Raw genomic sequence first — 65,848 nt, forward strand, 5'->3', positions numbered from 1 at the left:
GTCGGGCCGTGGGCGGGGCCTCCAGGGGGCGGGGACCTCTGGCCGTGGGCGGGGCCTCCCGGAGAGGGGCGGGGCCTCCCGGAGGGCGGGGCCTCGGGCCGTGGGCGGGGGCTCCGGGCCGCCAGGGCCCCCCATCGCTAACCTGTCCGGGCGGCGCTCCGAGAGCGGGCAGCGCTCCGCGAGGGGCACGGGGGGCCCAGCCGACGCTGCGTTCCCCAGGAAATCCGGGCCAAGGAGCGGGGCCTCCTCCCAAGGGGTGGCCCCACAGCACCGGGCGAGGGGCCCTGGGCAGGCAGGGCCTGGGGGGCCTGGGGCGGGTCTCCAGGACGCGCAGGCAGGAGCCGCCGCCCACTGTCCAGTGCACCAGGTGGGGCCGAGGGTGCCCTACCAGCTGTGCCAGCAGGGCCTGGGTGGGGCGGGGTGCATGCTCACAGGCCGGGCATCTGCAGTCAGGCCGCCCAGGCAGCCACTGGCCACATGCCCACGGGGGATGACAGGCCACCAAGCCCGCGCCGGGGCGGGGCCCATGTCCGCACCTGCTCTCCGTCCAGGTTAGAGGGTGTGCCTCCTCTGCCTCCGTGCGCCCCACTCTGTGGACTGCTTAGGGCGAGAGCTGGCCCTGCCCAGCACCCAGACCCCGAGGCGCGGGCAGCAGAGAGTGTGAGGCTCCTGTCAGGGACACAAGCGCGAGTCGCCACCGCCCCCCACCCCTGCCGCGCTGCCCGCACCCCCGCCACGGCGACCCCGTCTGCCTCTGGAAAGGGAAGTGAAAAGCGCGAATATCTGGAACACAAAGACGGACGTCGTGGCGCGCTGCAGGCTGCCTCCGAGCCAGACCGCAGCCGGGACCCATCGCGCAGCCGGGCCTCCGGGGCGGGCAGCCGCCGGGGCGTGCGTGAGGGCAGATGTCCGAGGGAGAGGCCTGGGTGGCGGGCCACAGGGTGGCACCGGACGGCAGCTCAAAACTGGGTAAAGAGAGAAACTTGAACTCGACGCAGTTCCCAATTTGGAGGAAAAAATTGGTTCTCCCAAATGTCATTCGTGTGCTGCGGGCAGATGGCGCTCTCCCGGGGTGTGACGGGCTGAACCCAAAGTTCTTGGGGAGGGGGACATCGGCAAAGAACAGCCAAGGCTTTTGGGAACTAAGCAACACTCAGGGAGCCCCGGGGCCAGGGGCTGGGACTGGGCTGGGCTGGGCTGGGCCGGGGCTGGGCTGGGCCTGGGCTGGGCCGGGCTGGGGCTGGGCTGGGCTGGGCTGGGCTGGGCTGGGCTGGGCTGGGGCTGGGCTGGGGCCGGCCTGGGGTTGGCCTGGCCTGGGGCCGGGGCCAGGGCCGGGCAGCCCGAGGCTTGGCAGGTCGGGGGAGACTGAGCTCAAACCGTAAGATTCGCCTCAAAATTCAGCGCAAAAGCAGCCGGCGTGGCAGCCAGCCCCGAGGGGCACCTGGGCAGCCAAGGACCAGGTGCCCTGGCCACGGCCAGGTCAGGGGGCAGAGGGGGCATCGCCCGCCGGTCCTCACCCCACTAGCAAATCACAGGCGTGCCCCGACCCTGCCCTCCTGCAGGACAGCTGGCCCAGCGTGCGCCCGTGCTCCCAGCCGTGCTCCCAGCCGTGCTCCCAGCCGTGCTCCCAGCCGTGCTCCCGGCCGTCGGCCCACAGCCTGCGGGCACCCTGGGAGGCTCTGCTGGAAGGGACGGCACCTGTGCGGGGAGGGGTGGACAGAGGGGCTGGGGGTCCGGGGGGGGCAGAGGGGCTGGGGTGCAGGGTGATGGAGGGCATGGGGGGATGGATGGATTGGGGTGCAGGGGGTGCCTGCAGGGGGACATGGGGGTGGAGCTGTTTCTGGAACAGCAGCAGCCAAAGAGCAGAGGGAGCGGGCAGGGGCCAGCTGGCCAGCGGGACCCCGGGTCAGGGCAGACGGCTCGCAACGGTGCGCCTGACGGCCTGGGCCCAGCGGGCGCGGAAGGGCCAGCCCGCGTCCCTCGGGGCCGAGCGTGTGGGCTGGGGTGCCCACGGGGCTGCTTGGCTTCCGTGGACTTCTGCCTTTGGGGTTTAACAGCCCTTTACACGCACGTCGCCGGGGTGTTTCTGGGCTCTGGGGAGCTGGAGGCCGGCGGCTGGTCACCCCCGTCCCGCCTGGGAGCCGCGCCGTCCTCCGCCCGCTCAGCCTCCTTCCTCCGGCCCCCGGGCAGGGCTCACAGACGCCCCTTCCCCAAACCCCGGCTGCCCCCGGAGGGAGGCTGCGGGCGTCCCGTCTGAGCCGCCCAGGCCTGTGCGGGTCCGGCCCTGCGGCGAGAGGAGGGGGCCGTGCTGGGGTCCCCGGGCAGAGCGCGGGCAGGCGGTGACCGGGTCTGTGCGAAGGGGGCCGCCTCGTTCCCCGGCCGTGCCGTCCTCCTGCTCCCGGGCCACGTCCATCTCTGCGGACAGCGTGCTGGGGCGGGGGGACGCTGGGCGCTCTGTGGCTCCTCGCTGGCCGGCTGGGCACAGGGCGGAGGGCTCACGGGGTCGGCTCCCCAAAGGGCACCCGCTTGGCCTGTGGTCCGGCTGTCTGTGCAGGAGGCCTGGGCCCCGAGCCCACTGCAGGGCCGGGGAGCTGGACAGAAGGACCCTGGAGCGAGCGGCGGGTGGGGGGGCTGGGTGCAGGGTTGAGGGCGCTGCACCCCGCAGGCTTCTGACGGGGAGCCCTGAGCTGGGACCCCTAGCCAGGCGCCCCACTGCACAGGGAAGGGTGAGAAACCAGCGGGGGCCGGCAGCGCCTGGGAGAGTTGCCGCCCTGCCGACTGGGTGGGCGCCGGGGCTGCAACCCCTTGAGGCCGGCAGAGCGGGGAGGGAGCCGCCGGGAGCCGGGCCCAGCAGGGCTGAGAGGGCCACCCCTGAGAATCACGGGCCACCGGACCTCTGGCCCCCAAACACTGCCCAGCAGGGCCCGGCCCCCACCCAGCTCCTGCAGGTGCCCGCTTGGGGGGCGAGGACACCCTGCCTGCCGTGCAGAGCAGCTTCTTGGGGGGCCGGTGGGGGAGACAGGGCGCCAGGCCCGGGGCCTTCGCAGGCCGGGTCCCGAGGGACCCAGGGAGGCCCTGAGGCGTCACTGCCCCTCCCGGAGGCAGGGAGCTGAGCTGCCTGGCGCCCTCCCGGCCGCGTTGGTCCCCTCGGCAGCACCCCGGGGCCACGCTCCCCCAGTGACCGCAGTGGGCACCGCGGCCACCTCCTGGGACCCCGCCCGCAGGTCAGGATCCTCTCGCCAAGGGGATGGCCGGGGCGGCACCGTCAGCGGCGCCGTGTCCAGAAGCTTCGGGGCCGCCAGAGGACACTGGACAGAAAACCAGCAGCTCTGCCCCCGCCGCTGGCCAGACCCCTGCGTCCCAGCCCTGGCCGGGGGGCCTCCGGGCAGTTGGGGGCCAGGAACGACCTGGGCGGGGCAGGGGGCAGCAGGGCTGGGGTCATGTCCCACGAGGACGGAAGCGTGGTGGGCCCGGCCCCTCGGGGTGACGGGGCGCTCAATGGCCTCTTTCTTCTCAGGCCTCGCGGGGGTCAGCAAGGGCAGCCCGGCCCCGCCCCGCCCCCACACGTGGGCGCAGACGCGCTGCCCCCCGAGGGGCGCCCCCTCGCCCTCCTCCCCCCTGCGTGCTCTCGGCGCAGCCACCCGGCCGCGCTGGGGTGCACGTGGGGGGTCAGGCGCCGGGCCAGGCTGGCACTGGACGGCCACGGGCCCGGGGTCAGGACGGCTGGCAGGGCGGGCAGCTCGCGGGGGCTCCTCCGGGGCCCCGGGGCGGATGGAGCCTCCCCCTGGCCGGGGACCCGGTCTCCCCCCCACCCCCCCAGAAAGAAGGGGGGAGCCGGCCCCCAGGTACCCGGCCGGGCCGCTCGGGGGTCGCCTGTCCCGGCCCCGCCGCCCGGCCAGCACCAGGGGCCGCCGCCGCGCCCAGGCGGTCTCTGCCCCGGCGGCCCGGCGCGCGGGGGGCGGGGGGCGGGGGCGCCCCCGGGGGTCTCCCGCGCCCGCCGCCCTCCGCGCCCACAAGGGCGGCCTCCGGGGCCCGCGGCGCCGCGGAGGGGACGGCGCGCGAGGGGGCGCCGGGCGGGCGCGGGGCGCGGGGCGCGGGCGGGGGGCGCCGGGGCGGGGGGCGGGGCCGCCCCTGATAGGCCGCGGGCCGGCGTCACGTCCGGGGGCGCCCCGGCCTCGGCATCCCCCGCGCGCAGGTGGGGCCCCGCCCGGGGCTGGAGGGGCGCCCTGGGGACCCGCCGCGGCGCGCGCTCCGGGCACCCCGGCCCGGCCCCACTCGCGCCCGCGACGCGCCGGGCGGGCGGGCCCCGGGCCCCGGGGAGAGGGGGGCGCCCCGCCCCGCCGCGCCCCGCCCCGCCCCGCCCCGGCGCCCCCGCCCCGCCGCGCCCCGCCCGCCCCGCGCCCCGCCCGCGCCGCGGCCCCGAGGGGAGGGGAGGGGAGGGGAGGGGCCGGGCCGGCGGCGGGGGAGGGCCGAGCCGACCGCCTCGCCCGCCGCGCTGGGCGGCCCCTCGCCCGGACCCCGCGCCGCGCCCGCGCTTTGTTGCCGCCGCCCGGGTCCTCGCGGCGGGCGGCGGGGGGCGGCGGGGGGCGGCGGGGCGGGGAGGGGCCGCCATGGGGCCGCGCGCGCGGGGCTGGGGGCTGCTGCTCGCCGCCGCCGCGCTGGCCGCCTGCGCCCGCGGGGACGCGCCCGCCCGGGGCCGCAGCTGCGCCGAGGTCCGCCGGGCCTACGGGGCGCGCGGCTTCAGCCTGAGCGACGCGCCGCAGGCCGAGATCTCGGGTGAGTGCGCGGCGGGGGGCGCGGGGGGCGCGGCGGGGGGCGCGGGGCCCGGGGCGGGGGGCGCGGGGCCCGGGGCGGGGGGCGCGGGGCCCGGGGCGCGGGGCGGGGGGCGCTAGGCGGGCGGGGGGCGCGGGGCCCGGGGCGCGGGGCGGGGGGCGCTAGGCGGGCGGGGGGCGCGGGGCCCGGGGCGGGGGGCGCGGGGCGCGGGGCGGGGGGCGCGGGGCGCTAGGCGGGCGGGGGGCGGCAGTGGCCGGGGTCCCCGCGGGCCGCGCCCGAGTGGGGGGCGACTCCGCCGCCGCGCGGGGCGCCCAGCCCGGGACGCGCTGGCGGGGGGGGGGGGGGGGGCGCCGCAGGTGGGGCCCCGACCCTGCCGGCCCCTCAGTGCTCCAAGCGCGCGGGGCCTCCGAGGACGAGCCGCGGCCCCGCACCCGGCCTCGGGGGACTTTGGGACGGCGGGAGGGGACAGGGGCCCTGAGGGCCCCGACCCGGGCTGCGCCCTCAAGCTGCACCGTGGGGGGCCGCGGAGAGCGGGCGCGGGGAGTCTGCAGAGCGGGCTGAGCAGAGAAGGGGGTCCTGTCCCCCAAGGTGGGGGTGCCGGCCACGATGGGGGTGGCCCAGGGCCGGGGTGACCAGCCGTCCTCCCCAGGAGGGGAGCGTGTTTACCGCGAGGGCAGCACCGCGGCCCGGCCCGCTGGGGTGCCGGGCTCCGCACCCCTGGCCAGGGGGGGCCTCAGAAGTTACCCTGAGAGATCCCTGGACACCCCTCAGCCCCCAGCCCGGGCAGGTCCTCCGTCCTGTGGCGCCGTGGGGCCCCTACCAGGTGGGGCAGGTCTGGTGGGCGCGCTGGGCCTTCGGTGGCCTTCGTCCACGGGGACCTTGTCCAGGGCCTCCAGGCCTCTCTGGCCAGTCCTTCCCCAGACACTGGCCTCGGGGTGACGGAGCAGGGTCCTCAGTGGCCCCCGGAAGCCTTCCCGCCACCCTTGGTCCCTTCGCGTGTGCCCTTCCGCCCACCTCTTGCGTCCTGGTCCCCACTTTAAACTTGCTGGCACCGCAGGCCTCCCCGGGGGGAGCAGGCGGAGCGGAGGGCTGGGGCCGCTGTTGGGGTGCGGCTCTGGAACTGGGCTGAGCCCCGCGCTGGAGCTGCAGTGGGTGCGGGCCCAGGACGGACGGATGCCAGGCCAGCTGAGTGCCGGCGGGGCCGGCGGGGAGACTGGCGGCCCAGCAGCCGCCCAAGTGTCGGGCAGGGTCTCCCCCCGCCACCGTCCTCGTCACCCCTGTGGGTCTGGGAGTCTGGGGCGGCGCTCTGGGCAGGGTCCTCCCCTCCCTGGCAGTGCCCCCCCCCCGACCCACCGCTGTCCCAAGAACTCTCTCCCAGCCCCATGGCCGTGTCCACCCCATCCACATCAAGCTCCAGAGTCCACTGGGATGCCCGGGTGCCCAGAGCGGTGCCAGCAGCGCGTGGGCGAAGGGGGCAGGGTGACCTCCCAGGGCAGTGCCCGCAGGGCCCCTCCTGCCTGGGGCCCCTGGGCCTGGCCGCCGGGCGGGTGCCCCCTGGTGGCCTGCGGCAGCATCTCCGGGGAGCGTGTCCCCTCTGCGGGGCGGGCACTCGGCCAGCGCGGGCACTCACTGAGGGGTGGCTGAGGCTGAGGTTCCACCCTGGCCGAGCTGGTCTTGCGTGGGAGGCAGGGGCCCCTCTTTCCTGGCAGCTGGAATGGGGAGGGGTGTCCCCGGCCCGGGGGGCCCTGTCGGCTGTCTGAGGGGGCAGAATGCAGGGGCGCCCTTCGTGGCTGTAGACGTCTGGACGGTGGCCAGGAGGCATCGAGCACACTTGCCAGCTCACTTTGTAGGGACGGGCGGGGTGCACAGTCCCAGTGGCCCCCTCGGGACAGATCCCCCTGTGGCCGGCGTGCATGGACGGGGGTGGGCAGGGGTGGGCAGGCCTCTGGGCGTCACCGTGCAGCCGGGACATGCGAGGCTCCTGTGAGCTCGCTTCAGGCCCGGGTGGGCCCTGCCTGGCCTCCGACGTGCAGCGTGATTTGGGGGTGGCTGTGTCTTTGAGGCCCTCGTGGGCCCTGGGCGGGGAGACGCTGTTCTCTGTTGGGGGCGAGCGTGGGACGGTCGGTGCCACAGACGTGGCCCTCTGCCCCGGGTCAGGCCTGCCAGCCAGTGAGGGGGGCCCACAGCGGGGCCCACGCCGACTGCGTAGGTGGCCGGCGCTGAGTGCGCAGGGAGGGTCCTCAGGCGCCCAGGCCCCGCCGTGTGCCAGGGCAGTCCTCTTGCCCGGGAGAGCTCCCTGGCGTCCGTCCACTAGCTGTGGTCAGCGGGCTTCGCCAGGTCGCCCGGCAGGCAGCCTTCCTCAGGCCAGAAGGTTCTGTGCCGGCCCCGTTCGAAGGAGAAGCCCCGCGCCCGGTCCCCGAGCAGGCGTGGCCTGGCTGTGCCGGGTCCCTCGGTCACCAGAAGCTGAGCTTCATCACTCCGGCGCCAGGACAGGCTGCGGGCGGGTGTGCCCTGGGCAGCCCCTGCTGGGCACGTGCGCTACATCTCCCGGACACCCCCCCCGCCTCTCTGCCTCCTCATGGTGACCCCGAAGGCCCTCGCGACCACCTGTGCGTTGCCAGGGAGACACTGCAGGAGCGCGGCCGGGACGCAGGCCACCTGCCCCCTTGGCCCCTTGCCTTGGGCCCCAGAGACCCGGGGCCGCTCGGACCCCACGGGTAACAGCCTCTGGCACTCGGGAGCCTTCGTTCTGCGTCAGACGCGGGGCGGCCGCTGCCCACGCTGTCCAGTCAGTGCGCGTGTGACGGGCCTGTAGGGGAGCAGGTGCCCAAGAAGCCACGGCCTGGGTGGGGTTGGTCTTTGACCCCAAAGCCTGTGGCGTTAACGGCTGCCCCAAGCCCAGAGCCGCCAGCTGAAGGCCCGGGCTCCTCCAGCCGCAGCCCAGCCGTCCTGACAGCTGCGGTGGAGGCGCGGGGCGGAGCCGGCCTGACCAGAACGTGCCGGCCAAGCAGGACGCCCGCAGCGGGGCTGGGCCGAGGCCCGCAGGGTCTGTGGGCGTGTGCCGGCCAGGAGAGCCTGCCAGGCCCGGGGCTTCAGGGCGACTCAGACAGGAGTTGGGGGGCTGCCTGTCACCTTGCCCGGTGCCCCCAGCACCCCCCAGCGGGGTGCAGGCCGGCGGCCCCTTTCCAGAGAGGAAGCAGGCTCAGGGGGGACGGTCTGGCCTGACCCTGACGTGGCGGCTCCTGCCGGCGTTTCTCCGATTTCACCTCACGGAAACCAGGCCTCGGCCGTGGCACGGGGTCCTGCTTGGCCTCACCCCGCTTCCTCCCTCAAGGCCCGCCTCACACCAGGGCCCTGCACGGCCCTGCCCACCTGGCCGCTCACCTTGGCCATCCCGGCAGCTCCCGACCCCACAGGAACTGCAGACCCGTGGGGTGCCGGCCCCACGCCTGCCTCAGAACTGGGGGGTCCTTCAGACCGTCGTGGGGACCCGCGGCTGAAAGTCCCGGGACCCGAGGGCCGGACGCCGCGAGCCGGGCGGTTGCCGCACCCCAGGCGGATGTGGGAGCAGGTGGAGGGCGGGGGCGGGCGGGTCCCCGGGGCGCAGCCGAGGCCGCTGCTCACTCTGTGCCGAGAGCCCCCTGGGTCGGAGGCTTGGCCAGGTGACAGGGCAGCCCCAGGGGCCCCTTGCCGTCGCCCCGACCTGGCCCCAGGGGCCCTGCGTCCCGCGCCGGCCCTGCTGTGCGCTGCGGGGTGGGGGGGGCGGTGGGAGGCCCAGGTGGGCGAGCCAGTGGCCTGCAGCTGCCCAGGGAGGCCGCCCGCCACTCCTACCGGGGCCCAGGTCTGGCTAGGCCCTGCCCCTTCAGCCCCTCCTGGCCTCTCCTGTCGCCGGGCTTCCGGGTCCCGGAGGAGTCCCTGCGGCCCTGAGGCCCATTCTCGGTGGCCTCTCTCCTTCCCCCAGCCCGAGCCCGGGCAGGCCCAGGCGACGGCCCCCAGCACGAGGGGTGCTATGGGGTGAGGCCAGGCCACGAGTGCCTGCGCTGCTGGGGTGTGTGGTCCGGGGTGAGGCTTGAGGCCCCTGGGGGGTGCAGAGCTGGGCTCGAGGCCCCAGACCACCACAGATGTCAGGGGACGGCCTGCAGACCCGGGGACCAGCCGGGGGGAGAACCTGGGGGCGCTGGGGCCTTGCAAAGCCCGCGGCTGGGGTGAGGTGCTGCTCTGGGCATTTTGGACTGATTTTGGGGTGGGGTCGGGAGGGCCATGGCCTCAGAGAAGTGCAGGACACCCGAACCGCCTCTCAGGAGAACAATCAGTTCAGGCCGGGCCAGCCTGGCTCTGCCAGCCCACCTCCGGGAGCCTCCTGGGTGCAGCTGGTTCTGCTCATCGGCACCTAATGCCCAGTCCCACTGCCCCCTCTCCCTGTAAGGGGCAAGGGAGGACTGGCCAGAGGGACGACAGGACCTTCACCCGCCTGCCACCCATCCACCCACCCGCCGTCCACCCGCCCATCATGCACCCGCTCCGTGCTCGCCCTGATGGTGTCTGGGGCACAGATGAAAACTGAAGTCCGGTGAGACGCTCAGTGGCCAGACCCCAGCGGTCCAGGACCGGCACTGCCTGTGTCCTCCGACCCGGTTGGTCGCCCAGGGCGGCCACTTTGGCCCAGTGCTGCAGCGCCCTGAAGAGCAGGTGACTGGTCTTCGTCCCTGTGGGTGGCCAGCCCTGGGCAGGTGCACCTGGCGTGTGGGTCCCCGGGCCCGTGGTCAGTGCCAGGCCCTGGGGTCTGTGGCCTGGGCACCAAGTGGGACTCCGTCCTGACCCTGGGACCACGGTCTGAAGCTTGCACGTGACGGTCCACGGCCCCGCGGGCGGCACCTGGGCCACTGGAGGCCGCCCTGGCCGCTGCGGTGAGCCGTGTGTGACGTCTCGGTGCGTCCCCAGGCGTCTGGTCTCCCGACCGCATCCTGCCCACCTGCGGCCACCTGGAGGGCCCTGGGGAGAAAGACGACGCCATCCGCTGCCTGGGCTGGCTCTGGCGCCCGTGTCCCCGTCCTCACGCAGCCGGGATGCGCCGGCCTCGGGGGCACCAGGCCCCGAGTAATCCAGCCGCCGCCCGGCTCCCGGTCCCGCTGCGGGGCGCTCCGAGGCCTCCGGGCACCCCCCCCCCCCGGGGCCCAGGCCCAGGACTGGACGTGCTCTGCCAGCCTGCCCACGTCGGGCTGGGGGGCGCGCGGGCTGCGGCCGGACACACAGCGGCCCCCCCGGAGGCAGCTGCGCTGGAGGCATTCTGGGGTGACCTCGGTGGGCTCGGGACCCAGGGACATGCAGGACCGGCCCAGGCCGCTGGGGTGTCCCGTCCGGAAGTGCTGTGGCCGAGAGGTGCCGGAGGCGGTGACTGTGGGGCGGGTGTGCCGCGGTGTCCCCTGGGCACCTGTTTGTTGGCAGCACAGCCCCGGCCCTCACCCCCAGGCCATCTCCCAGCCTGTCTCCCAGGGGGCTGGGGCCTCGGCCGACCTGCCCAGAGCAGGGGGAAGGCGCGGGCACCTGGCCTGCTGTCCAGGCGGAACAGCAGGCTCAGGGCGCCTCTTGGCCTGGACACCCACAGAGACCCTGCAAGGCAGATCTCCGTAGCTCCCCAGGGCCAGCGGGGTGGCCAGGGAGGACCCACAGGGCCACGAGTTTCCAGGCCACGTCTCCGTCTGGGCTGCTCGTGGCCCCGCGCTCCAACTCTCGCTTCCCGCGTCCGTGGACCCGGGAGCACCCGGGCCGGGGGTGGGGGGGCACCGGTGCCCGGCCTGAGAGGGCAGGGTGCAGCCCCCACCCCCGGGTCCCCGTGTTCCTGAGTCTGCCCGATTGAGTGTGAGTGCACCCCAAGTTCTGGGGGAGGTGCGCCCTTTCTGGTGGCAAGTCGCTGTCTCCCGATTGCCGTCCCGACCGTTCTGTGTCCCGTCCGGCGGCCTCGCGCCCCTCCCCACACCGCAGCCCCCAGCACCAGGGCTCCTTGGAAGCCGCCCCCCAGCCCCCCGCCCCACCCCCACCCTGTCTAGGGGACGCGCCTGGGGCCTCCCGGGGTCCCTCTGCGTTGCGGCTTGGCTTGGTCCCCGTTGGGCACAGGCTGAGCTCGGGCAGGTGCGGCCGCGTGGTGCCCGGTGCCGGGCCCGCCTCCAGCCTGTGTCCACTCCGGGCGGGGCCGCCTGCCTGGAGCCCCCTGCGAGCTGCCGTGAGCCTGGGGTCCCCGCCCAGGCCTAAACGCTCACGCAACTCCCTGTGGGCCCCGTTGGGCCGCACCCCCCATCCTGCCCGCGGGACAGGGCGCTCGGGCTCGGGGCCCACACACCTGGGCTTGCTGGGCGGGGGTGGGGTGCGCAGGGTGCTGGCTGAGTCAGCGCCCCAGGCCGCCCTGGGGAGGGAGCCTGTCTGCGCCTGCCCCGCCCCCGCCCCGGCCCGCAGGAATCCCCTGGCCTGGCCGGGGAGAGGGTGTGCAGGCCTTGCGGGGGGAGGAGGTGCTGGCGGCTGTCCCCGGGCAGGTCCCGCTGTCGGGACCTGGGGCACCGCTACAGCCGGGTCAGCTCTGTGGTGGGAGCGGGCAGGGGAGCCCCGAAGATGAAGCAAGGAGCCTCTGTGGGGCCCGCCCTGGGCCCTGCCCACCCCCAAGTGGCTTCTGGGAGGGAAGCCTGGGCTGTGGCTCTGGCCCCCCTGGGCACTGGCCTGGGCACTGGCCGGCCTCAAGGTCCTCGCTCCATATCTGTTTATTTGGCGCTGGGTCAGCCATGGAGTGGACCCGGCAGGAGGAGGCAGAGGGACGGTGAGGGCTCCCGAAGCCCTAGGGACCCCCACCCTGTGGCAGCTGCGGTGCCTGGGGAGTGGCCGGGGTGGGGGCTGCCGCTCAGCTGTGCTCCCCAGCAGGCCCAGCGGGCAGAGACGGTGCAGACCCCCAGTGCCCCTGGGGGACTGCCAGGGCAGGGTGCCCACCACGTGTGTGGGTGCCATGGACGCTGGGACCCACAGAAGTGCAGGAGGGGGGCCTCCCCGGGGGCGCAGCGGTTGAGCGCTGGGAGGCGAAGCTGCCCGCGGCCTCTGCAGCGCCGGTTCGATCCCCGGCTGCTCCCCGGCCACCGGAGGAGGGTCCCACATGGCGCGCAGACCTCTCCTGCCGCCCGCTGCTCCCCTCAGCAGTGTCCTTCGGTCCTTCTGCCTGCTCTGCTCCCCGCTCTGGCTCTGGTGAATCCTCTCACCCTCCCGCGCTTCTGACTGTGCCCGGTGCTTGTGTAAATAAATACATAAATCTTTTTAAAAAATGAAAGAAGGGCAGGAGGAGCGGGGGCTGGGCTGCCCTGGACCCAGCTGCGTGCCGGGGCCTGAGGGCATCTACAGGCCAGGCCTGCCCGGCCTGGTGCCAGCCGCCCGCCACTTCCCGGCACCCCGGCTGCCAGAGGGGGCTGGACAGGAGCGCGCCCCTTCCCGGCCTTCTGCGCAGGCCGCTGGGGTGAGAGGACAAACAGGCTGGACCCCGAGGGGAGGCTTCTGGGGAGCACTGCACCCCCGGGCCCCAAGGGAGCTGCCGCGGACCAGGCCGGGCAGCGCAGACACGCGGCCCGGGCCCTGCGGACTCTGTGGCCCTCGCGGCCGGACCGCGGGGCGCCCGGCGCTGGGGCTCGCGGCGGGTAGGGTGGCGCCCCCGGCGGGCAGGGCAGCCCCGCGGAGGCCGCTGCGCCCCAGGCCGGGCCGTGCCGAGCCGCGGGGTGCGGGGCCGAGGCGTCCGCGCGGGGAGGGCCTGGGCTTTGCGCGGGGGGCGCGGGGGGCGCCCGCGTTTCCCGGCAGACGGGGCGGCGCGGGGCGGGCAGTGGGCGGCGGCGGCCGCGGGGTCCTCGCGCGCCCGCCCCGCGCCCCCACCCCGGGCCGCGCCCCGCCCCTCCCCCGCGCCCCCCCTCCCCCGCGCCCCCCGCCCCTCCCCCGCGGCCGGCCCGCGAACCCCGCCCTCCCCGGGCTCGCGCGCCCCCGGCCGCGCCCACTGCGGCGGCCCCTTCCCCGCCAATCGCGCCGCCCCCCGCCCGCCGCAGCCCCCCGCGGCGCGGCCCCTCCCCGCGCGCCCCGCCCGCCTGCCGCAGCCCCGCGCCCCGACTCCTGCGCCGGCGCCGCGCCAGCCCCGCGCCCCGCGCCCCGCGGCAGCGCCCGGCCGGCCGGCCCCGCACCGGCGAGGGGCCCGCGCTCGCGGACACGGCGGTGGGGCGCGGGGGCCGCGGGGCCGGGGGGGTCCCGGGCGGGCGCGGCCGGGGGTGCCGGGGAAGCGCGGGAAGGGGGTGCCCTGGAGGCCGCCTGCCGCGCCCCCCGACCCGAATCCCGCGGCGGGGGGGGGAGGGCGGGGCGGGGCCCCCCGCTCTCGGGGTCTGACCTCCCGGGTCTCCGAGGCCGCCGCGCCCGCCCGGCTGCCCGCGCGCGGGTCCAGGGCGGGCTGGGGGCGCGGGGGGCGCGGGTCCAGGGCGGGCGGGGGGCGGGCGGGGGGCGCGGGCCCAGAGCGGGCGGGGGGCGCGGGCCCAGGGCGGGCGGGGGGCGGGCGGGGGCGCGGGGGGCCGAGGCTGCCCCCGCCGGCCGCGGAAGCTTCCAGAGACGCGGCGCCATGTTCCCCGCGGGCGCCGGGGCGGGGGCGATGCCGGGGCCGCGTTGGGAGCTCCTGGCGCCTTAAAGCAGGGACGGGCCCCCCTTCGCTGGGCTGGGGGGCCGGGGGGGCCCCGGAGCTCCGAATGTGGCGGGGACGACGCGGACGTGCCGTTTCCCTCCCCGGAGAAGCAGCAGCTGCAGGCGGGGTGCGGGGGGCGGAGGTTTCACCCCGAGGGGCACGATGGGGCGGGGCCCACCTGGGGTCTGGGGCCGGAGGCAGCGAGGCGGGGGGCGCAGAGGCCGGGCGGGGGGCGCAGAGCCCGGGCGGGGGGCGCAGAGGCCGGGCGGGGGGGCGCAGAGGCCGGGCGGGGGGGCGCAGAGGCCGGGCGGGGGGGCGCAGAGCCCGGGCTGGGGCGCAGAGCCCGGGCGGGGGGCGCAGAGGCCGGGCGGGGGGCGCAGAGCCCGGGCTGGGGCGCAGAGGCCGGGCGGGGGGCGCAGAGCCCGGGCGGGGGGCGCAGAGGCCGGGCGGGGGGCGCAGAGCCCGGGCGGGGGGGCGCAGAGGCCGGGCGGGGGGCGCAGAGCCCGGGCGGGGGGGCGCAGAGGCCGGGCGGGGGGCGCAGAGCCCGGGCTGGGGCGCAGAGGCCGGGCGGGGGGCGCAGAGCCCCCGGGCTGGGAACACCCCTCTCGCTCGCGCCCCTCCCCCAACGGAACCCCGGCGTCTCGGGAGCACCCGGGCCTCAGGGAAGGAACCTTCTGGAAGGGAGCGCCCGGGACTAGGGGTGCACTGGGGGAGCAGCCTCGGCGCGGGCCCGGCAGGGCGGGACAGGTGGGGGCCCAGGGGCCCGGGACCGGCCCTGTCCCCGCAGCCCCCCGCCCCCCCGCAGACGGGCGGCACCGGCACCGGCACCGGCCTGCCTGGAAGTCGGGGCGCCCGCCGGGTCCCCCGCAGCGGCCGAGCTCGTCCGGGGCGCGTCTGGGGGCGCAGGCGCCCGCACCTCGGCCCGGTCCGCCCGGCCCGCCGGGGCCCCGGCTCTGGCTCCGTGTCTTCACTCCCGTGGCTGTCAGGAGGGAGGAGGGCCGGGGGCCGCGCTGGGGCACCGGAGAAGCGCGGCTGCCGGGCTGGACGAGGCTGCGGGGCGGCCCGGGCGCGTCTGCCTGGGCAGTGGGGGGCGGGGGAGCTGCCCCCCTTCTTGGGGCCTGCAGCTTGGGGCCTCCCCAGCGCGGGGTGGGGGGCGGGGTCCCCCTGGGCCCGCAGCGACCCCGCCCCCTGGCGGCCCTGCTCTCCCGGGCCTGCCGCTGCCCCTGCTGGCCAGAGACCTTGGCCACCCGCGGGGGGCAGGGCCTGGAGCTCCGTGGGGCCCCCTCGCCCGGCGCTCCCCGCCCACCCTGCGCCCCGGAGGCGGCGGGGCCTGACCCAGCGGCGCCTGGACCTGCCACCTGGTCTGCGGCCGGCTGGGCCTCCAGCCCCGGCCATGCAGCCCGCGGGAGGCCGGAGTCGGCGCCTGGCTGGGCAGCAGGCAGACTTTTGTGGGGGGCTGGGGGGTAGACGTCTTTTGTCGCCCCCACCCCCTCCTGGCCCCGGTGGCCTCCCAGCCATGCCCCCTCCCCAACCCCTACCGGGCTGCGGGGCGAAGCGGGGGCCGCGGCAGAGCCACGGCCTTGAGGGCCACGCGGCCCCGGTCCCCTGGCTCACAAAGGGCGTCGCGCACCCCACGAGGCTGGGGCCCCGCGTCGCTCCAGGTTAGGCGCTGCTGTGGCTGCGGAGCGGGCCCCACCCCAAGGGACCTGGTGTCTGGCCGGGCAGGGACGCCACCGCCCCCCAGAGGCGCCCGCAGGCGGGGAGGGAGCTCGGGGTGGGCCCGGAGCCGTGGGGTGCGAGGACTGCTCCTGGGTCGCGCCGCCCCTCACAGCACCTCTCCCCACAGGTGAGCACCTGCGGGTCTGCCCCCAGGGCTACACCTGCTGCACCAGCGAGATGGAGGAGAACCTGGCCAACCGCAGCCGGGCGGAGCTGGAGGCCGCGCTCCTGGACAGCAGCCGCGCCCTGCAGGCCATGCTGGCCACCCAGCTGCGGGCCTTCGACGGTGGGTGGGGCCCCGGGGGCGGGAGCTGGCCCTGGGTGGGGCCTCGCTGGGGAGGCCGGTGGGGTCAATGCGCAGGAGGGAGGGCCGGCCCTCTGCTGTCCCGGGACGCTTGCCTCGAGGTGCCCCCCTGTGGCTGGGGGGCTCCTGCCGGGGACCCACCTGCTTCCCGAGGCGCCCAGGAACGTGGGTCCCCAAGGCTGCTGCCCCAGGGAGTTTGGTGTGGCTGAGATCCGCTGGGGTCCAGGGGCAGGGCTGCGGGGTGCTGGGCCTGCCCAGTGGCAGGGCCAGAGGGTCCCGTCGCCAGGGTGGTCCTGCCCAGAAGCCCAGCCCCACACGGGTCACGTCGTGTCTGGGCAGAGCCGCTGTCCCAACCAAGGGACTGTGGGGTGATGTGGCTGAGCCTGCGATGGGCTCCCGAGGACACGGTGGGGTGGGGTGGGGGTGGGGTGGGGTGGGGGTGGGGTGGGGTGGGGTCCCCCGCCCCCTCAGCCTGCCTGGCGGCCTGTGCCTTGCAGCCGGCCCTGCCACTGTCCTCCCGAGCCCCTGGTATGGCGGCAGACACCCACTCGGGACCCCCCGGGGAGCTGAGGCTGAAGGGGGGGAGGGGCAGACAGGGTGGAGGGAGGAGGGACGGGGCCCCAGGGCCGGAGCCCCAGCCGGGAGGGCCACCCTGGCCTTCTCCCCTTTGCAGGTCTCCGAGTACCCTCCTGTCCCGCCCGCCCCCCGCCCCTCCCCGGGGTTCCCGGCGGGTCCCTGCGGCATCTGGGCCAGGAGCGGGACACCCGGGGCCGGTCCTGCCCCTGTGGCCTGGGCCACAGCCCTGGTGACCTCAGAGTTGTGGTCGCGGAGCAGGGGCGGCGCGAGCCCCCGCCCGCCCGCCTCACGCCCCCTCCCCGCAGATCACTTCCAGCACCTGCTGAACAGCTCGGAGCGGGCCCTGCAGGAGGCCTTCCCCGCGGCCTTCGGGGCGCTGTACGCCCAGAGCGCGCGGGCGCTGCGCGAGCTGTACGCAGACCTGCGCCTCTACTACCGCGGCGCCCACCTGCACCTGGAGGAGACGCTGGCCGAGTTCTGGGCCCGCCTGCTCGAGCGCCTCTTCCCGCAGCTGCACCCGCAGCTGCTGCTGCCCGACGACTACCTGGACTGCCTGGGCAAGCAGGCCGAGGCGCTGCGGCCCTTTGGGGAGGCCCCGCGCGAGCTGCGCCTGCGTGCCACCCGCGCCCTGGTGGCCGCCCGCGCCTTCGTGCAGGGCCTGGGCGTGGCCGGCGACGTGGTCCGCAAGGTGGCCCAGGTGGGTGCAGCCACGGCGGGCGGGGCCCACGCCCTCCCCGCCCCTGACCCCCCCCCCACCCCGTGTGCGGGGCGGCAGCGTGCGGGCGGGGGCGGGCCCTGGGTCACTCGCCCGCCCTGTCGGGTTAGTGTGGGGGCGGCCAGGTCACTGTGAGACGGCTCACGGTTAGGTCGGGCGCCCCTGCCTGCCCGCGCCCGCGACTCCCGGGGGCTGGGCGCTCAGGCTGCCTTGTCCCCAGGTGCCCCTGGGCCCCGAGTGCTCGCGGGCGGTCATGAAGCTGGTGTACTGCGCGCACTGCCTGGGGGTGCCCAGCGCCCGGCCCTGCCCTGACTACTGCCGCAACGTGCTCAAGGGCTGCCTGGCCAACCAGGCCGACCTGGACGCGGAGTGGAGGAACCTCCTGGGTGAGTGGCTGGCGGCGAGGGGGGCAGGGCCCGGGCAGAGCTGCTCGTGTCCCCCCGGGTCCCTGAGCCTGCCGGACGCCGTCTGGGAGGGGCTGCCGGGTGGAGGGGTGGGGGTGCCACAGCCGGTGGGCTGAGCAGCTTGGCCGCCCCCCAAGGGAGCCCTGCAGGCGGCGTGTGCAGCCGGGCGGCACGTGCCCGAGCTCACGCAAGTGCGGACGTGGTGGGCCGCGCCCCCCCGGGAACGCCATGAGGGGCGTCCCAGTCCGTGGGCTGGGCAGGGTGGCGGGCCGTGGGCCCCGTGCTGACCCGCGAGCACATGTGCTGGATGCTCGGCGCATGATGCCCACGGAGAACGTGCCAGCGCGCGGTGGCGCCCTGGGCTGTGCTGGAGCCCTGTGGGCGGCCCCACGGCTGACGCCCAACGCGCACGCCCGTGCAGACTCCATGGAGCTCATCACCAACAAGTTCTGGGGCCCGTCAGGGGCGGAGAGCGCCATGGGCAACATGCACCTGTGGCTGGCAGAGGCCATCAGCACCCTCCAGGACAACAAGGACACACTCAAGGACAAGGTACCAGGGTGCTGCGAAGGGGAGGTGGGCCACCCCAAAGGGGGCCGGTTGGGCCTGCGGGCCTCATGACCCCTGTGGTCTCCCCCAGGTCATCCAGGGCTGCGGCAAACCCAGGGTGAACCGCCAGGGCCCGGGGCCCGACGAGAAGCTGCAGCGAGACAAACTGGTGCTGCCAGAGAAGCCGCCCTCGGGGACCCTGGAGAGGCTGGTGCGCCCCTGCTCCCATGGGGGGTCAGGGGTTGTGCGGGCCCGGGCCAGGGGTCAGGTGGCCTGACTACTGCCCCGCAGGTCTCTGAGGCCAAGGTCCAGCTCCGTGACGCCCAGGACTTCTGGACCAGCCTCCCTGGGACGCTGTGCAGCGAGAAGCTGGCCGTGAGCACAGCCAGCGAGGACCGCTGCTGGAACGGGATGGCCGTGGGCCGGTAGGTGCCCTGGGGCTCCTGGTGGACCTTCGTCTTCAAGGGCCCTGAGAGGCCACCGGGACCGCAGGCCACCCCCCGGACGGGGGAGGGTGTGGCTGGCGCGCCGGGCCGGGGCCCTTTGCGGGAACGAGTGTAGTGACAGGACCCTTCTGCCCGGCCCCCAGGTACCTCCCGGAGGTGATGGGTGACGGCTTGGCCAACCAGATCAACAACCCCGAGGTGGAGGTGGACATCACCAAGCCGGACATGACCATCCGCCAGCAGATCATGCAGCTGAAGATCATGACGAACCGGCTGCGCAGCGCCTACAACGGGGACGACATGGACTTCCAGGACGCCAGTGAGGCCCGGCCTGGGCAGTCCCTGGGGGCTGCGGGCGGGGAGGGGGGTGAAGCCCCACCCGGCAGGGAGAGGGTGCAGGGAGGAGCCCCTCGGGGGCCTGCGTCCCCACCGTGGACGCTCCCACTCCAGGCGCGGGCGCCAGCCCCTGCCCCACGTCCCGCGCCCACCTGACACCTGGCTGGACGGGCCCTCCAGCCCCAGCCGCCCCAGAGCGTGGCCCCCAGGGCCGGGGGCGGGATTGCCCGGATGGGGCGGGGGCTCGGGGGGCGCAGCCGCGGGCCAGGGGCCCTCAGAGCCTCCTCTCCCGCCAGGCGACGACAGCAGCGGCTCCGGCAGCGGCGACGGCTGCCCCGACGACCTCTGCGGCCGCGGCGTCGGCAAGAAGAGCCCCGGCGCCAGGACGCCCCTGACGCGCGCACGCCCGGGCCTGGCGGAGCAGGAGGGCCGGATGGCCTCGGCCGCGGGCTGCCCCGGGCCGGCCGCACTCGCGCTGCTGCTCCCGGCGCTGGCGCTCGCGGCGGCCGGCTCCGGCTCCGGCTCCCGGTAGCCGCCCGGCCGCACAGCCCGCGCCGAGCCTGGAGGACGAGAGCGGCCGGGGCGGGGGACCGACCCCGCCCCCGCGCAGCCTTTTAACTAAGCGTGCGGCCGCCGGCCGCTGGGCCCTGCCCGAAGCCATGCATTTCAGGGACCCCGCCCGCCCCAGCCCGCCCGGGGCGCGGGGACACCGCAGCACGCCCCGGAGCGCGCGCGAGCCTGTGCCTTCCTCCCCCGCGAGCTGGGCGGCTGCGCGCTGTGCCCTCGGCGCCCAGGAAGCCCGAGAGGGTGTGGGGTCCCCGCAGGGCAGCGGGGCCTGTGCATGAGCCTCCACGTCAGCGCTGCCGAGGGGGCCCCCGCGCGCGGCCTCGGGAGCAGGGCTGGGCCCCAGGATGGCCGCGCCCAGCGGGCGAGCAGGCAGGATTCCCGTGGCTGCCTGGGGCTCTGCCGCCTCCAGGACGATCAGCCGCGCTGCAGAGAGTCCAGCGCCCGCTGTCCCGCCCCACGCAGGCCCAGGGTCAGTCCCAGCTCAGGGCGACGCAGGCTGCGGCTGGAGGCGACCTGTGCTCAGGGCCAAGGAGACCGGGCGGTGCAGCCAAGGGACGCCCACTGCGGCGAGGCCGTGGCCATGGGGTGGGGGCCGTCTCTGCAGGTGCTTCCCACCCCGCTCGCTGGGAGCCCCTCAGCTCCCCCAAGCAGCTTATGAAGAGCGGACTCCTGGTGCCTTCAGACCGTGGATCTGGGGTCCTTGTTCACTCAGGCTGCACCCCCATTCTGGGGCCCGCCCCCATGCACCCTGCCGGAGAGGGCGCGGCTCCGGGAGGCAGCCCCAGGCCCAGGTGCCCACCTCCACGGCCAGGGACATGGTACCGGCCAGCACTGCTTTGCTTCCTCCAGGCTCAGGTCGCTGGTGGCCAGTCCCCTGGCCTGGAACCGGTGTTCTCTGCAACCATCCTGGCACGTGTGGGGTGCAGGGCCTCTGCCCTGTGCCCTGCCAGGAGCCAGCTCCTCAGGCATGCCCACCCCCAACAACCCTGCTGGGGCAGGAGTGCCTGTGCGCTGGGCCTGGGAATTGGACAGTGGCTGTCCACGCTTCGCGGCAGCCTGCCCTAGCCACACCCCTGGGAGGGGCCGCGGTTACCGGTCAGTGGTGGCCAGGCCTCCCCTGCCATGCCATGTCAGCGGGACATGTGTTCCTGGAGCCCTGTACCAATAAAGGCTGGCACCGGGCGAGGCTGTAAGTCCTGTGGCTGTGCGGGCAGCAGGGTGGAGGCGGGAGGGGCCTGGTAGGGCTGCGTGTGCCCCACCCTCACTCCGGGCCTGGAGCGCTGGTGCTGGAGCCACCCTCGCCTCCCCAGCTCTGTGCTCATGTCCCCCAGTCCTCTGGAAGGTTCCGGGTCCTGCCAGGTAGCCTCCAAGGTAGGTGCTGTTCTGGGGGACTGCCCCCTGCCGTGCCCATCCCTGCCCTGCCGGACGCCCAGCCCCAGAGGGCACCCTGTCCAGCACAGTCCTGGGCTTGACCTGGCCCCAGGTCTCGGCAGGCGTCACTCGAAGCTCGACAGGCGGGGTGCACGGAAGCACACGCTCTGAGCGGGTCCGTGAAGAGTCACTTTATTTGGGCATTGCAGCCGCGCCAGTCTGCTGGCAAACAACCTGTCACCAGGCCCGGAGCCCCTGGCCCAGTGGCCAGACCCTGTGGGAGGCTGAGGAGGCCCCAGCACATGCTGGGAGGGGGCACTTGGCTTCTGGGAGGGATGGGCCCCGGGTTGGCAGCACCGGGCGCCACTGGACACCAGCAGAGCACGCTGCGTGTCCCCCCGCCGCCCTGAGCCCAGGGCAGCCCCCTTGCGTGACCCCCTCTATCCTCATGGGGAGGGCGAGGCCCCAGGGGGCAGCCATCCTCTGGGCGCAGGCCCAGCTGCGGTCCCTCACCCGTGGCTGTAGGAGGAGAACACGGTCTTCCTGTGGCCAGCTGGCTGCCGGGGCTCCTGCCGCGGGCTCCTGACCGCGGGCTTCGGGGGCTTCCCGTTCTCCACCAGGCGCCCTGGTTGGGGGGGGGAGGCGGTCAGGCGTGCGTCCTGCGCAGCATGTGAGCAGGAGCAGGGACGCTTCCCTGGCCTTGGCCTCCTGCTGGCAGCAGCGCCCGCCAGCCATGCCCACATCTGGGCCCCCGACTCCGAGCCCAGCCACCTGGCACAGCCCCGCTCGACCCCAACATTTCTCGCGGGAGTCGGGGAGGCCACAGACCCAGCCGACACGCCCAGGGCATGAACCCCTCGCCCCAGGAGTCTCCACGGGCAGCCTGGCGGGCTAGCGTGGTGTCTGCGGTGCCCACCGTCGCGTGCGCGCTTGCATGCTCGCCCTGCCAGCGGAGGTGCATGGGCACAAGTGCAGATGCTCCCGGTCTGCACAGGTGTGCACACGCCTACGCTCACAGGCAGGCACCCCAACTCTGCACATGTGCACAGACATGAGGCGGGGTACACTGCTCCCTGTGGGGCCACTGCACCCTCCACCTGGAGCGCCGCCCTGTCTAGACACGGCACTTGCAGCCCAAAGTGTGGGCTCCGGTGGAGAGCAGCCCCCACCCTGGGGCCCCAGTCAGCTGGGGGGCTCCACCCGAGCGCCTCGCTTGTGGAGTGGAGGGGGTCATCCTGGCCGCCAGGCAGGGCCCTACCCGAGTGCCGGGCCAGGAAGGGGGGACAGCAGCCCCCCGGGCCGGCCACAATCCCACCTCTCCTCCCGCCCAGGACACAGGGGCAGCAGCGGGACGGGAGGACAGCGCCCAGGAGACAGCACAGGCGTATGGACGGAGGGGACACGCACCCGCCGCAGGCACGGGGAGGTGCCTGAGCCCCAGCATCCCAAGGCCATGGGGGTGGGGGGGACTGGGGGGACTGAGCTCCAGTGTCAGCAAGGAGGAAGCCGAGGGGGCCAGACACGGAATACCCCTGGGGCTGTAGGCCCGAGGTCAGCCGGGGTGGGGACCTGCAGCAGGCCCACAGGGGCTGGGCAGACAAGCCCCAGGCCCGGTGTCACACCTCTGGGGGACCAGCAGTGACCATCCCCGCTGGCCAGTGCTGCCCAGCTCTGCCGACCGGTGACCGGCACTGCTTGTGCTTGCAGCCCCCACCTGTGGCCTCCGTGAGCTCTGTCTCCCTGTTCCTAAGGTAAATCCCGGTGCTTCCTGGACCCGAGGCCTCCTGCAGTTGTGCGGGGGAGGCCCCAGCAGTGGCCTGTCCTCTGTGGCCCTGTCCTTGGGCCAGCCCGTTGTACAGGGCCCTCTACTGTCCTTGGCTTTGGGCTGCCTGAACCCTGTTTCAGCTGGCGGTTTGCAGCCAGCCCACCGTTTCACCCCCACTGCTTTCTCTGTGTGGCCCACACCCCGTCTCTCCAGAGAGCTTACGGAACTCGGACACCCTCAAATTCCAGGCTCTTTATCACTGCCGGGATTCCGGGCCAAGCACCACAGCAACCCAGGGCCTGCCCGAGGCCCCTCCGGCTGCCCGTGGCCTCCCCACCCAGGCTCCCTGCTGGCTCGACCCTGCCCAGCCCGCCCGAGGCCCGACCCGCTCCCTGCACCTCGCCTCCCAGCCCCTGGCTTCACCCGCACCCCTTGGGGCAGCTGCCATCCCCCAGCCCTCACACGGGCACCCAGGCAGTGGCCGTGGCCTCCGGGCCTGCTGCTGCCCCAGCCGCCCCGAGGACTGGGCCGCCCCGAAGACCTCCTCGGCCCCAGGGCCGCCTCCACCATTGCTCCGCGGATCTCAGTGGGGCCGGGACCCTCTGGCCCTTCCCCTCCTGCCGCCTGCTGGACTTCCCCCCCCACCCCCCGAGACACAGCTGGGCCTTCCTGCCTCTGGCCCCCAGCTGGCCCCCAGTGTGCTGCTCCCCCCACCCAGGCCCGCAGCCACACCGCCCACTCTGAGGCGCCTCTCTGGCCCCCCCACCCCGGTGCCCACCTCAGTCGTCCCTGGTGTACAGGCCTGCTGGACTGGGCAGGTGGAGGGGCGCCTCTTTCCCAGCCAGAGAGGACCCCGACCGCCCAGGTGGGTGACTGACAGGGGTCACGGGCGATCGGAGTCAGGCAGCTGGGGTACACTCCCAGTAGCCGGGGGAGGGGCGGTGGGCTGCCTCAGACCACCCTCTGCAAACACCCCCGGCAGCCACCGGCCTCCCCCACCTCGTGGTCACCCTCCGACACCCCCCACGTGCACCCACACTCCGACGGACACCCCCGCCACATGTCTGTGGGCACACACTCGGCCTCCGCGGCCAGGCGGGGCAGCGCCCGCGCAGGGGCCCCGCGCTCAGGGACCGCCAGGCACCCCTGCGTTCCCAGCCCCCACTCCACCTGCGTCTCCCCAGGCGCCCCCTGCTCCCCAGGGAGCCTGCTCCCGCCCCTGGGCGCTGAAGCCCAGAGACACCAGGCACCGCCCCAGGGCGCCCGCTGAGGTCCTCCCGCAGCCCTGGGGGGCTCCTCCGGCTGCTGGGCCGAGGCCGCCTCCTGCCCCCCTCCCGGCTCCGGCGGCCCCTCCGGCCCCGCCTGCCCGGGCTCCGCAGGCCGGTCCTGGAGCCCGCGGCCGCCCGCCGCCCGCCGGACGCGAGCCTTTCCACACTGACCTCTGCGCCCTCGCCAGGCCCCGCCCCGGCCCCGCCCCCGCAGCCCTCAGGCCCCGCCCCGCGCGCCACAGGCCCCGCCCCCGCAGCCCTCAGGCCCCGCCCCGCGCGCCACAGGCCCCGCCCACGGCCCGCCCCGCGGACCCGGCCTGGACCCGGAGCCGCGCCCGCCTGGCCGCGGGGTCGGGGACCCGAGCTTCGCGGGCTGGGGGAGGGGCCGGGGCCGCCGCTGTGACCCCGTGGACGGCCGAGCGGCAAGGGCACCTCGGGGGCCGGACACCGTCTCCCCACGGCGGGCACCTGGAGACGTGGGTGTCCGCGCCCCCGCGCCGCCCCGCATCGCCCCGCATCTGGCACGTCACACCCCGCTGGCACCCGGCGCCCGCGGGCGGGAGGCGAAGGCCGCGTCCCCCGCAGAGCCCCGGGCGCAGGGCCGCCGGCGGGGTGAGCCCGGGACCAGCGCTGCCCGAAGAGGCGAGCGGGCCGCGCGCACGCACCCTCGGGGCCGGCAGTGCTGGGGGCGCGGGGGGCGCGGGGGGCGCGGGGGGCTGCGGGCGCGCACGGGGCGCGCAGGCTCCCGCCACGGGCATGGGCTCCGGACGCCGGGGGGGCCCCGGGCGGAGCGCAGGAGAGGGGGCGCGCGACGCCCCCCCGCCCCCGGCGCCCGCGCTGCTCCTCGGAGCGGGCCGCGACGGCCACTCGAGCGGGACACGGGCTCGGGCTCGTCTCGGGCGCCCGGGCCCTGCGGGGCAGCCGGGCGGGGCGGGGCGGCGTCGGCGTCCCCCGCCCCCGGGCGCCCCCCGCCCTCCCCGCGGACTGGCCGCGCCCTGTTCTCCCGCCCGCCGCAGTCGCCCGCCCACGGCCCTGACCCTCCGAGCCCCCCCCGCCCCCCGCGGCCCCCGGCGCGCCGCCATCGCGCGCCCCCGCGCCCCCGCGCCCCCGCGCCCCCGCGCCCCCGCGCCCCCGCGCCCCCGCGCCCCCGCGCCCCCGCGCCCCCGCGCCCCCGCGCAGGCAGACGCTGGGCGAGCGGGCGGCCGGCCCGGCCCGGCCTGCAGGGTCCCTGCGGCCCGGGCACCCGCCCCCCGCGGCCCCCTCCAGCCCCCACCGCCGGGCCAGGCGGGGCGCACGCTCCGTGTGGCCGCTTTATTGCAAGGTCGGGAGGGCGCGGGCCGCTCCCCCCACCCCGCGGGGCGAGGACGGGCAGCCGCGCCCACACGGCCGGGAGGGGCAGCAGGTGGCAGAGCGGCCTCGGGCTCCTCACGGGTGCTCCTCCGCCCTGGAGCTCCAGCTGTCCCGGCACTGGCTCCCTGAGTGAGGAACTGGCGGGAGGGGCGAGTGAGGACCGGGGCGCCGCGTCGGTGTCCCTGCGGCCGCGGCCCCGGGGCCCAGCGCTCTGAGGCGAGCCCGGCCAGGGCCGCCGGTCCCCGCACTGGGCGCTCAGCTGGGCGCCGCTGTGACCAGTGCTGAGACCCGCCTGGCCAGGCAGGGGAGGGGCGGCCGGATCCCAGTGGCCCCGAGGAGGGTCTAGTTGCCAGCACCCCCCACCGAGGGCAGGTGGGCTCAAACAGGACATGCTGGGGCCCAGGGCAGCTCTGCCGCTCCCCACACCTCGGGCCAGCCCGCAGCAGCGGAGGGGCCTTCCGGAAGCAGCCCCGAGGCCCACGAGCCAGGGCAGGCAGAGTCCACCCTGCCCCCCATGGCGTCCCCACGTCCCGCTCCCACCCCACCCCAGGCCCAGAGACCACTCTGGAAAGAGGCTTGGACATGAGGGGTCTGGCCGCGGCTGCACCCGCCACGCCTCCCCAGCCCCCTCTGTCCCCACCCCGCCCCGACTCACTGAGGGCCAGCAGGTCCCCGCAGTCCCGCTTGTGGAAGTCGGCCCAGGCCCTGCTCTTGCAGTGCTTGCTGCAGGTGAGGATCCCGTAGCAGCGCAGGCAGGGCGCCAGGTGCACCCCCACCGAGCGGCCGCACTGGTAGCAGAACTTGAAGAAGGGGAGGAGGGTCCTGCAGGCCGAGGGCAGCACCTGGCACTGGGAGCCAGCCCTCCGCTCCCCGCGGGTCGCTCCCCGTCTCCCCAGTCCCGCCCCCAGCTCCAGCCCTGGGTTAGGAGGCCCCCAGGGTGCTGCCCAGCAGGGTTGGGGGTGCCCCCAGCACGAGGCGCAGGCCGGCCCAGCCGCCCGGGTGTCAGGGGACAAGCGCTGGATGGACGCGCCACCCTTCCCGCAGGGAGAAGGCGCCGCAGGCAGAGACGGCTCTGGAACCCGGGGTGGGGGCGGAGGCCGGACAGCGCGCCCACTGGGCGCCCCCCTGGGAGCGGGGACCCCCAGCCCAGCCAGGGGAGCAGCCCGGGCCCCTGTGACTGCGCCCGGCGGCCCCGCCCGACACCCACCCGCCGGGCCAGAGCAGGACCCCAGGGTGACGCCACCTACTGCTGCTGCTCCTCCGAGTCGGCCGCCTTGCCCACGCAGGTGCTCCTCCGCTTCAGCCTGTGGTGCGGGAGGAGCTCCGCTGCGCCCAGAGAAACCCCGTTAGCGCCTGGGCCCCCTCGAGTGGCGGGGGTGCTCAGCCGGCTTTGCTCACCCGCGGAGCAAGCACCCCAGCACCGCAGGGCAGGTGCCCCCACAGCCGCGCAGGCCTGGGACAGCGGGAGGGGGGTTTGGGGCCTGAGGACGGGGCTTCTGCAGGCTCCCTGCACCCTCCCCGCGCCTCCCCGCCTCCGCACCGCGGGCCCCGACAGCAGCCAGTCACCCCAGAAAGGCTACCCCTCCACTCCTCACCCCCTTTAGGGTGCGACACCCCACAAAGAAACCCCTGCTGGCTCCAGGAGCAGAGGAAGGGGACCCCTCCTCCTCCCTCCCCCGCGTCCAGGTGCGCCGCCTCGGTGCCGGGGGGACATCCGGGCACGAGTTTTGCACGGCCACGAGCCCTCACGGCCCTCGAGAAGAAATGCGGGGTGGCGCCGGCTGTCCGGGGGCCGCCCCACAGCCCCCAAGGCCCAGCCCATGGCGGCCCCGGCTGGTGTGGGGCTGTCGCCTGAGGGCCGACGCCGTCTCTACACTGGGCGGCCCGTGTTCAGACTCCCTCTCCACACGCTCCGTAGGCCGCGGCCCTCAGAGGCCCCGCCGTCCCGCGGCCGCGCGTTCATGTTCTCCACGGAAGCCCCGGAAGCGCGACGTGCTTGTTCGGCGCGTGTTCTCTGCTGGTTGCCGCGGGGTGGTCAGGGCCGGCCCCGCCGGGGCTCTGCTGGGACTTGGGCGGCTGAAGCCTGCGCGGGTCCTCCCGCCACCGTGCGGCCCGGGGGGGGGGGGCAGCGGCCAGCACCGCCCGCTGGGAGACGCCCGCACGCGGTCATGTCGGGGCGCGCTCTGCCACGCCTCCCGCCAGGCCCCCCTCGCTGTCCTTCTGCCCCAAGTGCAGGCCCGGGGAGTGTCAGGCCCTGGAGACTGTCCCCTCTCGAGAGGCCGCGCCGCTGCGTTTCCCTATGGACCTCAGAACTGGCTTCTCGAGCTGCGCGAGGACAGGAGCCGGGGGGCGACAGGAGCTGGGGGGGTGGGCGTTCGCCAAGGCCCCGGTGTCTCCTGCCGCCCGGCCAGCGCTCCCAGAGGCGCCTCATTCCCGCGGCTGCTGTCCCAGCAGGAGGGAGGCTGAGGCTCGGCCTGGCCAGGTTTTCCGTCGCCTCGCGGCAGCGGCGGCGCCCGCCCCCTGTTCCGGTGTGGACAGGTTTCGTCACTAGCTCGATATTCGTTTTGGTTTGTTTTAAAGGCGGGTGTCCAGGGCTGCCAGCCGCAGCAGTGGGATCAGCTGACAGATAACCCAACCTTTCTCTTTCCCACGTGAAACCTGTTTCTCTTTCTTGCACGACCTCGCTGGCCAACAACTCCAGGGCGCTACTGAACAGACCCGAGGAGAGAAGCCAGCCTTGTCTTCCTGGCGGCGGGGAGAAAGCACGGTCTCTGGCCTCTGAAGGCGGCGCTGGCTGTGGGGCCGGGAGCCCCCTCTTAGTCGGGGAGGCTCCCTCCGGGCCTCGCCTGTCCTGTGTTGCCTCTTGAGAGGGTGTTGGGCTTCATTAAATGTGCTTCCTGCATCTGTTGAAGCGACTGTGCAACCTCCTTCTCGTTGGCGATGGGGCGCGTCCCCTGACTCCGGGATGCCGGCTGCCCTCGCAACTCCGGGGCGAGCCCCGCTGGGCCCCAGCCGGGGACCCCTGCCGCCGCTGAGCAGGGTCTGCCGGGCATCCTGATGGGGGGTGTCCGGCACAGGGGGTGTCCGGCACAGGGGGGGTCTTGGCTTCGCCGTCACAGGACGCCCCGTCACAAAGTAAGCCGGGAAGCGCCTCCCTCCCTTCCGGTTCGGCAGATCTGCTCAAGTGTCGCTGTGAGTTCTGCTTTAAACAATCGGCACGACTGGCCAGTGCGGCCACCGGGGCTGGACGGCTCCTGGTTCCAGGTCTGGATCTGCCCCCGGTCTCCCGGCTGGTGAGTCGGCCGGGCCGCCAGGCGTCTCCTCGGCCCGGCGGTTTGCTGACTTCCGTGATGTCCGTTCTGTCCGGCTGCTGGCCCCGCTGCTCACAGCCCTGACCCACAGGCCTGGAGCCCTCGGGCTATCCACGGGGCCCCCAACCCTGTTCTCAGTGTCCAAGTCCTCCGACTGTGGGCTGCGTGGACGCCAGTGCTCACTTCTGCGGCACGTCATCCTCTCACGCTCGCTCCGGCTGTTGAAAGTGGCTGCGTCCCGCCCTTTCCTGCGGCAGTTCCCAGGGTGAGCCTGGAGAGCGTGCTGTTGGGGTGTCTGGAGCCCCCCATCGCAGGTATCTGAGGCAGGCGGAGGCCAGCCCTCCCCCGCCCCCCGCCATGCCGTGGGGGTCCTCGTGCGGGGCGGGGCCACGGGTGGGCAGCGCCTCGCAGCCCCCGGCCTGCTCACGTGACCGTGGCGCTCCCCCACAGCGTCGGCGAGGCCGCCCCGCACCCGGGCGCTGGCAGGGCTGTCACGTGTTGGGGGAGCGCCTGCCCGCGTCCGTCGGGCGTCTCTGGCTATCCCGTGTTTTCTGCCAGCGCGCGGAGGGTCCCGCCCGTTTTGCCCTGGACTCCCTGCCCTAGCAGGACGCCCCCAAACCTTCCTGGCCGCATCAGGGACACGAGGCCGGGGCTCGCTTCTCGGGGTTTGGCTGCTGCGGGGCTTCCACTTGCGTCTCTGATCCGTCCGGGGTTCATTTTGCGTGTGGGCTCGTGAGGGGCCCTTTTCTGTGCGCCTGTGACTGGCGCCTCCCGGCGCTGCTGCTCAGGACCGGCCTTCCCTGTTGCGGGGTCGCAGCCGCTTCTCCGCGCCGGGGCCACGCGTGCGGCCATTCCCCCGGCCCAGGTCTGCCCCGCAGAGGGTGCGTCCGTGCCAGCCAGTCTGGTCTCCAGCTCCCTCTCCGGAGTAGGTCCGAGGCCCGGCACCGCCCGCCCCTCTCCCAGGGCGCTGGGCAACCGCAGGCCTTTCGCGGGCCCTCCGAGTCCAGCATTTCTTCCGGCTCCTCGAGACACGTTGCCGCCTCCCGGCTGCAGCGCTCTCCCCGCGCCTCAAGCCCACCTGAGCGCGCAGCCCTGGGGGCCCCTGCCTGCCCGTGCACGCCCGGTGGCAGCCGGTGCCCGGCGCTCGCGCTGGGAGCAGTTGGCCACGCGCCTCCGCGGCTCCCGCGGCTCCTGCCGCCGCCGGCGTGGAAGAGGCTGGGTCCGCGCTGACCGCAGCCACCCGCCCGCCCGTCCTTTCCACAGTCACCCGCGATGCTGGTCCCGGGGCCCCTGGTCCCCGCGTCTGACCTCTGGGCCACCCCGCAGCCCGGCGCGAGCGGGAGCTGGGGCTCGGGGCTCCCGGTGTCCCGCCGCGGCGCCGTCTTCCCAGCGGTGACCGAGGCCCGCCCGCTCGGAGACTTCCCCCCAAGGACCCGGGCCCCCCTGGGCTCGCCGCCCTGCCGCTCGGGGCCCGCGGGGCGCCGTGTGTGGACCTGGCCCCATCGACGGCTGGTGGGCCCCGGGCGAAGCTGCCACGGCCCCCGGCCGAGACTGACCCCGTGAAACTCCGGACCCGCCCAGAGGAAGGGACACCTCTGGCGACAGGGCCTGGAGAGGCCGCAGCCACACGCCGCCCTCGGTCAGCGAGGGGGAGGCGCGGTCACGGGGGATACGGCTGGGGGGTCGCCCGGCTGGGAGCTGGCCCGAGCAGGCGGACACGCCGGCCAGCACTCACCGTGGAAACCGCCCCCAGACCGGGCCGCGCCAGCTCCGGGCAGAGGCGGTCCCCACCCGCATGTGCCTTGTCACAGAAATGGCCGCGGGGCCCCCAGTCCCCCGGAGAGGACACCCCAGCCCTGGAGTCAACCTCGCCCACCGGCCGCATGCGGAGCAGCCGGCCTGACCCCGGCCCCCCCCCCCCCGGGGGGCGTCAGCGCAGTCAGGGCCGGGCCAGGCCTGGAGCCCGCCTCCCAGAGGCCGCCGCTGCCGGGCCCAGCGCGTGGCTGGCACCAGGCCCTGCTCAGGTGTCGCCCCCCCATGGCAGCGGGGCCGGCGGCGGGAGGCGCCAACTCGACCCGGGCCTCCTGGGGCACTGGGCACACGGCGCAGGAGCCGCCCAGGGCCCAGCCTGGCCCTCAGAGTCCTCGTCACGGTGTGCCCGCCGGCCCAGGACCGCTCCTCTCCGCGAGGCCTCCTGGGAGGGCAAGGCCGAGAGCCAGAGGCCCCGCCCAGAGGGCAGCCCCAGACAGCACCGCCAGAGGCCGCCAGCTGCTCGGGGCAGGCAGAGGGCCGCCAGCGCTGGCCACGGCCCGGCTTCCTGACCCCCACGCCCCCCGGCCTCGCCCACCTCTCTTGCTCAGGTACAGCGCTTTGGGGTCCCACTGGCTCTCCTTGGCCTGGACAGCGTGGCGCAGCTGGACGCCCATGTACTCCAGTAGCCTCTTCCGGGCCAGGAAGGTCTCCCGCTCGGCGGGCAGGAGCGTGTGGAAGGCGCAGTGGGCGATCTTCCGGTCCTGCCACACAGCGCCGGTCACCCCACGGACCTCGGCCCCGCCCCGGCCCTGCCCATGGGGAGGTGGGGTGACCTGCTGGCCCCGACAAGCAGGTGGGGTGTGCAGGGTGCTGGCACCCGGCCTCTCCATGCAGAGGACGCTGGGCCCGCCAAGGCTGGCAGCTGCGCAGGGCCCGGGGGCCGCACCTGGAAGAACCTGAAGTAGCCATAGTCCACGGCGGTGCCCACGGCCGCCCTGTCCCCCTGCGTGAGCGTCACGGGCTGCAGGATGTCTGCGCCATAGCTGAGGAGCCGGTCGATCTGCTGGGACAGTCGCAGGAGCTCGCCAGGACCCCAGAGGTCCCTGCCCCGGGAGAGAGGCCTTGGGGGGCTGCGGAGGCTCCCTGCCCCAGGGATGGGCACGTGGGAAGCCAGGTGGCATACGGCAGCTCACCAGGGGCCTCCGGGCAGTGTGGCGGGTCCAGGACCGAGCAGGAGGGACCCCTGCCCCCTCCCCTGTGGGCAGCTGGGGGCACCACAGTCCGAGAGGGATTGTGGGAGGGGGCGGGGCCTGCCCGAGACGGAGCTGCCCGCGGAGAGGACCCAGCGATGGCTCGGGGTGGGGGGTGACAAGCATGTGGGGGTGACTGCAGGCCCCAAGCACGGGAGGCAGGGGCTCAGGGACAGAACGCTGAGCTGGCTGGCCCCTCTGCAGCGGCCAGAGCTGTCACGGACACTCCCAGCAGCTGAAGCCAGCTTCAGGCCTGGGTCACCCCAGCTACAGCACCCGGCCCCCCAGAGGACTGCCCCCCAACTCCACCAGGAAATAGGCCCCAACCCCCGACAGGAGAAGCTCCCCACCCTCTCCCGGGAGAGGCCTGGTCCCTGCCCCTCACCAGGACACCCGTGGGGCCAACCCAGGACCCCCAGCGCCCCCGCACCAGGGCCAGCTTGCTGTCCAGGCTGCGCTGGTGCTCAAAGTTGATGTCGCAGGCCACACACAGGGCGGAGCCCAGGCCTCTGGTCAGGAGCAGGTTGGGGTCAGCGCCCTGGGCCAGCAGCTCCTTCACGACCTGCACGCAGGCGGCGGTCAGCGCGGCCCCGGGACACCCCACGCAGGCGCTGAGCTGAGCAAGGGTGACACCAGGGCTCAGTGCAGGGGTGCGGGCGGAGGCCAGGCGGAAGCTTCCAGAGCCCCAGCCCGCATCGCCCAGCTGGAGGGGCCACCCCTCACCTGGAGACCACGCTGGCCCCTGCTTCCCCCTTGAGCCCCGGCTCCGGCCGCCCGTCCCCCCCTGGGGAGCGGCCCGCGGGGCTGCTCTAGCGCCTGGAACGCTGCCTGCCCGGCACCTGGCGGGCACTCCAGGGACCTGCTCTGGGAGGGCGGGAGGGCGGGCAGGGCAAATGGCCGCTGGGGACAGCGGGTGGGGGCAGCTGCGTGGACCATGGCGGGAGAGCCGGCTGTGCCCTCCCGGCCTTCCTCCTGCGCCCTCTCTCCAGGGCAGTGCCCGGGCTGCCCCTCCGCGCCCCCGCCCGCCGGGCCTGGTGCCAAGGCCGGCGCGCGCTCACCAGGTCGTTCCCGCTGGCGATGGACAGCGAGAGCGGGGAGTGGCCGCTCCACAGCGTGTTGGGGTTCGCTCTGTGGGAGAGCAGCAGCTGCACCACGTCCCGGGCACACTGCGGGCGAGACCGTGTGAGCCGGGCCCGGCGCGTGGGGGAGCCACGGCGGGTGGGGGCGGGCGCGGCGCGGGCGGCTGTCCCCTGCCGGCCCCAGCCCCGGCGCTGCCCAGGCGTGGGGTGGAGTGGGGTGCAGGACGCAGCCGGCTGCCGGGGGAGGGCAGGGGGGGCGGGGAGGAGCGGGGCGGGGCGGCGCCCCCACTTGTTGGAGCAGCACTGGTCACTTCCAGGACACTGCAGCAGGGGCGCGGGCTGGACCGCGGGTCTGGACCCTGGGCCCCCCACGGCCCCCAGGCCGCCCCTGGGGGACGCCCCACCCCCTGCTGTCCTCAGGCATCCGGGCAGCGGCTGCCGGGGCCCCAGGGGCTCCGCGTGGGCAGGGGCGGGCGCAGGGGCCGCGGGCGCCCGGCCCCTCACCGTGGCGCTGTCCTCCCGCTCGCAGGCCACGTGCAGCGCCGTCCGGCCCCCCTCGTCCGCGGCTGACCGGGGCGGGCCGTGGTAGCAGCTGGGCGGGCCCGTCTCGCTGCTGAGCTTCAGGCTCGAGGGCAGCGAGTCCAGCTGCGTGGGGCGGGGGTCAGGGCGCGTCCCCGCCCCGCGCGCGCCCAGACCCCCACCGTGGAGCCCCCAGGCCTGCACGCGCGCGCACGCAGGCCCACGACACGGGCTCGCGCGCGCACACGCAGGCCCACGCGCGCAGAAGTGAGCGTGCGCCTCGCCCCCCTGGGCGTCCAGCAGCGCCCGGACGCTCGGCCTCCACCCGGGCTGGCCGCCTGCCCGCGAGGGGTCCAGGCGCCCCTGGGCTCTCACTCGCGGGAGCCCCGGGCCCGGCGGCGCTCGCCCCGCGGGGGGGGCCTGGGCCGAGCGCCGCGGACAGCCCGGTGCCCGCGCCCGCCCGCCGGACCTTGCCCGGCTTGTACGCCTCGTCCCGGTCGGCCGCGCGCGCGTCCACGTCGGTCACGGCGTGCAGCAGCAGCTCCGTGATGCGGACGCCCTCCGGCCCGGGCAGCGCGGCCGCGATGTGCAGCGGCGTCAGCGCGCGCAGCTGCGGGGGAGCCGGACGCGGGTGAGGCGGGCGCCCGCCCCGCCCTGAGCCCCGGCCGCCACCCCCTCCCCCGGCAGCCCCAGAGCCAAGCCCGCACCCGGCCCGGACCCGCTGGGCCACCCCTCTGAACGCCGCCCGCCCCGCGGCACCCCTGCGACCCGGCCGGCCCTGGCCGCGCCCGCGTGAGGCTGGTGCCCCACCGAAGGGCCCAGGCCACGGAGAAGGCTGGGAGCCCACAGCCGCCGGCCTGCCCTGGGGCCGGGACACAGCCCGTGCGCTGACGGCTCCACCGGGCGGGCGGGTGGGGAGGACAGGCCCACCCGCTGCCCTCGGGCGACGGCAGGCTCGGCAGAGAGGACTGTGCAGGGCAGGGCAGGGCGGCTGGCGCGCGGGGTCCACCCGGGACCACAGACCCGCTGTGAGGCTGCGTGGGTTGGGCCTGCCCCTGCTTTCCTCACTCCTTCAGCTGACCCAAGGAGGGAGTGCAGGCCAGCGGCCCGTGGGGCCCGGTCAGCCACACCCCAGGACCCCAACGCCCGGGCACCCCCGTGGGTGCCGCAGGCAAGGGCGCAGCCTGTCCGCTCAGGCCCACCTCGGCCGGGAAGGCGATGTCCGTCCTGGCCCCGCTCTCCAGCAACAGCCGCACCCCGTCCACGTCCGCGGCCTTCACCGCCAGGAACAGGACATGCATGGGCACGCGGCTCAGGTTGGGGTCGGCGCCGCGCTGCAGCAGCAGCGTGATGGTCAGCCAGCGGCTCCTGCGCCTGCAGCACCCGGCTGGTCAGGCCGCCTGCCACGCAAGCTGCGCCTGCCGCACCCCTGCCGCACCCCCCCCCGCCCCCCCGCAGTGCCCGCACCGCCCCCGCCAGCTCCAGACGCCCCCAGCCAGCCTGTGCTCGCAGCTGCCGGTGCCAGGCCCCAGGCCCCACGGGGCCCCTGTGAAGTAGGGGCGCGCCCACGCGGAGGCCACTCAGGTGGACCCGCCGCAGGCCCTGACGCCAGGACTGCCCTCAGGGAGCCCTCTGGGCCGCTGGCCACGATGTCAGGGCTGCCCTTAGAGCGAGCCTGCTTGGGAAGGCGCCTGCAGGGCGCGCCCCACAGAGGAAGCCCACGGAGGCCCCGTCCAGTGGGCAGCCGGGCTCTGGCCTGGAGCAGCCCTGCGGCCAGGCGAAGGTCGGGCTGGGGACGGAGGCCAGCCAGAGGGCGCGCCCGGCTGTGGGAGGGCCTCTGGGCTGCAGTGAGGGGCGTGGGGCACCGGAGGCCCCAGGCCGCCCTCTGCCTGGCCGGGGGCGCGGGTGAGGGAGCCGGTGGGGGATGCCAGTGTGCAGGGGCGCCAGGCAGCGCGTGGCGGTGGGTCTGAGCACCTGCACCACGCGCAGGGAGACCCTCCTGAGCCCGCTGCGCGGCGGCTGGGGGTCTTGGGAAGCGCCCTGCCCGCTGGCCGAGGGTGTGCGGCTCTCGGACACAGGATGGCCCCGGCGCTCCCCTCCCCCGTGCCCCCGGACCTACTCCATCAGGGACAGCGCCATCCTCCTGGTGGCCCCCTTGTAGGCCTCGGCTTCCCCGAGGGGAGCGGGCAGCAGGCTGAGGGCCTGGGCGCCCCTCTCCAGCAGGTCCCGGGAGAGCCGGATGGAGAAGTCCTGCAGGGTCATGTCGGACTGGAAGTCGCTCTCGTGGCTGCCCGCGGCCAGCTCGTCCAGGCTGTGCGGCGCGCCCTCCGGCCCCAGCTCCACGTCCGCAGCCACGCTGCCCTTGGGCGACAGGGAGGCCCGCCTGGGGGGGCTGCTCCTCACGTCGCTGGATTCCTGGGACAGGCCCTCGTCCTCCAGTGGCACGGGCAGCAGCCACAGCTCCAGGCCGCTTGGGCCGGACACCAGGTCCTCGTGCGCGGAGCCCAGGACCCCCTGGGGGGCCACGGAGGATCGGCTGGGAGCCGCCGGGAGTTTGGGGCCATCCTGAGAAGGTGCCGGGAGGGTATCAGAAGGCAGGAGAAACGAGAGTGACCGCCACACGTCGGCCGTGAGCCAGGCCCAGCGCTGGGCCGATGGCCGCGCGTCCACAGGGCCACCTTCCCGGAGACCCACGGAGAGGAGCGCGGCCCCCGCAGGCCCCAGGCCGGGGACCTGCCCAGCAGCCATGGCCAGGGCGTCACGGACGCGAGGGGGCGGGTAAAGGCCAGAAGGCCTGCGCCTGGGGCTCGGAGGGCGTGGGGCCCTGCGGGCGCTGTGCTCACGTCCAGCCTCGGGGCTGCAGGCAGGGTGGGGCCAGGCGCGCGCGGGGTGGCCCTCGAGGTCCACCCCAGAGTCCACCCCGGAGAAGCGGCCGTGATGTGACTGACCTGAGGCCGGGCCGGGATGGAGGGAGGCGGACGGGCTCGCGTCCACCTGATTCCTCCCTGCCCGGGCAGAGGGTTGGGAGAGGACAGGGCTGCGGGGAGACTCAGGGCAGGGCGGCGGGGTGCGGCCCCCCCTTAGCCTGGGCAACCAAGTTCCTTTCAGAAAGTGACGCCGGGCACCAGAGCGGTGAGCGCAGCCTGCAAAGGCTTCACGGGTCCCGTTTCCAGTAGTCCCCTGCGGGGTGGGGGCCCTCCCCTGCCCTGTTTGGGCTCACCCGGGCCACAGGGACTAGCCCGCGGGCTGCACAGCCGGGGCCGGCTCAGGACCAGCCGGCGCTCTGGGCCGCCCCACCTCCTGCTGCCCCACCGGCCCCGGCCAGAGCTCCGGGCCCCACGTGGCCCCAGGCCCAGGCAGCGCAGGGGCGGCGGCAGCAGGGCCTCGCGCCTACCCAGAGGCCTCTCACGCTCAGGAGCAACCGCGCCTGCAGGGGGCAGGGGCTTAAGAAAGGCCTCTCTGGAGGAGAGTGGACAGACCGGACGGAGCGGAGACCGGGCCCCGCACACGCCCGCGCGCCTCTGCCCCCGCCCGCAGGAGGGGTCTCGGCCCACGCTGCTGTGCCCGTGGCCTGGGGGGCCGGGTCCCTGGGCGCGCGGGGGCAGGGCTGACCTGGACCGAGGGCAGCGTCCGCTCAGCGATGTTGGGCCTGAAGGCCTGGGCCGGGTAGTACAGGAGGATGCACATGCTGAGGGGCGTGAGGCCCTCGTCCGAGCGCTTGTTCACGTCCGCCCCGCTGTCCAGCAGCAGGCTGACGATGGCCCTCTGGGAGTGAACCTGGGGGCGGGCACCCTCAGCCCCTGCTGGCCGGGAGGTGCCCGGCGGCCCCAGCACCCAGCAGCCCTGCACCACGCAAGCTCGGGGTGGGGACACAAGCCTTTCAGGCTTGCAAAGGGTCAGTGTCAGGGATGTGAGGCAGTGTTGCGGGGACCGTGGCGCCCACCCCTCCTTTCCACACCTGGGGGCATCACAGACAGAGGGGCGCCCCACAAGGGTGCCATCACTCAGATCCTGGCAGACGGAGCCCACAGGAGCACCCCGGTGGGGAGCTCACCGCGGCCGCAGCCAGCACGGTGTAGCCCCTGGCGTCTGCCACATCGGGGCTGACCAGGCTCTCCCTCAGCGCCCTGTGCACCCAGCGGTAGTCCCCCTCCTGGGCCTTCAGGATCAGCTCCTTGGAAAGACACTCCTTGGGTCCACTGGGCCCGAAGGAGCTGCGGTCGCCCGCCAGGATGGCGTCCATCCTCCAGCTGCTGTGGGCCCGCTTGTTCCTACAATGCAGCGGGCTTCAGCGGCCTGCCCCGCCCTGGCACCGCACCTGCCTCGCCCCTGCCCTGCTCCCTTGCCCCACACTGGGGGCCTTCTGTCCCGGCTGTCCGCCTGGGCCCTGGGGCTGCCCTGCTGGCGGGGAGGGAAGGGAGGCAGCGCCTCAGGGTAAATGCCCAGCCTGGGCAGGAGAGGCTGCGAGGGCCCCTGCCCCTCCCTCCCCACCCGCGCACTCCGCCTGCTCTGCCGGGCTCTGCCCAGGCCGTCCCGCCTCAAAGCCCCTGCGGACACCCCCCTGGGTTTCAGGGAGCTTCTGCACCAGCCTTGGGACACGGCTCAGCTGGTGCCTGGAGGATGGGCAGTTGGTGAGTAGAGGTGGGGGGTGGACATAGAAATAGCCACTTGTGCTCACAAAACACTTTCTTAAAAGTTTCGGGGTGTCTGGGGAAACCAGGGGTGTCCAGGAAAGAGACCATGATGGTCTGAAAATGCCGGCTGCATGCAGGAGCAGAAGCTCCCCTCGGGCGCTCGCCCCTTCCAGCGGGGCCTCTCCACCCCTCCTGCCCCAGCAGAGGCTCAGCCAGCCCCGGCAACGGCCACGCCTGCCGCCCGGTGGCCTCTGGCCCAGCCCGCGTCCGTGCCCCAGGGCACCCCAGGCTCCTCTTTGTGGGGCCCCACGCAGCCTGCACAGGCCGGAAACAGCCCCTCGGCCCAGGGCTCCGCTGCCCACCGAGGGCTCCGTGGCCTGGGCAGCACCCCAGCTCCGGGCCCGACCTCCAGCCCTCCTGCCCCAGAGCAGGCAGCAGCCCCAGCACTTCACAAGCTCCTTGTGAGAACATGAGGGGCCCCGCAGCCCTCCACACCAGGGGCCTTCCGCGCCCCCATTGGGTCAGGCACACCGAGGCCCTTGTCCGCACAAATCTGCAGCGGCCATGGCCCCCGAGGCGGCCGGCGCCCGCGACAGCTACCTGAACCTGTAGGCGTGCCTCTGCATCCGGAGCAGCAGGGGCGTCTCGTTCCTGACCAGCCAGGGCTCCGCATCCTCCACGAAGGGCGGGAGGCCGTTCAGGAAGATGCGGGAGTCCAGGTCGCGGCAGAGGGCGCTGGTCATGGGCAGGTGGCCGCTGTCCGTGGAGTAGAGGCTCAGCTCGGGGGGCAGCGTCAGGTCCTCGCTCAGCAGGAAGCGCTTGTAGTCGTAGAAGAGGGGGTCCTGCTCCTCGCTCAGGCCCCAGCCCGGCTCCCCCTTGTCGGCGAGGCTGACTCTTGCTGTGGGCTGGGTGAGGAAGTCCTGGAACTCGGGGTAGTTGCGGATGGAGAAGGCCCCGGGGACCTCGGTGCACAGCTGGATGAGGTGGTCCCGGAGCCACAGCCCCACGTCCTGGCAGCCGTCGGGGTAGGTCTCCACACCGGGCCCGAAGCGCTCGTCCGCCTTGTACAGCCCCTGCCGGGCAAAGAGGTGTCAGCGGCCTCGGCTCCTCCCAGGAGCAAGACACTACAGTCCTACGGAACGCGCTGCTCTGACGAGTGCTGAGGCTGACATGCCCGGGCCCGGGAGCGCTGGCGGGAGTGTGCCGCCCCGGTTGGCCTCGTGGAGAAGGTGGGACCCACACAGTGTCAGGGCGGCCTCACGTGTGCTGAGCCCCAGGCCCCCCCACAGCGTGAACACTGAGCGTCCAGCCCAAATACCCCCAACAGGCTGCGCCAGCAGTGGGTGGAAGCGGGTGTCGAGGCGGGTGTGAACTAGGGGTGGGGGGAGCTCATCCTTGCTCCCATGAGCCCAGCAGACTGCAGCGATTTCCGGGCCTCTGCGGACAATTCCATGGCACACGGCAAGCAAATCGCCTGCGGGTGGAAGACTGAAGAGGGATAAGCCAGGAGGGCCTTGGGCAAGGAATGGCAACCAGCAGGGCCACCCCCCGTGACAAGGAGACCCCGGGAGAAGAGCTGGCACAGGGAGCACAGAGAAGTTCCCCGGACACGTGTCCCCTGCAGTGGAGGTGAGAAGATGCTCAAGATCATGCGCATGGCATTGCAAAGCCAAACACAGTAAGACACCACAAAGGGGGGGAGCCACTGGAACGTCCATGTTGGCAGTTGACATGGACAACGGCACTGCCACTTTGAAAAACCACTGTTCTGTTGCTTATCAAATTTATCCCACACTGGGCTCCCTGGTGGCGCAGGGGGTTAAGACGCAGCCTCTGCAGCGCGAGTTCCATCCCTGGCCAGGGAGCAGCCCACAGGGCACAGCAGACCCTCCTGTCTCCCCGCTGCTCCCCTCAGCAGTGTGTGCCAGTGGATCTACCTGGTCTGCTCCCCACTCGGTCTCTGGGGAGTCCTCTCACCCCCGGCAGCTCTGGCCTGCACCCCAGCTCTTGTGTGCATACATAAATAAATCTTTAAAAAAATAAAACTATTCAATTAAAAAAAGTATCCTACACTTAGCATGTGGTTCAGTCAAGAGCAAATAAAATGCTCAACTGTCCCGAACAGCTGTGTTCGTGACCCCAGGCCTGCAGGCACTCAGCAGCTGCGGGCGAGTCAGCGAGGGGAAGCCCGTCCTGCGGGTGAGGGCGCGCTGACCCCTTCTCGGGGACAGCGGCTGGGGCAGCGTGCAGAGCCGGGGGCGCGCGCGGGCGCGGCTGGCGCGGCTGGCGCGGAAGGCACGGACATCACGAGGCAGGTGCGATCCCTGCACTGTGCGGCCCCCGCGTGGGACCTTCCGGAAAGGGGCAGCGCCTGACAAAGGAGGCGGTGGGGTTGGCAGGTGACGGAAGGGCAGAAAGCGTCAGACTGAGCCCCCGAAAGCCAAGTGACGTGTTCAAGCTGCCCCGTCTACCCAGCGCAGAGTGGAGCCCAGCAAACAGCTGGCGGGCGCGGGCGGGCACACGGGCGGGCACACGGGTGGGCACAAGGGTGAGTGCGGGCAGGCACACAGGCGGGCACATGGGCGGGCACAAGGGTGAGTGCGGGCAGGCACACAGGCGGGCACACGGGCGGGCACAAGGGTGAGTGCGGGCAGGCACACAGGCGGGCACACGGGCGGGTGCAGGTGGGCACACGGGCAGGCGCACGGGCAGGCACATGGGTGGGTGTGGGCGGGCACACCTGCGGGCACAAGGGTGAGTGCGGGCAGGCACACAGGCGGGCACACGGGTGGGCACACGGGCAGGCATACGGGCGAGCACACGGGTGGGTGCAGGTGGGCACACAAGCGGGCACAAGGATGAGTGCGGGCAGGCACACAGGCGGGCACACGGGCGGGTGCGGGCGGGGCTGGACCGCGGGCGGCCCTCGGTGGGCTCGGGAGGCCGCGTCACGGCGAGCGGAGTCCGCGGAGCGACTTCCAAGCCCGTCCGCTCGGCCTCCCGGGGTTTCAGGCCACGCCACCCCAGGCGCCGGCCCTTGGCCCTTGCCCGCCTCCCGGGTCCTCGGAGGCCGGCGGCCCCTCCCCGCTGCCCCCAGGCGGCCGGGCGCGGCAGACACGCGGGCGGCCCGGACAGGGCGGCGACTGGGCTGGCCCAGCGGCTGTGCCTCCACCACGGGGGCCCCCGCCCGCCTCGCGCAGGTGCCGGGCCCGCCGCCGACTGCGGAGAGGGTGCGGGGGGGTCTGCTGTGTGGGGCCCAGGGAGGGAGCCCTGCTGGCGGGGGTGGGGGGTGGGGGGCCGGGCGCCTCAGGGCCCTCTCATGTAACAGGGCACCGCCTGGAGCGGGCAATGGACCCGTCAGGCGCGAGCTCTGAGCTCACCGGGGCTAAACGGCCCAGTCAGCTGCAGGACGGAGCGGCGGCCGCTCAGGCTGTGGGCAGGGCTCCCCGGGATACAAGCCGGGCCCGCTGAGGAAAGGGGAAGCCGCGCCTGAGGAGAAGAGGCTGCGACGGCGGCGCTGCCCACAGGAGGGGGAGGCGGGGAGGACCCTCGCGGCCCCCAGAGAAAGGAAAGCGTCCAGCAGCCGCCCCCAGGAGGGAGGGGCCAGAGGACTAGGTCACAGACGGCCTGTCCCGCCCGACGCCGCCTGGAGGAGCCCGAGACCCGGGCGCTGTCACACAGGGTGTCTCTGACCCGCCTCTGGGGCCAGCAGTGGCCCTCACACCGGCCCGTGCTGCCCAGGCTCCTGGTGGCCCTCACACTGGTCAGTGGTGCCCAGACACCTGGTGACCGGCGGGACAATCACTGACGCGTCAGGGTGAGGTGGCCCCGCGTGGCCACATGAGCGCTGTCACCCTGTGTGTGAGCTGCACCCGTGCGCGTGGGTGTTGCCAGAGCCGAGGCCTCCTGCAGTTGTGCATGTGGGTGAGACCCGCAGACTGACCTGTCCTCTAGTGGACACTGTCCTTTGTTAGGCCCTTGGTTTTGGTTTTTGGCCCTTGGGACATTTTGGCCGCTCTGGTCTCAGAGCCCGGGCAGGGGGCGGCCACCCCGTCCTTCCATCCGGCCTCCTGCCTTGTTGCCCTTTTGCCTCTGTCCGCGCCCCTGCTCCACACACACCTTCTCCGAAGGAAGAAGAGTATCCAAAACGGTGGAAAAGATCGAAAGTTAGATTATGGGGCAAGGGCAGGAAAATAACTCTAAATGGCCAACACAGTCTGATGAAGGGCTAAACATTGGACTTTGGGGCATGAAGCATTACAAGAGTTTTTGTTTGGTTGGTTTTTTCAAGAAGTAAATCACACTATTAAAAGGCAGAACCGGGCCTCCCCCGTGGCGCAGTGGGATGAGCGCAGCACTGTGAAGCTGTCTGCAGCCTCTGCAGCGCAGGTTCGATCCCGGCCAGCCAGGGAGATTCCCACATGGCGCGCAGACCTCTCCGGCCGCCCGCTGCTCCCCTCAGCAGCGTACTTCGTCAGTCTGCCTGCTCTGCTCCCCGCTCTGGCTCTGCTGAGTCCCCTCACCCTCCTGCGCTTCTGGCCTGTGCCCCGGTTCTTGTATAAAATAAATAAATCTTTAAAAAAAAATTAAAAAAAGGCAGAACCTACAGGGAGATAGAACACATCTAAACCTCCACTCACCGAATAACAGGATCTCAAAATGCATAAAGCAAAACCTGACCCAGTTGTAACAAGTAAAAGAATCCACAGAGCGGGAGGCGCTCTCGGACCTCTCCTACTCACCGGCCGAAGGGGCGGAACAGAGAGTACACAGAGCCCCTAAAAGATCTGGGGCACAGCACACGTGCCCTCAGGGCCACACGTGAAGCGCTCCCATGACAGCTGCGAACAGGCGTGTTCTTTCCATGAACTCGCAGAACATTGTCAAAGTCGGCCGCTGTCAGCGTCATAAGGCAAACCTCGAGCTCCAAAGCACCAAAACCACGCGGAGCTGCAGGAACCCAGTGCACTCTGAGCACCGAGTGCTACTCACCGAAGGAGCGTGACTGAAGTCCGAGGGAAACTGGAATGTATTTTGAACCAAATGAGAAGCAAGGAGCGCGGGCCGTCGCCGGAGCTGCGCGCTTCAGTCCGAGTCAGGGAGGGGAGAGGCTGAAAACCAGCCAGCGGAAGCAGATGTGTCGGCAGAAAAGAATAAAGAAGCCGGTACTGAAATGGGCCCCACCAGAGGAAGACCCGCCACGCCAGGGGAAGGTTCTGGGGGAAGCGATCGCAAGCACAATGGCCCCAGGGAGACTGAGCAAAGGGAAGGAGAAAGCCCAGGCCAGCCAGGAAGGACGCCAACGCCCACGATGATGATGGTGCGCGGGGAGTGCGCCAAGCCTGGAGGCCGCCCGGCGTGGAGCAGCCGCCCCTAGGATGCAGCCGACAGACCCCCGGTCCAGGCCGTGCAGCAGCTGGGCCCTCCCGTGCCACGGGCGCGCCGGGTCCAGGGCCAGCAGCCCGGCTGGCCGCCTGGAGGAAGGAGCACTGGTCCACACCGACCACTGCCCCACCCCTAGGCCACACACCCACTGAGACAAAAACCTGCTCACGCACATGCGTGTGAACACACACACTCACAAACCCTGTATTCACGGCAGCTTTATTCATGGTTCCAACTGCTGGGAACAGCCCAAACTCTGCTCGGGGCCTGGGGGCTGGGGAAGCCGTGGGGGCACACCAGGAGGCCACGGCTGGGGGAGGGACTGCCCCACGTGTGCATGGCGGGGCAGGTCTCAGGGCAACTAGCTGAGTCGGAGACCCCACGCTCCACGGCCGTGAGATCCCTGCAAGGGCTTAGGCACCCCCGGCCCAGATGGCCAGACTGAGGGGAGGCTTGTCCCAAGGGGCACAGGTCACTATTTTGGGGTGACAGACTTCTGTAGCTTGATTTATGTTGGGTAAAACCCCCAGAACTGTGTCTGCAAAGCCAGGAGGGCAGCCCAGGGGAGGCGGAGCCCCAACACCAGCACTGGAAGGATCCAGCTTAGATCAGCAAAAAGCAAATGTTCCAGCACCTGTCCATGGAGGGTCCACAGCCCCAAGCTTGTCCCTCCCTGTGTCTCCTCGGGGAGCCCGTCCCGGTTCCACCAGGTCCTCAGAGAGACGCAGCGCTACCAGTCAAGCGCTTAGCAGAGGCGAGGTGCCAGCAGGCCGTGGGGCCGCCCCTGGGCAGCTGGGCCTCACCTGGGGAGCCGGGCCTCACCGGGGCAGCTGGGTCTCACCTGGAAGAGCCGAGCCTTCAGGAACATGGTGCCGTAGCCCTCGCGGGAGCTGAGGTAGAAGGTGCCCGTGAAGCTGGAGCCCTGCGGCCACTCGTAGGTGCCCAGCCCGTGGCGGTGGTCCCGGTAGAACTGCCCGTGGTAGCGCTGCCAACAGAGTGGGGCGGTCGGCAGGGGACCCGTGGGGCCGCCGAGACCTTCAAGTTTGGGGACTCGGTCACCTAAATCACGCAGGCGGGTGCCAGGTGGTCAGCCCCCTGATGGCCATGCTCCCTCCTGCCCAGGCTCAGGGGGCTGGGGGGCCTGCAAGTTCGGAGACAGCCTGAGTCAGGAAGGAGGTACCCACCGTGGGGCGCGGCAGGACCGGCCTCTGCTGAGGAGCCCTGGCCGAGGAGGGCCCCACTCAGGCTGCGGACCCCAACCTCGCTCCACCCTGAAGGGCTGCCCGCCTTCCATTCAGGGCCGCCGCTGACCTCCAGGGGGATGTGCGGGCACAGCTGCTCCTGCCCACGGCCCTGCCCCACCCCTGCCTTGCTGCTCTGGGCCAGCACAGGCCCCGCCCCCCCCAGCCAGCTGCCCTGGGGGCCCCGCGGCCCCGCCCCCTGGCCCGGATGCCTCGGCGGGCTCACGGGGGCACCCTTGCTCTGAACTGCCCCCGCCGGGTGGGCTGTGACCGCATGGTCAGTGCCTGCACCCCACGGCTGCCCAGGAGCGGCAGGGTCTCGGGGGAGCCTCGGCTGGGCGCTGGAACCCGCTTCCATCTGCTCCTTAGTAGCCCCTGTCCCCGGCCTATGGGGGTCTGAGGTCCCCGCTCATGGCAGCCACGCGCGGCCCAGACACCCGCCCGGGACAGGAGCCTCCCTTCGGCAGCGCCGGGCCCGAGCCGCAGCCTGCAGACAGCCAGGCAGGCAGGGGCGCCGCCCGCGAGCCCAGGAGAGCGTGCCCCGGCCCGAGGGCCCCGGGAGGCGGGCAGTTACCTCGCCCGTGGGCCAGGAGAACTCGCCATGCCCCAGCTTCATGCCCAGCCCGAACTGGCCTCGGTACACGCAGCCGTCTGGCCACTCCTGCATGCCCTGCGCCAGCGGGACGGGGGTGTCCTTCAGGCCCTGCTCCCCAGGCGGACTCTGGGGCTCCTCCTCTTCGTCCTCCGGGGCCTCCGGGGTGTCCCTGGGAGAGGGCCAGGCAGAGCACGTGAGCCCGGAGCCCCGCCCATCTCCTCGCCCTCCCGGCACGGCGCGGGCGGGAGCCGTGGCCTTCCCCGGAGCCCAGACAGGGAAACCGAGGCTCGATGCCCGGCAGTGCCCGGGGCTGCGCCACCAGCGGGGGTGACGGGACGAGCGGCCCTGCCCAGCTCACAGGAGGGGGCCCGCCCGGGTGCCGGGGCCGTCCCCGAGAGCAGCGCGGCGCCCCCACGGGTCTCCTGTCCAGCCTGGCGCTGCCCACGCCGGGGACGCAGACGCAGCACAATGTAGGGACAAAGGCAGGGTCTGAGGAGGACAGGCCTGCGCGGGGGCGGGCTGGGCCGTGCCGGGGGAGGGGCCGCCAGTGAGCCGGACAGACGGAAAGACGGAAGGACGGAGGGGCACAGCCGGGGCCCGGCACAGGCACGGGTGGGCGCGTCTGTCCTGCTCTTACTGCCCAGAAGTTCAAGCCGCCACGTAAGAGCGGGCCGCACGGCCCTGCCTCCCGCCGGCTCCGCGGCGCGCCAGCGTCTCTGCTGCCGCCCAGCACGGGGCGCAGCCCCCAGGCTCGGGCCCTCCACCAGCTGGCCCCCGAGGGCCAGCCCCGGGCCACGCCTCCGCCTGCCCACGAAATCAGGGCCCCGCTGAGCACACTCCTCCACGCACCCCGCGCACCCGCAGAGGCCCGAGAAGGCCCCGCACGCAGCAGCGATGTGGCCGGGGCTTCCGGCCGGGGCTCCACCCCGTTACCTGTGTCCCCTCCTTCCAGAAACCCCTAAATCCCAGGACCTGACATTGCAACCTTATGCGGGGCCAAGTCTCAGAGGTGGCCAGCGAAGGGGGTCACTGGGTTGCCTTATCCCACGTGGCCGCCTCGTCGGGGGACCCCGCCCAAGGGTTAAACTGCTCTCAGGGCTGAAGAGGGAACAGGGAAAGTACCCCACGTTCTCTCCGGGGCTCCCACGTGCACTCCATCTGCAGCCCGAGCGCACCGCACGGAGGCCCCGGGGCAGGCGCTGCCGCAGACACCCCGCGCGCCAGGAGGAAGCGTCACGCGCGGCTCCACACCGACCACGAGGCCGGCCCTCCGCGCCTCGGCCGGGAAAGGGGCTGCTTGTCCTCCACGCTGGTCCCCAAACTACATCACCTCGTCCCTCCCAACCCGGGCAGAGGGAGCCGCCCCACTGCGCCCTGCCAACCCATTTGCAACAAAGCTTCCTTCTTGCAAAACCTGGCGTCACACTGCAGCCTCGGGCACTCGGGGCAGTCGCCCACATCGGGAGCACCAGGAGGGGAGCACGGGGAGGGGAGCACGGAGAGGGGGGCACGGAGAGGGAAGCATGGGGAGGGGAGCACGGGGAGGGGAGCACGGAGAGGGGGGCACGGGGAGGGGGGCACAGGGAGGGGGGCACAGGGAGGGGGGCATGAGGAGGGGGGCACGGGGAGGGGTGTCGGTGCAGAGAAAGGCGCAGGGGACGGACGCCCGCAAGCACGCTTGGCCATAGGCCTGGCGAGCGCCATCTTCTCTCGCTGCTCTCCGCACAGCAGACGCTGCTTACTCAACTTTTAAAAACGAGGAAACGATCTACAGAGGACATGAGGAAAGTTTGCATTTTTTCCTAAAAAGGAAATTAGATGGAAACAATCTGGAGGCAAGCAAGAACGTCATTAATGCAAGCGGCCGGCTGGGGTCCACCGAGGGTCACTGGGCAGGACCAGGCAGAGCCGTGTGCTTGCCACCGGGCCGGCACTTCTCAAGACCCAGCTTCCTCACAGCTGAAATGGGGCTGCAGTCCGGGGCGAACAGATCAAAGCCGCAGCCCGGATGGCTGCAGAGCTGCTGTTTCTTTCCCACAGACCCGGGGCAGGGGGTCTGGGCTCGGCGCACGGCAGACCGGGCGGCCAGGGCCTGCTTCCCTGCTGTCCTCACTGGGTGGACAGGAAGCACCCTGGCCTCTCTGCCCTATTGCAAGGACACAGCCCCTTCCGGGGCTCATCCAGACCCAACTCCCTCCTAATGCCACCACTTGGGGGGCAGCGTCCAGCGTACGGGCACGCTGCTCCATGATGGGCAACACAGGGGGTTATGGGTGGTGCTGAAGCTCGAGGCAGCAGCTGATCCGGAACAGGCCTGAGAGCTCCTGCCTCACGGCCGGCTGTGCACGGAGGCCATGCCAGCTCCCTGGGACGCATCCCCAAGGCGGTGAGGGGTGAGGGAGTGGAGGGAGATGGGTGGGCACCCTGGCACAGGCCGTTCCCACTGGGGAGCTTAACACCTGCCCCCCTGCGGGCCCAGCTACATCTGGTCCTGGAACTGAGGCGGTTCGCACCTCTGGGAGAAGAGCGTGGAGCTCCCCAGGATCCTCAAGTCCTCGGTCCTCGGAGCCCCTTGTAGCTGCTCTACCGGGCGGGAGGCCCGTGGGGCTCCCGGGGAATCTGAGGCTAAGGGGTATGGGCTTCCTTCCATGTCTGCTCCAAACCTGGAAGTGAAGCTGGGAACACACAGGCTCAGGGCTCTGGCAGGTGCCTGGGGACCCCACCGCAACCCCACAGGCCTCAGAGAAAGGAGACCCTTTGCCCCAGGCCGCCAAGGCGGGGCCTGCTGGAAACCCCCTGGGGGAGACCTCGCCCAGCACCCAGGGGTGTCCTGTGCTCCCTCCCCTGGGAGCCCGAGGCCGTTGTCCTATGTCCTGCCGGTGCAGGGTCTCCTTCCCCAGCAGGCTCTGCGGGCGGAAGGGTGGCAGAGGCCCGGTCCGGGGCCACCGCCCCACCCAGCCACACATTCACCCGCGCCGGGCTCCAAGTCGGCCTGGCCTCTCCGAGGAGGACAGCGGGTCGGCCCAGCCTCGAGCCACGAGCAGGTCCTGCGGCCACCGGGCCCGGCCCCTCCCTCACCCGCTCACTGGCGACCAAAGGCCGGGAGAGCGCGCACCGACCGTCCGGGTGGCCCAAGGCCGCGGCCCTCGCAGCACAAACGCGGAACCCGGGCTCGTGGCCTCAGCCAGCGCGCAGCCAGCGTCGGGTTTCCCTGGAGACCCGCCCGCCCCGCCCCGCCCGGCCTCCGCCAATCCCCGCGCCCCGCCCCGCCCGGCCTCCGCCAATCCCCGCGCCCCGCCACGCCACGCCCGGCCTCCGCCAATCCCCGCGCCCCGCCCCGCCCCTGCGACCTCACAGCCGAGACCCGACCCGCGCCCGCCGCGCCCCGGCGCGATCCCCCACAGCGGGCCGGGCCGGGCCGGGCCCACCTAGGCCACCGGCCTCGGTGCCCAGCGGAGGACGCGGCTCGGCCGCCGCGCTGGTGCCGGGGGACGCCGCGGATGCCAGCGCAGGGGCCGACCGGCGCGGGCCGCCCTCGGCCGCCGTGGGGGGTCAGGAAACGCCCGCGGGAGGCCCCGAGCGGGGCTCCTGGCCGGGGGGCGCCGGAGGCGGAGGGGCCCGGGCCCGCGGGGAGCCGCGGTCAGGCCGAGGAGGGCTGGAGAAGGGCTGCGGGGCTGCGGGGCTGCCGGCCGCGGAGGCGCAGGGGCGGGGGCTCTCCCCCAGGCCGCCCCCGCGTGGGGGGCCGGGCCGGGCGGCCCACGGACCCCGCCGGCTGCAGCTGAGGCTGCGGTGCCAGGGCGCCCGGGCTGCCCGCGCCCCAGCTCCGCCTCCCAGGGCTCCCGCCCTTCTGCCCGGCTCCCTCTCGGCCCTGCCTCCAGCGCCCATCCCGCCCCCGCCCGCCCGGGCCCGCGCCCCCCACCTGCCCCGCAGGCGCCCAGAGGCTCCCGCCTGCCGGGGACGAGGAAACGCGGCAGCCACAGCCTCGCGGCGCCCGCAGACCCGATGGTCTGTAAGGGGCGGCCCCGCCGCGGGCTGCAGGGGCTGCAGGGCCTGGGGTCCGGTGTGGCGCCCCCGGCCCCGCCTGCCCGACCTGCTGTGCGCGGACGCGGGGCTCGCGCTTCAGACGCCCCCGCGCCTCCACCTCCCGGCCGGCTGGCGGGGCCCGGTCTCCGGGGTGTGGCCGTCCCCGCTCGGGCCTCCGCGGGCACCCGCTACCCCCACACCCCCCGCGCGTCCCCCGTCCTCCCTGCAGGCGCCGGCGCCGCCTCCCTCGCACCCCTGCTTGGCTGCAGCTCGGCCCCCGCCCAGCGCTGCCCGAGCCGCGCGCTCCCCGCAGCGCCTCCGGCTCCCTTTCCCGGCGCCCTAGCGGCGACTCTGTCCCTCTGCGCGGCCCGCACGCAGCTGCGGGGTGAGCACCGGGCAGCGCTGGCCGTCCCGGCTTGGCTCCCTCGGCCGCGGGATCGCCCCCCAGGCCCGGCCGCCGCCGCGGGAGCGCCCGCGGGGAGCCTGGGCAGCCGGCGGCCGGCGCGGGCGCACGTCCCGGGCGCCGCCGCGGGGAGGCGCCCCGGGCGGGAGGGCGGCCCCGGGACCCAGGCTGGCCGCGCCCCGGCCGCGCAGGCTTGTCCCACGACCCCTACCACGGGGGGTGACTGCTGACGCCCCCCGAGAAAGACAGGTTGACTTGCGAGCGCCCGCGTTGGGAAATACGGCCTTTTTAAGAATTTATTTTCTTACATGGTTCATTTTTGTGCAGAATCGGTTTCTCCCCGCGGGCTGGTCCCTGGCGCGCCGCCGCAGCTCGCGGGCCACGGGTCATTTCTGATGAAATTACTTCTAATCAGGTGAGATTGTAACAGGGTGGTCCCAGGAAAGGGGGAGGTTCCCTGCCCCACCCAAGGGAGGGTGGAGCTGAGCAGGAAGAGGAGAAGCTGCAGAAGAGACTGAGGAAGGAAGCAGGATGGAGCCAGGAGACCTGGAGGAGGCGTGTGGAGCCTAGAGACACGTAAAGAAACTGCGCTTGTCTTTTGGTCGTGGACTGGGTGACACAGATGTGGGTGAGACCCGTGGAGAGGTGACCATGGCAGCTTTTATCTTGATGTTGATTTTGCTCTTTTCCTTCCGGGCTTGTCTGGTTGTTTCTGACTCTTTTCTGTGGGTCCCCACTGGAAGATGCTTTAGACTTGTGGCAGGCTTTGGGGCCTTGCTCTGGGCCGATCCCATATGGATGGAGTTTTACCCACGAGGGGACGGGTAACTTTGGGTGCTTCACTTAGAAACTAGACTCTTTGCCTTACCTGTATTGTTTCCTAGTTTTATTAAAGTTCCTTCCCATTAAAGTCTCCTATGTTTTGTGTTGATGCGGCGGATGGCAGAACCCACTTAGAATAGACAGGTTTGCGGGGTTTGGGCTGCCCCTCTCCCTGTCCTATAACAACAGGGGTTCTGACCGCGCGTTTTAGGGGTGCAGGCCACATCCCCGCGGAAGCATGCCACCCACGCCCTCCGGCCGGCGCGGCGCCCTCACCCCCCGCCCGCCATCGCCCCTCCCCAGCCTGGGCTCCGCAGGCCGTGGCGGGGCTGCTCTGGCCCGGCCGGGGCGCCTTTCCGCGCAGCCGCGAGGGGGACGCGCCCGGGGCGAGCTGGCGCCTCTGGCTGGGCCAGGTCTGCGCCGTCGGGGCTGCGGCCCAGCGGGGCGGCCCCGCGGGAGGGTGAGCCCGCCTCGGCGCGTTCTCCCGCACCCCAGCGCAAGACGGCGACCGCCCGGGCCGGAGGCGAAAGCTCAGGAGCTGGATGGGGGCGAACCCGGCAGACCTGACGCGAGCCGCCCGGCGAGCGCGGCCAGGAGCGCCCCACGCCAGAAGCGCGGGGGGGGGGGCGCCCGGGGCTGGGCCCCGCTCGGGCCGGGGACCCGGCCGCCCCGGGGCTCACCGGAAGCGCGTCCTGCCGCCACGCGCCCGCCAGGACGGTCGGAGTCAGCTTTGGTCTGTGCCTCGGCGAGCCTGTGAGTCCAGCAAATGCCCCGGCCAGGGAACGAATCTCGGGGTGACCGGCTCCCCGCAGCGTGGGGCTCGAGGGCCCAGCCCAGGAGGGGCCGTCCGCCCCGCCGCGCCCCCGCGGCGTCCCGACCCCACCGGACACGACGGCGCGCGCCCGCGGGGAGCACCCCGACACCACCGACCCGACCCGACACGCGGCGTCCGCGACACGACACGCCCCCGCGCCAGCCCAGACACACGTCCCACCCCCGCCGCGCCCCGCAGGCGTCCCCCCACTCCCCCAAGCCCCCGCACACGCCCCCACAGCCCCCACCCCCCACCCCCCAACACACCCACACACTCCCACGACCCCCACACGCCCACACCCTCATACCCCCACATCCCCCCACCCCCACCGCCCTCCACAGCCCACCCCCCTCACCCCCCACACGCCGCGCCCATATGCCCTCCACGCGCCCACACCCCCCCACAGCTCCCACACCCTCACAACCCCCACATGCCCACACCCCCACACACACCGCGCCGACAAGCCCTCCGCACACCCCCACACGCCCACACACCCCCCACGCCCGCACCCCCACACCCCCCTACAGCCCCCACACGCCCGCACCCCCCACACCCTCACAACCCCCACACGCCCACACCCCTCCACACGCCCACACACCCGTCACACCCCCCCACACGCCCGCACCCCCCCACAGCTCCCACACCCTCACAACCCCCACACGCCCACACCCCCACACACACCGCGCCGACACGCCCCCCCACACCCCCGCACCCCCACAGCTCCCACACCCCTCCACACACCCACACCCCCCCACAGCTCCCACACCCTCACAACCCCCACACGCCCACACCCCCACACACACCCGCACCCCCCGGGGACGGGGTGTCCTCCCGCCGCTGCCGGCGCCTCAGGCGGTTTCCCCGAACGGGCGCCGCGGTCCCGACACCTGCGTGAGGGGCGCCGGCGGGCAGCCGAGCCGCGTCCGCACTGTCCGGCGCGGGCTTCCGGGCGACGCGGGGCACCGTCGGCTTCGCCGCCAGGGGGCGCCCGGGCGTTGCCTGCGGTCAGACGCGCGGACGGCCGGGGGCCCCGCGGGCGGCCGTTCCGGCCCTCGAGGCCCTGCGGGCGCGGCTCGCGGGTCGGGAGGACCCCGCGGGGCCGGACGCGCGGCCGGGCGAGCGGGAAGCCGGGCCGCGCCCCTGCTCAGGGCCGAGCTCCTGCGGCGGCCCCACGGCGACGCCCGCGGGCGGAGGCGGCGGGGGTGGGGGGGCGCGGGCGCCGGCGCCGGGCTGCCTCCTCCACCAGCCCGGGGCTCTCCACGCCCTTTCGCGCCGTGGAGGGCGCACCCCAGGCGGCCGCGAGCCAGGCGGGGCCGCGCGGGCCGCCTCTGCTCCCGACCAGGGTGCCCGCCGGAGGGCCCGGGCTCGCGGGGCCGGCAGGAGGCGCGCGGGCCGCTCCACTCACGCCCGCAGCGACGGGCAGTTGGCGCCCCGCAGCGCGGCCGGGAGGGGTGGCCGCGGCCGGCGCCGTCAAGGCCGCAGCGCTCCCGGGACGGGACGTTCCCACCTGTGACCCTGAGGGCGAGGGGCCCTGCCCGCGCCGCCCCCGGCCACCTGCTGCCCGCCCCCGCAGGCGAGGCCAGCGGTGCCCCGGCCGGTGCCCCGGGAGCCGGGGAGAGCGCCGGCTCCCCTCGCTGGCAAGCCCGCCTGGCAGGGCGCGCGGGGCGGCTGCTCCGAGCGGCCTCAGGCCCGCCCTGCGAGTCCCGCTCCAGGGGCCCGGGCTGCAGCCGCCGGCACCGGCGCTGGTGGCCGCGCGTCCTCCGTGGGCGTCGCTGGACTCCGCGTGTGGAGCGCGGGTCCGGGGTCACCCGGGGAAGAGGGTCCCCAGAGCTCCCTTCAGCGACCCGCGGCGACTTTCCCAGGCGCGTTTCTCCACGAGACAGACGTTCGTGGGAATCAAGAGCAGGTTTAGCAGGGGAGGGGCGGCCGCGAAGGGCCCGGCGCAGACACCGCGGGCAGGAGGCGCTGCCCCGAGGGCCAGGTTTGCCGAGAGGCCCGCGAGAGGCCCGCGCGGCGGCGGGCGCGGCCCTGGGGAGAGCGGCCTCCGCGGAGGGGTCAGTGAGGAGAAGCCCGGCGGGCGCGGCCCTGAGGAGAGCGGCCTCCGCCCAGGGGTCGCGAGGAGAAGCCCGGCGGGCGCGGGCGCGGGGGCAGGGGCCGCGCTGCGGGGGAGAGGGCGAGGAGGCCCCACCGTCACCGGCGGGCGCTGGGGTGCTGCCCCGCGCCCGCGCACGGCCGCCCGGTACAGTCCTCTTCTCTCCGCGAGCGTCCCTCCTCCGGGAGCGGCTGCTGTAGCTGATGGGGGGCAACAGGCAGCGCCAGAAGGGCGCCCAGAGCCCAGGGAGGCCCCGCCTCCACGCCCTGGAGCACCTGGTCCTGCTGGGCCTCCGCCCTGGGCCCAGCCCTGCGCCCGAGGGTCCGGCCTCCGCAGCTGGTTAATGGTCGCGTGGGAGTGGGGCAGGCTCCGGCCGACGGCGCCCCCTCCCCAGTGTTTCCGCCCTCGTCCTCCGGCAGCCCCGCGGGCCTGGAGGGTCACGGGGCGGGCGCGCCCGGTCTGAGTGCGGCGGCTGCGGGGCGGATCGCACGTGCTGGCGGCGAGGAGCGGGGGGGGGGGGCCGCGCCCCGGGGAAGCGGAGCTGGCGCTCCTGAGGCCGGACAGCGCCCCTGCGCCCCGCCCGGGGACGGCGGGAAAGCAGGCGAGACGCGGGCGCGAAGGAGAGGCAGCCGCGGCAGCAGCGCCGCCGCCGGCCCACGCGCGGGGCGGAGCGGAGGCGCCGACCGGCCAGGGCGCGGCACGGAAGGGCCGCCCAGGGCGCGCGCGCCACGCCCACCCGGCAGGACGCGGGCGGCGGCCGGCGACCCCAGCGCGCCCCGCCCCGCCCCGCCGCCCCGCCGCGGCCAATCCGCTCTCCCGGCGGCCCCGCCCGCGCGCAGCCGACCAGAGGGGGAGCCCGCGCGGGGCCGGGAGGGCCGGGCGCCCGAGCGCGGGTCATGGACCCGGGGCCTGCCGGACCCCGCGCGCCCGCCGAGGCCGCGCCGCCGCTCTTCGCGCGCGTCGCCCCTGCGCTCTTCCTCGGGAGCGCGCGCGCCGCGGCCGCGTCGGACCTGCTGACGCGCGCGGGCGTCACTCTGTGCGTCAACGTCTCGCGACAGCAGCCCGGCCCGCGCGCGCCCGGCGTGGCCCAGCTGCGCGTGCCCGTGTTCGACGACCCAGCCGAGGACCTGCTGTCGCACCTGGAGCCCACCTGCGCCGCCATGGAGGCCGCGCTGCGCGCCGGCGGCGCCTGCCTCGTCTACTGCAAGAACGGCCGCAGCCGCTCGGCCGCCGTCTGCACCGCCTACCTCATGCGGCACCGCGGCCTCAGCCTGGCGCGCGCCTTCCAGGTGGGCGGGGCCTCCGTGGGGCGGGGGCGGGGCTTCCAGGGGCGGGGCTTCCGTGGGGGCGGGGCGGCGGGGGCCTCCGGGGGCGGGGCTTCGGGGCGGGGCTTCCGTGGGGGCGGGCCGGCGGGGCCTCCGGGGGCGGGGCTTCGGGGCGGGCCGGCGCGGGGTTACCCCTGTCTCCCTCGCAGGCGGTGAAGAGCGCTCGCCCCGCGGCCGAGCCGAACCCGGGTTTCTGGGCTCAGCTCCAGAAGTACGAGGAGGCCCTGCAGGCCCAGTCCCTCCTGCCCAGGGAGCCCCCGGGACAGTGCCGAGCCGGGCGAGAGGCGCTGCAGGGCGAGCCCTAGCCCTGGGCCCCGGCGCGCCGGGAGCAGGCGCCGGGCGGGGCGGCTCCCCTGCGGCTCCGCGGCTCCTCCCGGCTCCGGGCCTTTCGGAAACGCAGCCCAGAGGGGCTCGGCTCCCTCGGCCCCGCCTGTGCAAGGGTGTGTCCCCCGAGGGGGGGGCCTGGTCGGGACATCTAGGACCCCTCGCAGACTCTCAGGCAGAAAAATGCTACGGCGTGGCGGGGGCGGGCGTCGGGCCAGGACAGGGTCCTGCGGCGCCGGGCAGCGGCCCCTCCACGAGGACACCGGGGCTTCGCCGAGCCCCCCACCTGCAAGAGCCGCCGGACTTGATCCAGACCGCTGTGGGGCCCCCCATCCCAGACCCCGCCAGCCCGGGCCCCCCAGCATGGACCCCGCCAGCCCGGGCCCCCCAGCCTGGGCCTGCTTCCAAACTGGGAGCTTCTGGCTGTGCGAGGCAGTAGGCCACCCGCCCCCTGAGGCGCCTTGCGGCTCAGCCTCCCTTGCCTCCAGCTGCCCTCCCTGGAGCCTCAGCCCTGAGCCCTGGCCTCCCTGCCTGCAGGAGTGGGGGCTGATTCCCAGTCCCACACACCCTCCTGGGCGCGTGGCCTAAGGGTATAAAGTTGGCCGCCGTCCACACTCCCGAGACAGGTAGCGGGGAGACTGCTTGGAATCGCGGGTAACACTGTCTGGGTCAACCTGTACAGGTGGGCGTGACACAGTCACAAATAAAATTCTGTCCTGAGTCACTTTGCCACCCTGGCTCCAGTCCTGTGCCCTCAGCCGGCACTCACCTCCTTGCTGGTCCTTCCGGCAGGCTAACTCGAGCCCCTGGCCCCAGGGCCTGAGTGGGCACCACATTGGTGCAGCCCCCGCACCCTCGCCCACAACCTGGACGCCCCCAGGGTTCAGAAGGCCCAGGAGGAGGACCTGCTGCCACATGACCACACCCAGCAGAGCCAGCGGTGCCTCTGGGGCCCGAAGAGTCCGGGGCTGGGGTGTCTCAGCCGCCTATCCACAGGTGCGCCCCAGATGGAGGTGCCCCACCTAGGAAGACCTCTGGCCAAGGAGTGCTTTTTGCGGGGGAAGCACTGGGGGGCTGTGACAGGGCCCCATGCACTGACTTGCCTGCTTGTGGACCTCTGGCTGCGAGGCCACTGGCCCTGTTTCCATGCCACGTGGCCTGGTGCACCCTGCACCACATCCACAAGCTCACCAGTCAGAGGCCCCACCTGCCTGGCCCACCTGCAGCTCGGGGCTGAACCCCTTTTAACACGGGGCTTGCCAGCTGCCGGCGTAAGCTGCATGCCCACAGGCTTATTCATCACTGCCACAGGGAAGCTACTGTCATTGTCCCCAGTTGGCAGGCCACCAGGCTCCAGGTGAGCCGAGTGCCCAGCAGGGAGGTGGGGAATCAGGCCCTGGGCCCAGGCCTCTGACCTGCAAGCCGTGGCCTCTGACGGCCAGCACCTGCCCTGCCCTGCCCTGCCCTGGCCTGGCGTGAGGGCAGCAGAGCAGAGCCGAGCCGGATTGATGCATATCTGTGGGTCCCGCAGCTCCACTTCAAGAACCACACAGATCCCCTCTGTCCAAGGGACAGCACACCCCACTCAAGTGCCATCTCCTGGAAACCCTCCCGCCTCCAAACCCACCTCCCAGCAGTGAGGCCAGGGACGTGCTCCTTCCCAGGCAGCCTCGGGAGTGGGGAAGGCCCTGTGCTCTGGGGGCAACGGAGTGCAGGCTGCATCCACTGCTGCATCTCCCAAGTGGGCCGGGTTTGCTCAGCAAAGGCTGGAGAATGACATTTCCAGCCAGAGAGCTGGGCCTTGCCCCCACTGCGGCCTCTCCCCTGCCCCCCGTGAGGCCGCCTCTTGTGGGGAAGGAGGTCACTAAGTCCCACTGGGCCAGCAACACCCCTCTGCGCAGAACTGGACACAGATGCCCAGGGCCCTCCAGCAGAGGACCCCCCCCCACCAAGTCCAGGGGACCAAGAGGGCAAGAAGGCCCCGTGTCCAGTCACCCTGAGGTGCAAGTGCCCGTGGGCCTCCAGAGGGTGGCCGGGCAGGCTGGCACGGGCTCTGGAGAAACTGTAATGCTGCTTCCACCCTGCCCTGGGCTCTGGCACCGAGGCATGGGCCACCTGGGTGGGCACTGGCCACCTGGAGGCAGCAAGGACTCTCACGCCCCAGCTCCTCCCTCTAGTCTCAGGAACAGGACTGAGTCACTGGTGGGGCACGAACCCTGGGGGTCCTGGTAAGTGGAGGTGGCTGCCCCAAGAGGGCATGTCCTCAGCGAGCCGGGTCCTTGCCCGGTGGCTGGCCCACCCCACTCCCCACACCACAGGGGGCAGGCAGGTGGGTGGGAATATGGAATTCAGGGCTCCGTGCAGGGGGTGTGAGGCCAAGCGCTGTGTGTGTCCTGCTCTGGGGGTGCGGGCCCACATCCCAGGCCCTTCTCCCCAAGGACAGAGTACGGCCGGAACACACCCCATGCCACCCGACCCACCCTATCACCTCGTGAGCAGCTCCTGCCAGTGTGATGGCTCCCAGCTCCCGGGCAGGCCTGGGGGGGACAGGGCAGGGAGGCCAGGTGCTGGGTGGCACATCCCTGCCTGCACCCCAGGGCCGGCCGGCACCACAGCAGAACTTTCTGTGTTTGGGGCACAAGCTCCATCCAGGCTGGCTGCTGTGGCCACACACAGCCACGCAGGGCCACACACGCGGGCGCAGAGGGCCTTGACGTGCGGCCAGTGTGATGGTGGAGCCGAAAGGTTGGGCCTCAACCCCAGGAGCCGCACGGGCGGGCCCGACCTGCAGCGCGGCTCAGGTTTGCCGCTGAGCCCACACCATGCCTGCGGCAGGAGGGCTGGTCTCCCCGGTTTTCTGGTCAGTGTTCCCCGGTCCCAGGCCTGAGGCCCCAGATCACCCTGACTTCTAAGCCACACGCCCGGCTTCCCGGAGCAGCGACGGCCCCAGAGGCGGCCCTGCCCTAGGGTCCCAGCAGCCGCCCCAGAAACCCGGCCCGCCGCGGCCCTATGGGAGCGGCGCGGGCATCACCTGGGCGCTGCCTGGTAGGACGCCCACCGGGCTGGGCCACCTTGCACCCGGCCCCCGCGGCAGGGGCCGGGCCGGCGGGCACAGGGCACAGAGCTGCGCGGCGCCCGGGGTCCGCCCCAGCGCCTGCCCCAAGCGCGCTGCCCCGCCCGGCACTCAGCCCCCGGGGTCCCGCGCACAGCGCCCCCGGCCCGCGGCCCCCGCACGACGCCCCCGGCCCCTGGCCCCCCGCGCGCGGCGCCCGGCCCCGGCCCCCCGACTCCCCGCGCGCGGCGCCCCGGCCCCGCGCACAGCGCCCCCGACCCCCGCGCCCCCCGCACGACGCCCCCGGCCCCTGGCCCCCCGCGCGCGGCGCCCCGGCCCCGACCCCCCGACACCCCGCGCGCGGCGCCCCGGCCCCGGCCCCCCGGCCCCCCGCGCGCGGCGCCCCGGCCCCGGCCCCCCGACCCCCCGCGCGCGGCGCCCCGGCCCCGGCCCCGGCCCCCCGACCCCCCGCGCGCGGCGCCCCGGCCCCGCGCACAGCGCCCCCGGCCCCCCGCGCGCGGCGCCCCGGCCCCGCGCACAGCGCCCCCGGCCCCCCGCGCGCGGCGCCCCGGCCCCGGCCCCGGCCCCCCGACCCCCCGCGCGCGGCGCCCCGGCCCCGCGCACAGCGCCCCCGGCCCCCCGCGCCCCCCGCACGACGCCCCCGGCCCCCCGGCCCCCCGCGCGCGGCGCCCCGGCCCCGGCCCCCCGACCCCCCGCGCGCGGCGCCCCGGCCCCGGCCCCCCGGCCCCCCGCGCGCGGCGCCCCGGCCCCGCGCACAGCGCCCCCGGCGGCGGCCGCGCGGAGCCCGAGCGGGGCGGCGCACGGCGCGGGGCCGGGCCGGGCGGCTCCCGGCGCGACTTCCTGTTGTGCCCGCGCCCCGCCGCCGCCGCGCCCGGCGCCCCTCGGCCCGCGGCCGCGCCCATGGAGGGCCCCTAGCGGATGGCGGCGCAGTGCTGCTGCCGCAAGGCGCCCGGCGCCGAGGCCGCGCCCGCCCGCCCGCCGCCCGCGCCGCCGCCCGCGCCGGACGTGGCCTCGGCCTCCAGCGCGCAGCTCTTCCGCCTCCGCCACCTGCAGCTCGGCCTGGAGCTGCGGCCCGAGGCGCGCGAGCTGGCCGGCTGCCTGGTGCTCGAGCTGTGCGCGCGGCGGCCCGCGCCCCCCGCGCTGGTGCTGGACGCGCACCCGGCCCTGCGCCTGCACTCGGCCGCCTTCCGCCGCGCGCCCGCCGCCGGGCCGCCCTGCGCCTTCGCCTTCGCCGCGCCCGGGCCCGGGCCCGCGCCCCCGCCGCCCCCGCTGCCCGCGCTGGCCGCCGCGCCGCGCCCGCTGGCCTTCCGCGTGGACCCGTTCACCGACTACGGCTCGTCGCTCACCGTGGCGCTGCCGCCCGCGCTGCCCGCGCACCAGCCCTTCCAGGTCATCCTGCGCTACACCTCGACGGACGCGCCCGCCGTGAGTCCGCGCCGGGCGGGCGGGCGGGCGCGGGGCGCGGGGCGCGGGGCACCCGCCCGGAGGGCCCGGCCTGCCCGCCGCTCCCCGCCGGCCCGCGGCCCGCGGCCCCGCCCGCGCTCTCACGCCGGGAGCGGACGGGGCGGCCCGCGGGGCTCCGGCGCCGGGACGCGGCCGGGGGCTCCTGCCGCCCGCCCGGTCAAGCCGCAGAGCAGCTGCTGGAGCCGCGGGGCGGGGAGCTTCGGGGCAGTAGCCCGCCCGGCGCTGGCGAGAGGGACAGGCCCTCAGGGTGGGCCCAGGGAGGACCCCTGAGCTGACGCTCGGGCCCGGGCGAGGACTGGCAGGGCCCCGTGTGCCAGGCGCCCCGCCCAGCGCAGGCACTGCTGGCTTCGGGCAGCCCGCCCCAGAGGCCCCGCTGCAAAGGCCGGGTGCCCGGGCCAGGGGCCGCTGCTGCCCCCCATCCTGTGCGGAGCGACGCGTGCCCCCCAGTCCCTGTGCCGCTCCCTGCCGGAGCTGCAAGTGGACAGTGCCGGACAGGTGTGGAGAGGCGCGGGCCCGGCGAAGGCGACACCCCCGGGGAAGAGCCGGGGGTGGACACATGCTGGCCCAGGAGCCCTTCCAGGCGCCCCCTCCACCCCACGCTGCGGCAGGGCCGGCTCTGACAGCTGCAGGCACCCCGCTGGGCGGACAGCACAACCCGTCTCCCCGACCTCGCTCTGTGAACTGGGCACCCGGCTGTCAGGCCCACCCATCCCACTGGGGCTGGGGCCAGGCAGGCAAGGGCGGCCTGTCCGTAGGCTTTCTGTGGCTGCTGAGGACCCTTGATGCTGGGGGGCAGAGGGGGAGGGCGGCAAGGTTCCCGCTGTCCAGTGGCCACAGGGCTGGCAGGCAGCAGACCAGGGCTGTGCACGCACATGGGACATGGGGGCCCCTGGGGGCCTCTGGCCTGGGCATGAGCCCCCGGGACACTCGCCACACAGGGCCCCCTTCTCTGCCTGGCCCGTCCTGGGCCACAGGCTTGAGTCCCAAGGCCTGTCCCTGTGCCAGGTAACTGGGCAGCTGCCTCCGAGGCCCTGCACCCCTGGCAGTTTGGGGTGCTGCTGCCCCAGGACCATGCTCTTTGCACCCGTTCCTGAAGCCCACACCCCAGCCCAGCAAGAGCAGTGTCTCCCTGCCCCAGCCCCTTCCTGACCAGTCCCCAGCAAAAGCACCTCCGTGCCCTGGGGCTCCCCAGCAAAAGCACCTCCATGCCCTGGGGCACCCCAGCCGCCTCACCCCCAGGAAGGCCGTCAGCGCAGCTCGAGGGGACACCAGACTGATTGAGGGGTGCACGTGGTCCCCGAGCTGGACCCGACCTAGGGAGAAGAGGACTTGGCAAGAGGGAGCAGTTGCGGGCAGTGCTGGGGGGCCGGGAGGGGCCCCGCTTTCAGGTGGGCCAGGACCCCGCAGCAGCATCAGCGGGTGTCTCCCAGCCCTGTGTGCTGGGGCCCGTGGCCGAGGCCACCCAGAGGCCCCTGCGCCTTCGGAGCGCCCAGGCTGCCAGCAGAGCCACAGGGGGCGCAGGGACAGAGACTCACAGCCGCGAGAGGAGCTCTGAGGTGCTGGGGGGATAGCGGCGGCAGGGAGCAGGGGTAACCCCACGGGTCTGGGTCCGCTGCCTCCTGGTTTCCGCACGGAGGGCCCCGGGCGCGGCACCAGCTTCGGCTTTGGCGAGGTCCGAGCGGAGGGGGCAGCGGTGTGCGGTGTTAGCAGATTCAGGGTCCTCGGGATGCCCACAGTTGGGGGTCCCTCCCAGACTCTGCCCTGGCCTTACTGGGGGCCCAGGAGGCCTGAGTGGAGAGGAGAGGGGGTCGGGAAGGGGGTGCAGGCAGCAGGCCAGGGCTGGGTGGGCTGGAGTGGGGTCAGGGCCTGGCCCTGGCACCTGAGCACCAGGAAGACTTTGGGGGTCACCGTGTGGGCGGGGCCTCCACGGCACCGGCCCAGCAGGGGGCGGGACTTCCAGGGGCATCCTCCGCCCCCCCCAGCCCGCGGCCGAGGTTCCCCGCAGCTGCCCTTCCCCGGCCCATGAGCGCCGGCTCCCACAGAGGGCTTCCGGGCGGGGCGCAGAGGAGGCCCCCGGGTGCTGTGTCAGCTCTGGCTTCGCGTGGAGGCGGCGCCTCGGGCCCCCCTCCAGCCTGCTGCTCCTCTTTGGCCTCTGCCCGCTGTCCAGAGGCCTGTCGGCCGGCGTCCCTTCCTCCACGGCAGGCCGTGCTCCCAGGACTGGCCCATCCCCTCCGGGCCACTCACCGGGAAGCTCTGCTCTGCCCAGGCCCCGTGGGGTCCCCTGCGGAGTGGGCGTGGGGTCCACTGCGGAGTGGATGCAGGAGGGAGTGGGCGGCCCACGCTCACCGCGCGTGCTCCCGCAGATCTGGTGGCTGGACCCGGAGCTGACCTTCGGCCACGCCAAGCCCTTCGTCTTCACGCAGGGCCACTCTGTGTGCAACCGCTCCTTCTTCCCCTGCTTCGACACGCCTGCCGTCAAGTGCACCTACTCGGCCGTGGTCAAGGTCAGTGCCCGGCGCCTGCTCGCCCTGACCTCGGGCCTGCCGCCCAAGGAGGGGCAGCACGCAGTGGGGCGGGGACGGCCGGGGGTGGCTGGGCACCGGAGGGGATGGGCCATGGCTCCCTGCGGGGGAGGCTCAGCGGGGCGGTGGGGCCAGCCTCGGGGCCTCCGGCGTGGCTGCCTCCCCACAGGGGCCAGAGGTTGGCAGGCAGGGATGGGGATGGGGCCCTTGGATGGGGATGGGGTACTGTGACAGTGCGACTGCCTGACCCCGGCACCCCTGAGGGGTTGGGCTCCCTGCCCTGGGTTGTGGGGACCCCGTTGGAGGTGCTGCTACCGCAGATGACGTTATCGAGCGGCAGCATGGGGTCTCTAGGGTTCCCTGACGATGACATGGGGCTCCCCATAGAGATCGTGGGGTTCCTCGCAAGGACTGTCAGGTCCCTGCGGGGGCATGGGCTCCCCATCGGGGCGCAGCTGCCCTGACGGGTGGGCCCGGCGCTGGCAGGCCCCGGCGGGGGTGCAGGTGCTGATGAGTGCCACGCGGAGCACCTACGTGGAGGAGGAGGGCGTGTACCACTTCCACATGGAGCACCCCGTGCCCGCCTACCTCGTGGCCCTGGTGGCCGGGGACCTGCAGCCAGCGGACATCGGGCCCAGGTAGGCCCCACCTGCTTGCTGCCGCCCGCCCTGCATGGCCATGGGCACAGCCCTGCCCCTCTCCCCCGTGGGGCCGCCCCATCAGGGAGCCCTGCGCCCACACGCCGCCAGCAGTGGCCCCCACCCGATGCAGGGGGCTCAGACCTCAGGGCCAGGGCCCGGCCCCCGGGGAGTCGCAGCCCGAGCGCCTCTCCGTCTGTGGCAGGAGCCGCGTGTGGGCTGAGCCGAGCCTCCTGCCCACGGCCACCAGCAAGCTGTCGGGCGCTGTGGAGCAGTGGCTGAGTGCCGCCGAGAGGCTGTACGGGCCCTACATGTGGGGCAGGTAGGTGCCGGGCAGCCACAGCCGCCCAGGGTGGACCCGGCCTGTGGTCCGCCCGCTCACACACGCCTGCCCCGCAGGTACGACATCGTGTTCCTGCCGCCCTCCTTCCCCATCGTGGCCATGGAGAACCCCTGCCTCACCTTCATCATCTCCTCCATCCTGGAGAGTGACGAGTTCCTGGTCATCGACGTCATCCACGAGGTGGCCCACAGCTGGTTCGGCAACGCCGTCACCAACGCCTCGTGGGAGGAGATGTGGCTGAGCGAGGGCCTGGCCACCTACGCCCAGCGCCGCATCACCACGGAGACCTACGGTAGGGCTGGCCCGGGCCTGCGCCAGGGCCATGCAGTGCGTGCCCAGCCGCTCGCGGCCCGGGCAGCAGCTCAGGCCGCCCCGCACCCCGTCCAGGTGCTGCCTTCACTTGTCTGGAGACGGCCTTCCGCCTGGACGCCCTGCACAGGCAGATGAAGCTCCTGGGAGAGGACAGCCCGGTCAGCAAGCTGCAGGTCAAGCTGGAGCCAGGTAAGCCGGCCTGGCCCCGCCCCGCCCCGCCCCGTACTGGCCGGCCCCTCCGGCCACGCCCCCTGGGCCCTCTGGCCACGCCCCTGGGCCTCTGGTCACGCCCCGGCCCTCTGGCCACGCCCCCTGGACCCTCTGGGCATGCCCCGGGCCCTCTGGCCACGCCCCTGGGCCCTCTGGCCACGCCCCTGGGCCTCTGGTCACGCCCTGTGCCCTCTGGCCACGCCCCTGGGCCCTCTGGCCACGCCCCCGGCCGGCCCTGCCCCTCCTGGCGCCTCCGGCCCGCGTCCGGACGGGTTCTCTCCCGAGTCCAGCCCCCGCGGCCCCACCTGCCTCCCCGTCTCACAGCCCGGGGGTCTCCGCGGCGCGTGGTCCTGCCTCCCGGCCCGCGGCCGCCGGCTCGCAGCGCTGTCCCCGCAGGCGTGAACCCCAGCCACCTGATGAACCTGTTCACCTACGAGAAGGGCTACTGCTTCGTGTACTACCTGTCCCAGCTCTGCGGAGACCCCCAGCGCTTCGACGACTTCCTGCGCGTGAGCGGCCCCTCCCGCGGCCCGCGCTGGCCGCCCGCCCGGCCTCGGCGCCCGCGACCCGCTTCTGGCCGCAGGCGGTGCCTGCGCCGCAGCAGTGGGGGCTCTGCGCCCACCCTGGGCCCCGCGCACACCCCTGCGTGCTGGGCAGACCCTGGGGGGGCCTCCCGGGGCCCGACCCCGCTCGCTGAGCCCACCCTGCCCCGGCAGGCCTACGTGGACAAGTACAAGTTCACCAGCGTGGTGGCGCAGGACCTGCTGGACTCCTTCCTGAGCTTCTTCCCGGAGCTGAAGGAGCAGAGTGTGGACTGCAGGGCAGGTGAGGGGCGGGGCCAGGCAGGTGAGGGGCGGGTGAGGGCGGGGCCGGCAGGTGAGGGGCGGGGCCAGGCGGGTGAGGGCGGGGCCGGGCAGGGGAGCAGGCCAGACCAGCTCCCACTGTCCTCGGTGCACCACCATGGAGGACAGTGTGCCCCATCACGGGAGCAGGGGAGGGTGCCGAGGGGACTTCCTGGAGGACGTGGCTCTTAGGCCAGGCTGAGTGAACTGAGCAGCCACAAGAAAAGGCTTGGATGCAGTGTGTGCAGAGGACCTGGGGCAGGGTCGGTGGGGTCTGGGAGGTCTGCCTCAGAGCTGGCCAGCCCGGCAATGCCCATGAGAGTCCCCTGGGGCCTGGGGGCCTGGGTGGGGCGGGCTGAAGGGACAGGAGGCCATGCAGTGGGGGGAATGGAGGCTTGCTGGAGACCAGGGGGCATCCACCAGGTGCGCCTGAGTGCAGGAAGACCTGACAAGTGCACCCAGGGTTTCTCTGGAGGTGGGCAGAACCCACCCACAGCTGCCTGGTGCCGAGGTCAGGCCGACAGGCATCCCTGTTCTGGGCCAGGGAGGGGCAGGTCCCCAGTCGCCAGCTGAGCCTGCTGTGCCCAGCACTGGTGCTGGCCCAGCCACCACAGCCACATCCAGGCAGGGACCACATCTCCTTGCAGGGCTGGAGTTTGAGCGCTGGCTCAATGCCACAGGACCCCCGCTGGCCGAGCCAGACCTGTCTCAGGGGTCCAGCCTGACACGGCCGGTGGAGACCCTCTTCCAGCTGTGGACGGCGGCACCACTGGACCAGGCGGCTGCCTCAGCCAGCGCCATCGACATCTCCAAGTGGAGGACCTTCCAGACAGCGCTGTTCCTGGACCGGCTGCTGGACGGGTCTCCGCTGCCCCAGGGTAGGTCCTGCGGATGGGGGGCGGGTGGGAAGGCGCCTGTCCCACTGACCACTGTGCCCGCAGAGGTGGTGACGAGCCTGTCTGAGTGCTACTCGGCCCTGCTGGACTCCATGAACGCCGAGATCCGCGTCCGCTGGCTACAGGTCGTGGTGCGGAACGACTACTACCCCGAGCTGCACCGGGTGCGGCGCTTCCTGGAGAGCCAGGTGTGCCCCCATGGGCCCCCCAATCCCCCACACAACAGGCCCCGCCACTGGTGCTTCCTGGAGAGCCAGGTGCACAGGGCTGCCCCCCACGGGGCACCACTCCCCACCCTTCCCAGCCGCATGGAGCCCTGCCCCACGGCCTCCCCAACCCTCAGCGCTGGTCACTCAAGGTCCCTGGGCACATGAGATGGAGGTGGGGACTTTGGGGGGGGGTGTCAGCAATTGGGGGGAGAGACCGGACTCCCCAGTTCACGGTGGGTCCAGCTGGGAGCAAAGGCAGAGTCTGGTCCACATCTGCCGTGGCCCTGACTGGTGCTGGGCCTGGCCAGGGGTGGGGCGTTGGAGGCATCTGAGCTCCTCAGACAGAGTTCTGGGGGCCTAGGCCCCCAGGAGCCTCGGCTGGTCCCCATCAGCGCCCCAGCCCACGCTCCCTGCAGACAGGGTGAGAAGCGGCCAGGGCGGGGTGGCTGGGCGGGGCTGACGGTGCACCCCCGCAGATGTCCCGCATGTACACCATCCCGCTGTACGAGGACCTCAGTACCGGTGCCCTCAAGCCCTTCGCCCTGGAGGTCTTCTACCAGACGCGGGGCCAGCTGCACCCCAGCCTGCGCAGGGCCATCCAGCAGATCCTGTCCCAGGGCCTGGGCCCCAGCACCGAGCCCCGCACAGAGCCGGGCGGGCCGGGGGCCGACACGGAGGCAGATGCGGCCACGCCAGCCCTGCTGCTTGGGGACGAGGCCCCCGGCGGCACCATCGCTCTCAGGGACGTCAACGTGTCTGCCTGACCGGACCTCCGGACACCACGATGTGCCTTCGCGGCCTGGTCGCCGAACCGCGCCCGGCTCTGGCCACCAGTTCCGCCCGGCCCCCACCTTCCCGCGGGCTGTTGGGACCTGCGGAGGCCGCCAGGCCCAAGGGCCACCCCCACTCTTGCACGGCAGAACCCAGGCTGCCAGCACCCGCCATGCCCT

The 65,848-nt window shown here is 73.9% G+C and overlaps 4 protein-coding genes across 4 annotated transcripts in view; 3 read left to right on the plus strand and 1 right to left on the minus strand.

Moving 5' to 3' along the window:
* Window positions 1–4,610: 4,610 nt before the first annotated feature.
* On the plus strand, window positions 4,611–20,242 carry GPC1 (glypican 1; the record flags this gene model as incomplete). The annotated part of the gene is made up of 9 exons (XM_084231775.1): window positions 4,611–4,776; window positions 15,297–15,455; window positions 16,355–16,746; window positions 16,985–17,150; window positions 17,590–17,720; window positions 17,809–17,928; window positions 18,009–18,142; window positions 18,307–18,482; window positions 18,796–20,242. 9 exons carry the CDS (start codon window positions 4,611–4,613, stop codon window positions 19,029–19,031), a joined length of 1,680 nt encoding a protein of 559 aa, XP_084087901.1. The 3' UTR covers window positions 19,032–20,242.
* Window positions 20,243–20,946: 704 nt separating this feature from the next.
* ANKMY1 (ankyrin repeat and MYND domain containing 1) lies at window positions 20,947–47,236 on the minus strand (the record flags this gene model as incomplete). Its single annotated transcript, XM_084228269.1, has 17 exons — window positions 20,947–21,062; window positions 25,476–25,642; window positions 26,068–26,146; window positions 30,479–30,644; window positions 30,830–30,943; window positions 31,564–31,695; window positions 32,192–32,299; window positions 32,717–32,857; window positions 33,201–33,341; window positions 33,934–34,099; window positions 34,851–35,464; window positions 36,344–36,508; window positions 36,786–37,002; window positions 37,966–38,438; window positions 43,592–43,735; window positions 44,566–44,755; window positions 47,100–47,236. 17 exons carry the CDS (start codon window positions 47,234–47,236, stop codon window positions 20,947–20,949), a joined length of 3,270 nt encoding a protein of 1,089 aa, XP_084084395.1.
* Window positions 47,237–53,636: 6,400 nt separating this feature from the next.
* On the plus strand, window positions 53,637–54,370 carry DUSP28 (dual specificity phosphatase 28; the record flags this gene model as incomplete). The annotated part of the gene is made up of 2 exons (XM_084228282.1): window positions 53,637–54,029; window positions 54,215–54,370. 2 exons carry the CDS (start codon window positions 53,637–53,639, stop codon window positions 54,368–54,370), a joined length of 549 nt encoding a protein of 182 aa, XP_084084408.1.
* A 4,010-nt stretch (window positions 54,371–58,380) lies between these two features.
* Window positions 58,381–65,848, plus strand: part of RNPEPL1 (arginyl aminopeptidase like 1) — a gene marked incomplete at its 5' end in the record, with an annotated part of 7,517 nt that continues 49 nt past the window's right edge. The window contains 11 exons of the mRNA XM_084232021.1: window positions 58,381–58,887; window positions 61,290–61,430; window positions 61,935–62,086; window positions 62,292–62,408; window positions 62,486–62,721; window positions 62,817–62,930; window positions 63,348–63,460; window positions 63,668–63,776; window positions 64,441–64,671; window positions 64,735–64,877; window positions 65,375–65,848. The exon at window positions 65,375–65,848 is cut by the window's right edge and continues 49 nt beyond it. Coding sequence (XP_084088147.1) covers window positions 58,381–58,887; window positions 61,290–61,430; window positions 61,935–62,086; window positions 62,292–62,408; window positions 62,486–62,721; window positions 62,817–62,930; window positions 63,348–63,460; window positions 63,668–63,776; window positions 64,441–64,671; window positions 64,735–64,877; window positions 65,375–65,662 — 2,151 coding nt within the window. The 3' untranslated portion in view covers window positions 65,663–65,848. The remainder of the gene's footprint in view (window positions 58,888–61,289; window positions 61,431–61,934; window positions 62,087–62,291; window positions 62,409–62,485; window positions 62,722–62,816; window positions 62,931–63,347; window positions 63,461–63,667; window positions 63,777–64,440; window positions 64,672–64,734; window positions 64,878–65,374) is intronic.

Source organism: Talpa europaea (genome assembly GCF_964194135.1).
Source record: "Talpa europaea genome assembly, chromosome: 1".
NCBI lineage: Eukaryota > Metazoa > Chordata > Mammalia > Eulipotyphla > Talpidae > Talpa > Talpa europaea.